Here is a 72,089-nt window from a genome sequence, read left to right on the forward strand (position 1 = left end):
GGAAGTGTAAATCAAGACTCAGAATGTTTAAGCTCAATCAGAATTGGTAGAAGTGAAGTGGTGGAAATTTATAAAGAATTCAAGGTTTTTAAGAGTTCATGCATTTGTAACATACATAATTTGTTACTAACGTGGAAGAAAATTAACTCCTAAAATTACAAAATAGAAAATTAAAGGACTAAATATAGATGAGAAGAGTATTTAGGATCTAAATTACATGCCCTAATGGCTGAGTTTGCTCCCCTTTATAAAAAAAAAATTTACATGACAAATTTCAATTATACCCTTTGCTAAAGTCATTGCTTAAATCAGATACATCAATTTGTTGCTCATTTTATAGATGCAAATTTTTCTCTAATTCAATAAAAAATGAGAGAGATATTCATCATTTACTATAGCATGCAGAAACATTAAAATTGCACTATTTTATTGCTAGGCTGTTTACTCTATCTAGATGAACAAATTAATTCCAAACCTATAAGATAAAGTTGTAGATCATTCAATTCCCTTTGATTTAGATATATTTGAAAAATTTGAGTAGAAAAATTAGTTAGATATGATCCTTTTTTCCGGTTATTTAGAATTTCAACAAGAGCTTGACATGTTTGAATTCACAATTTCTTATTCTTAATTGGATCATTTCACATATTATATGCACAAATGAAGCTTTGATGTGAAGAGACAATATTTCTAGTTTCACTTGTGAGCCAAACACTAGGCGTCACCCAAATCCATAACATTAAACGTTTGATCTGTCTTCTAAGATAATTTTAGCCTTTTAAACATCATCTTTTGTCATAGTTTATAGGGCTGCACATGGATCGGATAATATCCGCATATCCGCGGTAATTATCCGCATCCGATCCGAATTTTGCGGATATTATCCGATCTACAGAGCCATCAGATCGGATCGGATCTGATCCGCACTATGGTCGGATCAGATTGCGGATTCGGCAGTGATATCCGTGAATCCGATTCGCAAATTCGCATATCCGCACACACATATAAATAGCATAGTTTAAGAAAGTAAACTCTATTGTGATATGAATTTTAGTGTGTTATTTTATGAATTTTATGATATTTTGTTTTTAATTTTTTATTTGTACTTTAACTTAGAATAATTAAACTTAAATCTTGTGTTATTATTTTATTTTTGTTATTCAAGAGAACTATTATTGATAATATTTTATGAGTAAATAGGCTTAAACAGATAAAAAATAAATTTTCTGGATATTTTTTTGTAAAAACAGCCAAATTGAATCTTAAAATAGTTTTTTTTTTAATTATGCGGATATACCCGATATCCGATCGATCCGATCCGCAAGTATGCGGATCGGATCGGATCGGATCTAGCCTAAAAAAATGCGGATATCGTATCTGATCCGATCCGATGAGTGCAGTGCGGATCGGATAGAATTTTAGGCTATATCCGATCCGATCCGATCCGTGTGCAGCCCTGATAGTTTATTTCATCAATAATTATAGATTTGTCTCTTAGTTTTTCTAGAATATAAAATATGTAGAATTTAAAAATTTACACAGAAAAATACATTCAAAATACAATTATGAATTTAGATACAGCCATGCAAGTTTTTCACTTAGGATAAAAAATAATGCATTAATAAAATATAATGCAAATTTATATAATTTAGAAACTAATGAAACTAATTTGATATTTTACAATATTAAGAATTCTAAAAAATATTCATGCAATATGTATACATTTATGCACAAATTAAATACTAAAATTCTAAATATTTAGAATAAAATATATGAATATTTTCACTCTTATTAAAGATATCTTCAGGATAAATTGAAATGAAACAAGACTTATTTTTGTAACAATTTCTGTTGGCCAAGCTTTGATTTATATTCTACGGTGTTAGATAGGACTTCTGCCAAAGATAACATTGTAACTTTGTTAGCAAATTATTGGCAAGGAATTTTTTTTTTTTTGTGTTTTAAATATATATTATTTTTTTTGAATTAGAGAAAGCTCGACACATTAAAGTGGAGCAAACAAACAAACATAGAATATAAACGCTACAGACAAAGCAACCAACACTTTCAACTCATCTAACAACTCCTGAAAACATCGGAGCCATACCACTCTTTGTAGCTCAACACCGTCTTTGTTTGAATGGATTCAATACTTTCCCGTGCATTCTTGAAAATTTTGGCATTACGTTCCAACCATATGTTCCAGATTACTGCAAAGAACGCCACCATCCACTGCTTCTGTCCTTGGCTTCTGCCGATCATGCCGATCCAACTCCCAAATAGATCTCTCATGGTTCCAGGGATAACCTAAACACTACTAAAGGATCGCAACCAGTAGCACCATACCTGCCATGTTACCTCACACCGAAGAAATAGATGCTCAACATTTTCTATCCCCTTGTGGCATAGGACGCAAATAGTATCACTATGAATATCAACTCCTAATCTATTCAATCGCTCCTTAGTATTAATGCGGCCTACTAGCACAAACCATCCAAATAGTTCAATTCTTGGGGTACCAAACCTTTCCATATTGCACTGGTGAAGTTATAGCTCGTGATCTCCTCTGACAACGTCTCCGTTTGGATTATCTGCATAAAGGACTTCGTAGAAAAGACACCTGTGTTATCAAGTTTCCAGACCACAGTATCTTCATTTTCAGGTGACATCCTCACTGGCCTTAATCGCTCATGCAGTTGATGTACCAGTTCTAGCTCCCATTGGAACAGCTCCCTCCTCCATTGGAAGTTTCATATCCACTCTAACCCATCCCAAAAACCACAATCCCCAATCACAAAATTTTGTTGGCTTGACACAGAGAAGAGTCTTGGGAAATTTACTCTTAGCGGACCACCCTGAACCCAATTAGCTTCCCAAAACCGGGTTTTCCTACCATTATCGACTTCCATTGCCAAACCATTCACTATTTTATCCCGCACCCTTTGCTCTTTGATATTTAGCTGGCATATGTCCTTCCAAGGCCCTCCTTTGACCGGTAACGACTGCTTTGCTAGCATTAAATTAGGGGACAATTTGTTGCAGGAACAGACAATCTTTTTCCACAACGGGAATTCTTCCTTTGAAAACCTCCACCACCATTTAAAAAATAGTGCTGTGTTCCTAAGCGCCACATCCCCCACCCCCAAGCCTCCAGCCTTTTTCGGAGCCTGTACCAACTCCCATTTGACCAACGGGATTCCATAGGTACCGTCCTCCTTACACCACATAAAGTGCCTTTGTAAAGCAATCAGCTTGGACGCCACCGCCCGTGGCATCTTATACAAGCTAAGGTAATAAATGGGCAAGCTATTTAGGACTGATTTGATAAGAACAAGCTTACCTGCTTTATTCAACACCTTCGCTTTCCATAAGCTGAGCTTCTGTTCCACCTTATCAATGATAGGTTTCCACGTCTTTACCAACTGTGGATTCGCCCCCAAGGAGATCCCAAGGTATCGCACAGGCAACTCTTTCTTTTGACACCCCAGTAAGTCACATGCACGCTCTATCCACTCTTGCTCACAGTTCACTGGGATCAGATTCGACTTCTCAAAATTAATGCTCAGCCCAGACATCAACTCAAAACACCTCAACAGCCGCTTATAGTTCACAATTGTTTCCGTCTCTGGTGGGCAAAATAAGATTGTGTCATCTGCAAATTGTAGGTGCGACAACTCCATATGGTCCCCCCTACTAGTAATGGCACAATGCGCCCATTCCTAACGGCTTCCCCCAGCATCCGATGCAACACATCCACGACGAGTTGATGCACGGAAAACTTGTCTCTTAACAAATTTCCTTCGGCAAGTGTACCGAATTTGTCGTCAAGTAAAAACTCACAATAGAGTGAGGTCGAATCCCACAAGGATTGATTGATCAAGCAACTTTAATTAGAGGAATGTTCTAGTTGAGCGAATCCAGGATTTGAGTTTAGAATTGCAGAAAATAAAATGGCGGGAAGGTAAATGACAGAAAAAGTAAATGCTAGAATTAAAGAACTGAAAGTAAATTACTGAAGTAAATTGCAGAATTGTAAATGAGAATGGGGAAATTGCTCATAAGAGTAAATAACAGAAATTAAAGAGAATGGGTAAGATTAGAAATGGGGAGTTCATTGGGCTTAGGAGATGTTGCATTCTCCGGATCAATTTCATTTTCATCTCTTCCTCAATCAATGCACTCATTGATCTCCTTGGCAATCTTAAGTGATTGAATTACAATTTCTTGTAATTCAATCTCTCAAATCTTGATCAATAGCCAATTCCTTGGTCAATTGCTCATGAGAAGAGATGAAGTATGGTCACTGATTATACCACATGCATTTCCCAAATCAAGTGTTGAGAGGATTATAGTCACATATCCATCCAAACCCAATTTGGTCCAGCATGAGAAAGCATTTCTAGCATGATCTCTTCATTCCTCTTTCAAGGTTCAGAAGAGATCCAAGTATGAATAGCTTCTTTTCCAAGATAACTACCCAATTGGATGAAGATCGAAAGCTTTCAAGTAAAATCAAGAGAAAAGATAGAAGAAGAATAATGAAAACTAGTATTGATCCATCAAATTACAACAGAGCTCCCTAACCCAATGAAAGGGGTTTAGTTGTTCATAGCTCTGGAAAGTGAAAACAAAGATGGAGAATACATGATAAAAACTAGAAGTGCAGAGAAAGTAAATACAGAGAGTAATTCTATGCCAAGAAGCTCCCTATATTTTTCAACTCCCAAATTAATTCAAAGCTACTCCTATATATACTACTCTTCTAGTTGGTTCTTCAAGTCTTGGGTCTGGGCCTTTGGATCTTGAGTTTGAAGCAGTTATCTTCTTCATTGGGCTTGGCTTTACTTGCAGAGAGAAATTGTGAAGTGGACAGAGACTTTAGCTCAGGACGTTAGTGGTGTTAACGTTCAGTGAAAATATGGGTTCGAGAACGTTAGTGACATTCAACTTTTTCACTAACGTTTCTTACCCAAGTAAGAGCCACGTTAACCTCAACGTTAGTAGCACAAACGTTGCCACTAACGTTGCCTCTTTGTCCTTCGCGCACGTTATTGGGACTCAACTTTCCCAATAACGTTGAGAAGCCTCCTCCTTCCCTACGTTAGAGTCCACGTTAACTTAGTTAACGTGGCTCTTTTAATGTAGACTTGCCAACCTTCGAGAACGTTAGTGACACTTAACATTGTCACTAACGTTCCAATGTGCCCCTTAGCTCTCACGTTAGAGTCCACGTTAACTAGGTTAACGTGGCTTCTAATGTGGCCTATGCTAGCCATCTCCAACGTTAGTGACAAAGTTGAGTGTCACTAACGTTGGTTCAACATTCCCTTATCCACGTTAGCTTCCACGTTAACTAAGTTAACGTGGGAGTTAACGTAGCTCATGGTGGCATGTGTGGGCTCCTTCCAACGTTAGTGACAATGTTGGGTGTCACTAACGTTGGCGTCACCTCCCTTCCTCACGTTAGCTTCCACGTTAACTAGGTTAACGTGGGAGTTAACGTGGCCTAGTGTGACTTGGCCAACGTTAGTGATAATGTTGAATGTCACTAACGTTGGCTTCCCCCCTTTCTTCTTAACGTTAGAGGCCACGTTAACTAAGTTAACGTGGTGACTAACGTGTCCACTTATGAGCTTGGTCCAACGTTAGTGATAATGTTAAGTGTCACTAACGTTGGCTCCATTTCCTTTCTTCCACGTTAGAGTTCACGTTAACTTAGTTAACGTGACTCTTAACGTGGGCAATGATAGCTTCGAGAGCGTTATTGGCAATCACTTTTCTCATTAACTTTGCAAGTTACTCCCATTCCACGTTAGTGTTAACGTTAGTGTAACTAATGTAGCCACTAATGTGGTTCTTCTTTGTTTCCTTTGTCCTGAAATCAAGCAATAAAGTGCATCAAAGTTCTAGTCCAAGTCATGGAAAATGCAACATCCAATTTGTCCTTAAATTCATGCAAAATCCTCATGAAATCATGTAAAGTGCACAATGTATGCTTGAATCAAGATGTAAGTGAATATCTACCCAAACTAGTTTATTTCCTAAGGAAATGCATGAAACTACCCTAAAAACAGTAAAGAAAAGGTCAGTGAAACTGGCCAAAATGCCCTGGCATCACAACACAAAACTTAAAGCTTGCTTGTCCCTAAGCAAGTACTAGAACAAGAGAATGATGAATGGAATGCCAAGAGAAATGAGTCATTCTTGTGGAAGTCATGTCCCTGGTTTTATGGTGGTTTCATGCATAGCAACTTAGGTTCATTCCTGGCTTTCAGACCTTTATCATGTCCTAGAATACTCACTGTGATTGCATCCCATGAAACTTTTATTTATTGATCCTTTTGTTGTTATTTCAGGGCTTATTTGTGTTCTTAGGCTAAGTGTTCTGTAAGGGGGCAACTCTTTAAAATAAGCTTTCAGCCAACACTCCCAAACCAGTTGGTTCAAGGTGCTAGGTGTTGAAGCACCCCTAAGGACTTACTTGCTCAAGTCTCTCCCCCATACATACACACCACAGGCACATAGTTTATTTATTTTCTTTTCTTGAGACCTTGGTGTCCAACACCTCTTTGGGTTACTAAATGCTCTGTAGTGAGGGTTACTCTTGATAGTGGACTTTCAGCTGATAATCCCGAGTTAGTTAACCCAAGTTACCAAGTGATAAGGCACCCCTAAGAGCTTATTCATCCAAGTAGATCCCTCACACAGGAACACCACAGACACATGTCTCAAGATTAAAACCATTGGTGCCTAGCCTTATTGCTTACTCTTTTTCTTTTATTCCTCAACTTTGATTGTTCTTTCCCTTTTTCTTATTAGGATCTTCTTATTTAGCTAGTCTCATGGGGTGTGTTTCAAGCATAGTATTCATGACAGACAGTTGTCCTCCCACCTTATGGTTGAACCAACTTAGCTAACTTATGACTATACCATAAACTCATGAACTTACTCCATAGTATGAACTCCTCTCTGGACTTTAAAAACACACATTCTCTTTTCATTTGATTTAAAGGGACAAACATACAAGTAAGCAAAGTAAGGATGCAGTGACATAGAGACCAGCAAACATAGACCTTTTCAACAAAAACTTAAAAGACAGAATTTTAAAAAAATTTAAACTAACATGGAAGCAAGTTCTATTTCATACAAGATCTTCCTTATTTAGAGCATAGAGAAAGATGGACCAAAGAAGGAACTCCACCACCTTTTACTCTTGTGGTTGCCCATGCTCTCCTTCTTGCTTGTCCTCCTGGTGTTTTTCTTGATTGCTTGTGCTCCCACTTCCCTTTTTAAAACAAGTGTATAGTCCATCCTTTTGTGGTGTCCGAACCTTCTTCCTTTAATTGTCCAATCTATCTCCTTCAATGCTCCTTTCCTTTTCCCTATAAAAATAAAATAAGAAAAATCAATATCATGAAAAGTTTTTAAACTTTTCGGCTAGAATGATGAAGAGAAGAAAAGATTTTGTTTATTCATGAACTCCAACTAACGAACTAACTGTGTATCCTTATATGCACATTGGTGGCACCATGGGGTGACACCAAACTTAGTTTGGAGTACTGTGATGAAAAATTCTGTTCAAAGCTCCAAGACTAGCATGCTCTCTGTTGCATTCATGCTTTCTTGGCACGCTTTGAACACCAAACTTGTTCTTCACTATATACTGCAATATAAGGACTTCACCAAGTTTGGGTTGGAATTCATGAATATTGACTTATTCACTAGTAAAAGCGAATAAAACATGGGTTGTCTCCCATGAAGCGCTTCTTTAGCGTCACTAGCTTGACGTTTCTCCTTCATCAGGGAGGTTGATAATGCTTCAAGTCCTCCCCTCTTGCTTTGGACTTATATCCATTGGTTGTATCAATGATCTCTACATGTTCCAAGGAGAGAACTCTGTTGATAGTGAAGACCTTAGGTAACTGAGATGGTACAGTGGGGAGATTAGGGGGATATCTGGGAAGTAAGCTGAGATCACTTTATCTCCTGGAGAGAAGCCTTCCGTAGGGATCTTCTTGTTCCTCCACCCCCTTGGTACCTTCTTCTTTGTCCCTTTTGATGCTGCCTTGCTCTTGGCGACTTCTTCTTCTAAGGGAATTTTGTTGTTGTCTTCACATGCCTCTGGTGGTTTAGGTTCCTCCAGTTTCTCCTTGAGCTGTGACAATTGTTGTTTGCCTTGTTCATCATTCAGTGGGGTTCTCAGATTTGTTGGTTGTGCTTCAGTGCTTGTTTCCTCTGTCAGCATCTCATTATGATCATTGCTTGGTTCTTTGTTTTCTTGGTCAGCTTCTTGTGAGAGTTTGAAGACATTAAAGCTGAGTCGTTCATCATGGATCCTCAATATTAGCTCCCCTCGCTCCACTTCTATGAGTGCTCTGGCTGTAGCTAGGAATGGTCTTCCCAATATGATTGGGTGAGTGTGACTCTCTTCCATGTCCAAGATGACAAAGTCTGTGGGAAGAAAGTATTTCCCCACCTTTAACAACACGTTTTCCACCACCCCTCTTGCTTGTTTTTGAGTTTTGTCAGCCAGCCTGATGACTACATCTGTGGGTAATATCTCATTGATCTGCAGCCTCTTCACCAGGGACAAGGGCATTAAGTTGATGCTTGCTCCCAAATCGCAGAGTGCCCTATTAAACATTGTTTTTCCTATCGCACAGGGGATATGAAAACTCCCTGGGTCTTTTCTTTTTGCAGGCAACTCTGGTTGAATGAGGGCGCCGCACTTCTTGTTCATCACTATAGTTTGGCCTCCCTTGAGTGAGCTTTTTCTGGGAAGAAGTTCCTTCATATACTTGATATATGCAGGCATTTGTTGGATGGCCTTGATGAATGGTATGTTTACATGCAGAGACGCAAACAAATCTAGAAACCTTGAGTATATTCTCTTCTCCACAGCACCATTGAGCAGTTGGGGAAAGGGTGCATAGAGTCTCAACAGCTCTTGTTGTGAGATCTCTGGTTCTTGATGATCTTTTTCTTTCTTCTCTACTGAGGTATCTTCAGGTTGTTCTGACAGCTTGCTTGGCTTGTCCTCAGTCTCCTTATCACTTATAGTGACCATCTTGCAGTCTTCCCATCTTACTTTCTTTGTTTCACCTCTCGGATTCTTCTCTGTGTCACTTGGGAATCCATCTGTGGGTTTGGGAATTTGCTCAGAGAGATACCCCACTTGAGATTCCAACCTCTTGATTGTGTCTCCCTGGTTCTTGAAACTGGCTCGCACTTCCTCCTTGAACACCTTGTTGTCTTGAATCTCCTTGCTTATGCCTTCAAGTAGATTCTCAATCCTTGAGATTCTTTCATCAAATGATGATAGGTCAGGCTGAGGAGGGTTATTCTGGCCTTGATATGAATGTGGAGAGGTGTTGTTATGGGGTGTTGATATGGTCTGGATGTGAAGTGTTGGGTGGCTGCATTGTTTGGATTTGGGCGTCTTTGATCAAGGCTTTGGTCTTGTTGATTTCTCCACCCAAAGTTTGGGTGATTCCTCCATCCAGGGTTGTAGGTCTTGGAGTATAGATCATGGTTTTGCCTAGGTGAATTCCCAATGTAGTTGGCTTGCTCCTGACTACCTTCTGCTTCTTCATTCACTCCTTCTTGGTTTGTTGATGAAGTGGAGATTGCTGCTACTTGGTTCCTCTCCATCTTCTTGGTGAGGTCAGCCAGCTGCTGGGTAATGAGCTTGTTCTGAGCCAACAGAGGATCTACATTGTTTAGCTCCATCACTCCTCTAGTGTTCCCTCTTTCGAAAGCATAGAAATAGTCATTCTCTGCTACAGTTTCAATGACATCTATGGCCTCCTCAATGGTCTTCTTCTTGTTCAAAGATCCTCCGGATGAATGGTCTACGGCCTTCTTTGACTCATAAGAGAGCCCTTCATAGAAAATGTGCAGCTGCACCCATTCATTGAACATGTCTGGTGGACACCTCCTTGTTAGGTCTTTAAACCTCTCCCATGCTTCATACAGAGTCTCACCATCTTGTTGCCTGAAAGTTTGGACCTCAGCTCTCAGCCTATTGATTCGTTGAGGAGGGTAAAATCTTGCTAAGAATTTGTTCACCACATCTTCCCAAGTTGTCAAGCTCTCCCTTGGGAAAGACTCCAGCCACTTGGCTGCCTTATCCTTGAGTGAGAATGGAAATAAGAGCAGTCTATAGGCGTCAGGATGAACACCATTAGACTTCACTGTGTCACATATTCTCAGGAAGGTGGTTAGATGTTGATTGGGGTCTTCTTGGACACTTCCTCCGAACGAATAGTTGTTCTGAACAAGGGTGATGAGCTGTGGTTTTAGTTCAAAATTATTGGCATGGATGGTTGGCTTTTGAATGCTACTTCCACAGTTTCCTGGGTTTGGATTGATGTAAGAGCCTAGAACTCTTCTATCCTCCCCAGCATGATTTGCTCGACCTCTTCCGCCATGGTTGTGAGTCTCTTCTGCATGATGGTTTTCCATGTTTTCTTCCATGTTTGGTTCAAAGTATTCCTCAAAGTGTTCCTCCTCTTCTTCAGCACCAACTACACGTTTTTCTCTTGCCTCCCTCCTTAGTCTAAGGAAGGTTCTCTCAGGTTCAGAATCAAAGGAAGTTGAAGCCCCGCTTCTTCTCCCTGTCATACAACCAACAAGTACAAGCAAAGAGAATAGGTGCATAAAGTATATCTGTCAGAATTACTGTTAGTGTGAGTGATGCAATATATCAAACAGTTAGTGGGTTAGTGAAATGAATGGTAAATAACAAAGAAAAAGTAGGGGGAAGGGAAGAAATTAACTAAAACAGAAAGTAAATGACTCAAACAAAATATTAAATCAAACAAAAATAAAATGCTCAATCTAGTTATCCTCCAATTTAATCATTGTTGATGCACAATCAATCCCCGGCAACGGCGCCATAAACTTGATGCACGGAAAACTTGTCTCTTAACAAATTTCCTTCGGCAAGTGTACCGAATTTGTCGTCAAGTAAAAACTCACAATAGAGTGAGGTCGAATCCCACAAGGATTGATTGATCAAGCAACTTTAATTAGAGGAATGTTCTAGTTGAGCGAATCCAGGATTTGAGTTTAGAATTGCAGAAAATAAAATGGCGGGAAGGTAAATGACAGAAAAAGTAAATGCTAGAATTAAAGAACTGAAAGTAAATTACTGAAGTAAATTGCAGAATTGTAAATGAGAATGGGGAAATTGCTCATAAGAGTAAATAACAGAAATTAAAGAGAATGGATAAGATCAGAAATGGGGAGTTCATTGGGCTTAGGAGATGTTGCATTCTCTGGATTAATTTCATTTTCATCTCTTCCTCAATCAATGCACTCATTGATCTCCTTGGCAATCTTAAGTGATTGAATTACAATTTCTTGTAATTCAATCTCTCAAATCTTGGTCAATAGCCAATTCCTTGGTCAATTGCTCATGAGAAGAGATGAAGTATGGTCACTGATTATACCACATGCATTTCCCAAATCAAGTGTTGAGAGGATTATAGTCACATATCCATCCAAACCCAATTTGGTCCAGCATGAGAAAGCATTTCTAACATGATTTCTTCATTCCTCTTTCAAGGTTCAGAAGAGATCCAAGTATGAATAGCTTCTTTTCCAAGATAACTACCCAATTGGATGAAGATCGAAAGCTTTCAAGTAAAATAAAGAGAAAAGATAGAAGAAGAATAATGAAAACTAGTATTGATCCATTAAATTACAACAGAGCTCCCTAACCCAATGAAAGGGGTTTAGTTGTTCATAGCTCTGGAAAGTGAAAACAAAGATGGAGAATACATGATGAAAACTAGAAGTGCAGAGAAAGTAAATACAGAGAGTAATTCTATGCCAAGAAGCTCCCTATATTTTTCAACTCCCAAATTAATTCAAAGCTACTCCTATATATACTACTCTTCTAGTTGGTTCTTCAAGTCTTGGGTCTGGGCCTTTGGATCTTGAGTTTGAAGCAGTTATCTTCTTCATTGGGCTTGGCTTTACTTGCAGAGAGAAATTGTGAAGTGGGCAGAGACTTTAGCTCAGGACGTTAGTGGTGTTAACGTTCAGTGAAAATATGGGTTCGAGAACGTTAGTGACATTCAACTTTTTCACTAACGTTTCTTACCCAAGTAAGAGCCACGTTAACCTCAACGTTAGTGGCACAAACGTTGCCACTAACGTTGCCTCTTTGTCCTTCGCGCACGTTATTGGGACTCAACTTTCCCAATAACGTTGAGAAGCCTCCTCCTTCCCTACGTTAGAGTCCACGTTAACTTAGTTAACGTGGCTCTTTTAATGTAGGCTTGCCAACCTTCGAGAACGTTAGTGACACTTAACATTGTCACTAACGTTCCAATGTGCCCCTTAGCTCTCACGTTAGAGTCCACGTTAACTAGGTTAATGTGGCTTCTAACGTGGCCTATGCTAGCCATCTCCAACGTTAGTGACAAAGTTGAGTGTCACTAACGTTGGTTCAACATTTCCTTATCCACGTTAGCTTCCACGTTAACTAAGTTAACGTGGGAGTTAACATGGCTCATGGTGGCATGTGTGGGCTCCTTCCAACGTTAGTGACAATGTTGGGTGTCACTAACGTTGGCGTCACCTCCCTTCCTTACGTTAGCTTCCACGTTAACTAGGTTAACGTGGGAGTTAACGTGGCCTAGTGTGACTTGGCCAACGTTAGTGATAATGTTGAATGTCACTAACGTTGGCTTCCCCCATTTCTTCTTAACGTTAGAGGCCACATTAACTAAGTTAACGTGGTGACTAACGTTGGCTCCATTTCCTTTCTTCCACGTTAGAGTTCACGTTAACTTAGTTAACGTGACTCTTAACGTGGGCAATGATAGCTTCGAGAGCATTATTGGCAATCACTTTTCTCATTAACTTTGCAAGTTACTCCCATTTCACGTTAGTGTTAACGTTAGTATAACTAACGTAGCCACTAATGTGGTTCTTCTTTGCTTCCTTTGTCCTGAAATCAAGCAATAAAGTGCATCAAAGTTCTAGTCCAAGTCATGGGAAATGCAAAATCCTCATGAAATCATGTAAAGTGCACAATGTATGCTTGAATCAAGATGTAAGTGAATATCTACCCAAACTAGCTTATTTCCTAAGGAAATGCATGAAACTACCTTAAAAACAGTAAAGAAAAGGTCAGTGAAACTGGCCAAAATGCCCTGGCATCACTAGTACAAAAAGAAGAGGAGATAAGGGGTCTCCTTGTCTTAGTCCCCTTTCCATCTTGAACGGTTTAGACGGTGTCCCATTCACCAGAACAGACATAGTAGCCGTGGTAACACACTCCTTTACCCAATTTCTCCATCTTTGGCCAAAACCCATCTTCTGTAGCACAATATCCACAAAGCTCCATCGTACCCTATCATAGGCTTTTTGAAAATCCAGCTTGATGATAACCGCTTCCTTTTTACGCGCCTTCAGCCAATGGACTGTCTCACAGGCAATGAGTGCTCCATCATGAATTTTCCTACCTTTTACAAATGCAGTCTGAGTCTCTCCAACCAACCCCAGCATCACAGGCCTCATCCTCCTTACCAACACCTTCGAGATCACTTTATACAGACAGCCCACCATACTAATCGGCCGAAAGTCCTTCACCTCCTTTGCACCTTCAACCTTTGGGGCTAATGTCACCCAGGTAACATTTGCCTCTGTAGGTAACTGTGCACTTCGGAAAAAACCCAGTACAGCTGCAATGAAATCCGGACCAATGTCATCCCAGCACTTCTTTATGAAGTTCATATTATACCCATCACTCCCTGGGGCCTTAGACGATTCGCAGTCCCACACTGCCTCCTTGATTTCCTCCTCTGATGGCATGACCTCCAATGCCACAGCCTCCTCTCCACTAATCTGTTTCACCAACCCATCCTTGAAGCCAATCCTCGGCGCATATTCCTGCCTATAGAGCTCCTTGTAGAACCCCCTAATGGCCCCTTTAATTCTTGCCTGATTCCTCACAAGTCGACCATTTATCATCAGAGCTTCAATCCTATTAGACCTTCTTCTAGCTGAGGCAATGGTATGGAAGTACCTGGTATTCTTGTCCATGTCTGCCGCATGCTGAGATCGGGACATCTGCTTCCAGTGCATTTCCTTCCTGGCGTACCATTTTTCACAGAAGCACACCAGCGCCTTACCTCTAGCCTCTGTTGTACCATCGTATATCCCATTACTCACTAAGTTGTCCAGCCTTGCGATCTCCTCCTCAAACATCCCCAGTCTCTTATCCATGTCCCTAAAAGTATTATTGTGCCACTGCCGCAAAGGACCCGTTAACGCCTTCAGCTTCCACATGAATTGAGCATCTCCCAAGTTTCTCCACTCATTTTTCACCATTCGCAGAAAACCATCATGCGTAAACCAGGAATCCAGACTTCTGAACGGTCTAGGACCTCCTTTTACTCTTGTACCTTCCACAATCAACGGGCAGTGATCAGACAGCCCTCGCGGGCCACCCTTTTTAGCCGAATATCCAGGAACTTCTCAGTCCACTCAACATTGACCAACACCCTATCAATCCGACTACAGGACCGACCCCGAAACCAAGTGTAATGCCTATCCGTAAGAGGTAAATCAATCAGCTGCATATCATGCATCCATCTCTTAAAATCCTCTGACGATGCCGACAAGCTAGTCACCCCTTTTCGCTCCTCTATTTGCAGAATTTCATTAAAGTCTCCTAAGAAACAGAAAGGAACCTGATACAAGCCCGCCACATAACTCAGTTCTTCCCATACCCCGCGCTTTTCCTCCCTCCCATGTGCTCCGTACACCAAGCAGAAAGCGCACAGAAAATTAGACTTTGTTAACATTCCTTCAACGCACAGCCACCGTTCACCTTTCTGACAATTCTGAACTTTAAATTCTACCTCATCCCACATTAATAATAGACCCCCCGCCGCCCCTTCGGATTCCACAAACTCCCATCCAACCGAATTATTCCCCCACAACCTTGCAACATCATATTTAGTAAGCATTTCTCTTTTTGTTTCAATCAATCCTAACAGGTTCAAGTTATACTTCTTCTTCAATGATTTCACCATACTCATTTTTCCATCCCCTCTCAACCCCCGAATATTCCAACAACTTACAATCATGTAGCCCGAGCTTGACTCACCTTAGGTTTATTCTTTGGCCTACTTCTTCTTGCTTTTTCTTTTTGCTTCTGTAACTTGCGCTTTGCCGCTAATTTCTCATTTTGTGCTTGCAAAATCCCCATTATATCTTCTTCCTCATCATACAAGATTGCTCCAGACTCCACTGCAAGTGCCCACGTTGCCGCATTTTCCCGCGTCTGATCCTCCTGTGTCGTGCCCCCTACATGACCCCCTGAATCCCTTCCACTCTCCAACCCCACATCTACTGCTTCCCCACATAATGCCTCCCCGTTATCCTCCTCCTGAGCATCACGCTCTATTACGCAGTGTGCAATTCTCTTGCTTTCCTCATCGGTAATCATATCCGAGTTCGCCGGGATACTCACACTCGGATTTATGGCCTCCCTTTCACCTACGGCACACATCTCTTTCTGGCTGGCCAAGGAGCCGCGGTCATTCCCCCCGCCCAGCAGCAGCCGATCAAGCTCATCAGCATGTGCCTCCTCAACGCCGTGACTTCCTGCCACCAAAACCAGCTCGGCTTCACGATCCCCAGCCACCACAGGTCTCCCCTCGGCGGTGCTTCCTCTGTCCGTGCCGTCCACCTCCTCCACGGGGAACCCTCGCCGCCCATCCAACAACCGGTCGAGCTCTCCACCATGGTTCTCCTCGACACCGTGACTTCCTGCCACCAGAACCAGCTCGGAATCGCGACCCCCAGCCACCACAGGTCTCCCCTCAGCGGTGCTTCCCCTGTCCGTGCCATCCACCTCCTCCACGGGAATCCCTAGCCGTCTACCCACACCACACACATTCCCTTCCTCCAACCCAATCAGATTAGGACCCGACCCGACTCTGCTTCCCAAAGCGCCCAAGTTCTGCCCCTGCCCAAGCCCAATAACTAGCCCACTCTCCACTCTCCATTCGGCCACTCCTCTAAGCCCGTTTCCAACAAAAATCCCTGCTGGGCCACTATCCTCCTCACAGCCCAGTGTAACCCCCACTATATTTCTTTTCCTCTCATGTGGATAGTTAGGGTGGCCCACATGAGTAATACCATGCTGTCCCACGTTGTTATATTTAGCATGTTCTTCCATAAACCCTCCTCCCCCAGTACCACAGAGCTGCGTCACAGTTCTCTCAGACTCTACCTCACAAATCTCCTCCAATCCCTTAGAATCCTCATCTCCTGCTTTCTTGGTACTACTAACTGAATCGGCAACATCCAACCCCTTTTTGAAATTCAAATACTCAACGTTCATATCATTCGAAAGCACATCTTGAATTACTATTCTATCCTTGGCGACCTCAGCCATCGAAGCCCCACCTTCAACCAGAGCCACTGCTGGATCCCATAGCACCGTCACCCTCTCCGGGACACTTTCCTGACTGCCCACAGTGCCATGCCCATCACAGACTACGGGGCTCTCTTCCGGACTGTCCTCCTTAGATGCCTCCAAGTCCACCTCCTTCACAAAAACGCCGAAGCCAGAGCTCCCAACAGAGAGTTGAACCCACTCTCGAATGATCTCGAACACCCCCGTCTCCACACAGACCCGTCCAATTCTAAAGGAAGCACCTTCCTTGGTCGGCATATCACACTGTAGTACATCCCCCCACTGTCCACCGATAGCTTTGACTGTCTCCAGCGACCATGCATGTAGTGGGATGCCATAGCATTCGAATCACACTTTTCGAGTGTCACACCTGTCATACTCCCCCCAACGCCACACCCTATGGAACATACACAACAATGTATCCAGTTTGATAGCATACGCTTCGTCCGCATGTTGAGCCGTATCAAAAGTTAGCAGCACTTTCGACACCCCTAACTCCCTAACGTCCACAATGTGCGGCATATTTACCATCACTATTTTCTTCAGCGATGTTGGGTCCAAAGGTTTTAATGTTTTCCCCACCAAGCTCCTCCTCAACCATTCCATATTAGCTTCAACAATAGGTACCTCAATTCTTTTCGAATCAGTCCGAGCCTGCTTGATCGCTATTTGTTCATGCACCAGGTCTTTAGCGACTCCTGGCTCCGTAACCACATCTTCCCGACAATTAGATTCCCGTGTACCTCCTTCCTGGTTGCATCGTCGTTGGACATTCACTGGTCGATCCCTCACCTCTCCTTGCCTTCTAAACTTAGCTTCACCTACAGTAATCACCTTCCCTCGTAATTTCCATTGGTTCATCTCTGCAATAGCCTTCAAAGCACCTCCTTTGGTTGTATACCGAACAAAAGCAAATAGATAAATCATCTCATTCTTCCATTTTCTGCATAGATAGATGTCGTTGATCCTTCCCGTCTAACAAAACAAGTGATACAACTCTCTTCTTGAGATATCCTCTGAAAGATTATCCACAAACACAAAGAAAGAGTCATGTTCCAATCGTTGATATGCTTCTCTATTCCAAATTCTTGGATCATCCCTTCTTCGATCAATGCTAGTGTTCCCCCCCCCTCCCCGCCTCACGTTCTCTCGTGCTCTCATCCCTTCTTCCAAAGAGTAGTACTTAAGTATGTTAAGAAAAATATATATTATTGTCACATATAGTGTATTTACTAATGGAGATGGCAATGGAGTTTTACAGAAGCAGCATCCCACTTCCATCCCTCATCTATGTTAAGAAAAATACTCTTTATTCCCTCCTTATTTCTACTGTGAATCCTAATTTATTTGTTCTCCGGAAGAAGGCGAATATATGCGTATGTTACCAAACATTTTAAAAATACAATTTAAAGAAAAAAACACAATATAATAAACATAATAAAAATTAATTTAATATAATCTAACTTAAGAATTATCTTTAAACACTCCTTATTATATAAACATTGACGTGCTCTTATTCATTAAGTAAAACTTAATTTTTATTTACTATATTTTATATTAATGATTTAAATTTAAAAGCCAAGGTAATCTACAAAAATTATTTTCCAGTATTTCATTATTAAAAAATGAATTGACCAACAAATTCTGTAAATAAAGCAATGGTTTTGCTTTAAAAATTGGATGAAAATAGTAGAAAACAGAGGCGACACGGAGGACCTGAAGACGGCAGCACAGCCCGAACAGAGGCGGGATGGTGGCAAGCACCACGTGAAACTGAAGAGAGAGCACATCACGGCGCGAACGAAAAGCGCATGATCAGAGAGCGCACGCGAGAGAGAACAGAGCAATAGAAAAAGAAGAAAGGATCAGGGGGAGTAGGGGGATAATGGTTGGCTATTTTAGTAGGGTCTGGTTGTGCTACCGGTGGCAGTTGGACGGAGGTTGCACAGGAGAAGGTAGAAAGGAGGTTGATTAGACTCATTACCTGGGGGTTAGGGTTTTATAGTAGAGATATTTTAGTAATTTTAAATATTTTAATTTTTATTTTTATTTTAAACTAAACAGGATCATGAAATATAACTCAGTTTTATATACTTTACACTAAACATAATGCAGAGAGTTATTTTAATTTCTGTCTCAACGTAAGTGTGAATGATACTGTGATAGAATCTCTTCTAAAGAATAAAATACTAAAGTTAGGATAAAACAATGGTAAGTGGGCTTAAGGGAAAAATCTTCCCTAAATGAGCAGAACCTATAGTTCTGGCTTTACTCTCCAGATGACGGGATGATTCTCTCCATTAAGACTTTAAGAGCTCACATTTTAGTTCATTAATCACTTTTTAAACCCCCTCTTAGACTGTTAGTTACTGGCAAAATACTTTTAATGCAAGATATTTGCCATCAATAAAAATACAAACTTAATAAATTCTTTTGGACCAACATGTTTTTGTTCTTTTTCATTGTCCTGGTTATACCTGAAACAATTTTTAAGTGCTGTCCACTATAACTAAATATAAAACAGAGATACAAAAAAGTTTTTGTCTCTATCACTGCTGAATTTAAAGAACTAACAATATTCTATAGATGATGTATTGAATTAAAAATCAATTATGTGCTTACTTATTTTGTTTAGTATGCAAGAAATTAATTTAATTAAAATTGGCCCAAGAAACAAGAAAACAAGCCTAAATTACATCTGGCCCACTTACACATAAGATCAAGAAAATATTTGTTAATCACAACAACAATTTTTTTTCAAATATAAAAAAAATATTTCAAGTCTCAAATTGATGAAGTGAGCTTATATCCATAACTAAGCCCAAATCGGTGGTTCATGTCCAATTCCTTAAATTAGTTGCTAACTAAGTAATTCAATTCCGTTTGCTTCTTAACCAATTCACCTCACCACCGAAACCAATCTCTCTTCTCTTTGTCCAACCCCATGTGATTTCTCAAAAGAAAAGAAAGAAAAAGAGAAGAGTTAGGACGAAATTAAAGAATAAAAAGGAGTTACCAAATTCAAGCAAGAAAAGAAAGTCAAAGAAGCTAGGACTAAAGGCAAGATCACATGCGTAGAGCAAATTACAAAAAGGAGTTTCCACATTTGCACTTCATTGAAACTTGGTGAAAAAATCTTCTCCTTGCATACACAGAAGTGAAAATTAAAAATATTGAAGATGGTGACAATCTGCTATGAATCAACGCTCAAGAATTAAACTTGGGAATAAAGCAAGAATGAAGGGTTCAGATTGAAGAAGCAATTTGAAAAAGGTTAAAAGAGAAGATAGAAAGTATGGATGCATGTATGGTTAAGTCAATGCTTCTACTCTATCTCTCCTTTGTGAAGCCAATGCTGTTTCTAATTTTTGGGAGAAGAAGTTAAACAAGTGCTGAAGCAAGTTTCAAACTTTAGAAGTTTAACTCTTCTATTAAAGGGATGAATGACCAAGGATTGGAATAAGGAATGAGAGCACAACGTTTGGGTTCCCATAGCATACTGAACTATTCATTCTTCTCCTTCATGATTCTTATTGAATATCTCTTTTTCTCAGTCTAGTCTTTTTTTTTTCAATGGTAAAAAGTATAACAGTGAGGTATGTAAGAAAAAACAATTGAGTGGAAAAATGTAAGAGAGTTAGATTTGGAGAAAAAACTTTATGTTTATTTCAGAAATTTTTTGTAAGTTTTTCTATTTTGTTGTCATGATCCTGAAGAAATTCCCTTATAAGTTGGGTGGACACTTTACTGTTGAAAACTAGGGTAAGTTCCTAGTAAAATCTGGTTTGAGTTAGAAACTGGATTTGTTCCAGATAGGATTAGGTAGAATCCTAAGAAAAATTAGAATTTGTAATCTTGTTCAAATATAGTGAAATTTCGTCATTGTTGTAATGGAGACTGGATATAGGCTACATTGCACTGAGTAGATGAACTATGATATATTTCTGTGTCACTTTTCTTTCTCTTCCCTGTTTCTAGTTCTGCACTTTAGGAGACAAAACAAAATTATCTCATGATTATTCTATCCGGCTAAACTTCACAGTAATACATCCTACACATAATTCTGTTTTGACGACTCCTTTGACAAGAGACAAAATAAAATAATATCCTATCTTCACATGAAGCAGCACTCCAAAATCTAGAAGTTCCATCCAACTCCAAGATTAATCAAGCAAAGTAAAAAGAATTCAAAATTCAACCCCTCATTCTCTTAGACACTGATATCCATCAATCTCTATTGTCTTAAGAGACACACACACCTCAACGGATGTCATTCTGTTTGAATTCAAGATCTTCAACCATATTTCATTACTAGTACAAACAGCACTATTTGACGATACCTTTTCATGTTTTCATTAGGTGTTAAGCTCCAATTTCTTCTCTGCAACCATTCTCTCATCAAAATTTCATCTTCAAGACTCAACATCTATTAGCTTTTTGGATTGACTATATCATACAAGGACAACCCTAACGGCAAGCCATGTTCACTCTTGGTGAATCTAATCAACACAACCATTAGCTTCTCTAAATACCTTAATAAGTTGGAAAAGGTCCAACCATTATCTTAAGAGGAGATCCCTAATGGAGGCTATAAGAGCATAATGAGTAATAAGTAGGTAGATGAGCATTAGAGACATTAAACATAACACAAGCATGATAACTAAGCTTAACACCATCTTTGACAATAGTAAGGTTCCAAATTTAAATTATCTATATTAATTACCTTTTGAATTAAGAGTAAACCATTTTTTTATAAACAAGCTAATGACATCAAAGGTAAAGAAGTATTAGAAAATGCAGGTGTGCAAAGAGATTATTAGAAGTTCAAAATCATTAGAACTCAGCAGTCAACATCACATAATAAAGGAACCAAAAAACAATATATTGGATCTACATCAAACAGTTTGGATCCCTTTTTTCTTTTCCATTCAATATATAATACAAATGATCCTGAGAATACAATAGGTGGGGCAAAGAATGCAAATCAACAAGTATTATGTACACAAAAAGAGAGAAACAAATCAAGAAAGGCAAAAAGATGAGTGAATAGTATTGTTATCTCATGAGAACCGAAACACTAATCTGAAGAAAAGAATATTTCTCCTACCATCAGCCATTTCTTCTCAAAACCTCTAACTACAAAGCTGAGTACACAATTGTTGGATCTTGGAATCTGTTGGATTTTGCATGTAGTATACGCCGGACTTACCGTTGCTTGAGCATGTTACGTTCAGCTGGTTGCCGAGCTGGGTTGTCTGCAATTTTGGTTTTACAACAACATCAATATCCAAGACAAAACCACAAAACACATAATCACAGCAGCATCATGACATATTAAATGGTTAAAATCAAGAGCAGAGCCATCTTTGATCATAAGAGGTACTTTGTAATGAAAATATTTGTCTAGGTAATGGATAATGATCATATGGTTCTACGAATTCTTTAGAATTCATAATACAATAAAGTTGTTTAAGATTGCCTCAATTCTTTGAAAAGTTTTGAAAGCTTTTCAATGTCAAATCAGGAAGTGAAAAACCGTTATGTTTTTACTGATATTATTCAAATAAATGAAGTTAGTCATTGTTAGTTAACTAGTCTATCATCATTAGATCATCCTTTTGACCTTAACTCATTATTTAGTAATTATATGTATCACGCACTTGTAAATAACTGATGTCATCCCTAACTTTGCATCAATTCACTTCAATCAATTTTTATTCATATACTCATCTATTTACATGAAAGGGAGTTAAAGATGCATTAACAACTCATAAAACAGTGAGTATTTTTATATTGATTTTTTTTTAAAAAAAAAAAAAGGAAGAAAAAGAATAAAGTCAATAGGTCTTATAATAAATGTCATTGAGATATTATGCCTTTGAGTTTTGAGTAAAGTTCATTACCGAACAAGATGCGGCCTTTGTGTTGCAGCTCCATTTTGAAGTTGGGACACAAGACAGATAATGGCACCAGGAGCAGTGATCATTTGCATCAACACCATGAAGAAGTGCAACCAGGCCAACAGAAAGTCTATCACAGACAATTTAATATAAACAGAATTAAATTCAGAACTAGAGAACTGGGTGAAAAGAAAAGCATGGATGCATTTAAGATGAGTGCCTAGACAGAAGTTGCAATGTAGTGACAAACACCGGGTTTCACATATACATGCATATTTTAGTAAAGGATGGATTTAAGTTTAGTACTAACATTAGATTGCTTTGTTTTGTTAGAATAGAAAATTCTTTTAGCAGATCCTGGCTATGATTCTCCCTGGTTAGTCCTCGTTCAACTTAAGAATAGGTTCAGGAGATGTAACTAAAAATCAATTATTAACGATTGTCGCAGAGGCACCAAACAGAGAACAGCACTAATACCTGAGGATTTCTGCCATGGTTAGCTTCAGTTTTGAATTCTTGTATAGTATTATTATTTAAGCAACTAAATGATTTGATCGCTCTTGATTAACTAAATGAGCAATGCATCCTTTATACACAATACAGCTAGTAACAACTAGTACATAAGTTTGCTCCTTTTCTAACAAGATTTTGTTGGGGGACTCAACTAAAATACTTCCTAAACCTTCCTGAAAGCATTACTTTACAACATAATTTTCATAACTGAGATTAACAAGGACCTGATAGCATGTTTTGTTTCCGGGTTGGAATCCTCTAAATGATGGTTCGGACAAAAGCCCCTATACAGTAGCTTTGATCTCAAACCATGGTTTTAAAAATTTTAACCAATATCCAACTATGTAATAAGCTTCGGAAGATGAAAAGAAAGGACAAACTATCATTTTTAATGCTCCTTAAGGTACTATCTGTTTTGCTGACTTCCTTATACAGTTTTCTAGCTGGAAATCAATGACCTAGCATTTATAGATAATAATAGGAAAAACTTTCCAAGTTAACCATTATGTTTAAGCCGCTCTCAATCAAATTGGGTCCTCTTCGACCCTCTGAAGCTCAAATAGTCACAGTAGCTGTTCTTATTCAACACTAAATCAATTTAGCTATTCTTTAACACATGTAGACAAATATCTTATTAATAGCCGGAAAAGAAACTTTGGTAAGAAATAAATAATTGTAAAACTGTTTACTAAGCAATGAAGAATGTAAGATCATAAAAGTTTTAATATCCAATAAACTATAAACGGAATTTAAGATTTAGAAAGGTTTTGTATCCTTGTTTATATTCTGCCTACAGAAAATAACTAGGTTCATCAATTCTCCATGATGAATGTCTTTTCCTAATTTCCTTTTAGTGCAATAGAAACCAAAACAAAACCATTCACAAAAATGAACCAACCCAGATAATTGAATTGAGCCCTGGTCTCATTATCTATATAAATATGGTAAATATTGTTCAACTATTTCCTTTTCAGATACTTATGCTAGAGCAACTTGATCTAAGAAAAAGGTTACACTTCAGATGCTTACCCAGCAATTATGATGACCAGTGAAAGGACCCATAATATGCATTGATACTTCTTGAATTTAGGCTTAGTTCGTCCTGGAGAATATTGTATCGGAGCATATCTTTGGTTAACCCACCCGAACTGTGGGCGTATCAAAAACACAAATCCGAGAAGAAATCCGGTGAGAAAGCCGCCAATATGGGCAAAATTGTCCACATGTGGGAGAATCCCCACTGCTAGGTTGACGACAATGATGACAACAAGGGTGAAGAGTGCTGCTAGCTGCACACGACAGGATGCCATGATTGTCAATATTTTGCTTTAAAGAGCACAAATCTATCCCCTTGATTAAGATACTCATAGTTCAAATTTGATACATTCAATAAGCACCTTATTATCATATATAGACCAGTTAGTAATGAGTTCTGAAAGCATGCCTCCTAGCAAACCAAAAAGTGCACCGGAAGCGCCAACAGAGATGTTTGACTGAATGAAAAGTGCAGAAAGCAAGCTCCCCCCGAATCCAGAAATGACAAATAGCAACCCAACAAGCACTGTAACACAGGAATTGGTCAACAATTTAGAGATAGCACAAATAATAAAAAATCAAATCAGGAAATCAAAGTTCCTGGAGGACACCCGAAATCGAAGGAACTGCATTTTGTACCATTTTGATCAATTTATCAGATGAGAAACAGTACTGTATTCACATTATTCCTCAAATCAGATATTTGAATGTTAATACTTATAATTTGTGACTTTAAGTCCAGGCCCCAGAGACCATCATGTGAAGTCTTACTCTTAAGGCTGGTCTTAAGCTGTATTTGTTGACAACTTTTGAAAACTAATCTTAGTACTGTCTTTTGCCTTATCTATATACTTCTCTACTCAAAACCATGGAAGAAGTACAAACCTAGAGTATCAGAATAAGAGAAGGCAAAACTCATCAGAAAAAAACATCTTTCACTTTTATCACTCAGACATCTATTCTATAACAATTAAGGCTCTCCACGTTTTTTGTCTTAAAACCTGATGATTGCAAGGTACAGAAAACGGAGAAACAAACAAATAAATCCAAGGTCTTAGTAATTTTGAATATGTTAAACATACCGAATCCAAATTCCTGCTCAAGCCGAATGCCAATGATTAGAATACCCAACATGTTTGCCAACAGATGGAAAACACCACCATGAAGCCACATACAAGTGATGAGGCGCCAACCCTGGTGTCTATGAACCACTCTATCCACATCAAGAGCCCCCATCTTCTGAAGCCTAAGAAATCATAAACAAGCACCAATTCCTCAACCACAGCAACAATAATCCCCAATTTATTTAAGAGAAAATAACAAAAGAAAACCATAACAGCAATATTACAGCAACAATTGCCATTGCAGATTGCAATTTAAACAGTTTGATTGCATAAATTAAGTTTGATATATAAAATTTTCATAAGCAGTGAAAATTTTCATAAAAGAGTTTGATATATAAAATTACACATGAATCTCATCCACAAAAATTTTCATCAGTTTAGATTCTCTCATCCATGTAAATTTCCACTCAACCCTATCATTATCCCAATCAAACATAACCTAAATTTCATGCCAACAAAGGGGGGAAATGAAGACAAAAAAAAATCACATGAGCTAGTAGGATAAACAAAAACAATTAATTAAAAAAACAAAAAAAAAAAAAAAGAAGAAGAAAAACGCACGTCAATGATGAAGGTCCCAAGAGGGGATTCTCTTTGAAAGGCTGAAAGGAGAAGCGGCCCAAGAAGGTGGCAATGCAAGAAGCAGAATTCTTGGGGCAGTTATTGACATACATGGTGATAACGAACACAACGGTGTTTGCAACAACGAACAAAGGTATCAACCATGGGAACCACTTCTTGTAATGCTTCACCTCAATGAATGATCCAGCTGGTGCTGGTGCTGGTGCTGGTGGTGCTACCTCCACTGGGTGCACCGTATTGTTGTTGCTGTTGCCGCTGGTTCTCTTAGAGTTGACCCTTATGTGGACTTCTTGTGGTGAAGGTGGCACTTCAGCCATGAGTCAAATGCAAAGAGAAAGTGTTAGTTGGTGGTGTTTCAGCCAGAGATTTTTTAGTGTGAGAATTGAATTTGAATGGAGATTGTGTTTTGTGTAAGAAGAAGAAGAAGAAGAAGAACTTGAAGATGAAGAGACAAAGGATTTCGGGTTTAGCTCACCAACTTTGCTTGTGCGAGTGGGACACTTGTTTGAGAAAGAATATTTATAGAATTCGGGAAACAATGGTCTTATTATTTTTAGAAGTAAACTATTATTTTTTTCCAGAGTAAAGACCCAATTAGGTTATTTTCTATTTTCACGACAAAGCGATTCCTATCTAAAAAAAAGACACTTCGACTCTCAATCTTTTTATTTTGGGACAATACGATTTTTTTAATAAAAAATTCATTAAATAATAATAAAATTAGTTTTGTAAGAGTTTTATTTATATTTTGTGGGAATTTTTCCACAAAAATCTTTTTAATAATATAACCAATTATTACCACTACTACCATTATCTTTTTCATCCTCATTATTATCACTCATACCTCTATTATTTCTATTGTATAACCATACTTTATCATCATCATTATCTCCTCTACCGTTATCATCACCAATACTAATATTATCAACATTAAAGTTTTCTTCTTTCATTTTTTATTCGATGTTATTTTTTTTCCTTTAAAAGGTATTGTACTATAATTAATTTTTGGAAAAGTATAGGTAACCAACAATGTTTTTGAACAATGTGTAAACAATGTGAATTAATAGGGTTAAATGAGTAAATTTGATTAGTAGCATTAAATTAGGATGTAATGTATTTTTATTTGATTGGTGGTTGTTCATGTTGTTCAAAATTTTCATTGTTCCCCTAGCACTCCCATTAATTTTTTTTGTGGCATCATTTTTATCAATAATTTTTCTTCACTTAACCACCATTGATAAATGAATTTTTTTAAAATAAAGTTATTAATAGTTTGTGGAGGTTTAAAACTCCCACAAAATACAAATAAAATCCCACAAAACTAATTTTTATTATTATTTAATGAATTTTTTAACAGAAGAACCGTATTGTCCCAAAATAAAAAAGTTGAGGGTCGAAGTGTCACTTTTTTTTGGACAGGGATCGCTTTGTCCTTCGTAAAAATGGACAAGGACCGGATTGGGTATTTACTCTTTTTTTCCATACAAATTGTGTACGCTTATAAATTTACTCACAAAATAATAAAATTAAAGTTGTATCTATTAATGGATTTTGTATGATAAAATTATCTAAATTCTAAAAAATTATTCAAAAATCTTAAACTACTCTTGTTAACTTAACCTAACCCATCATAATTTTTAAAATCGTCACTAAAATTTTTCTTTTTCAACTTTTATCCACATCTATTACAATTGTCGGTACTAATATCACCACAATTATCACCGTTGTTGCCTCCTTCTCTACTACTATTATCCTCCCAATAATTTAGTTTTACAAGAACGTGAAAAGGCCAATTTCTAGCACGAATCCAACTTTAATTGCGCTGTGAATCCTATTACGTGATATCATACCATGCCAAGAAATTGCAATTTTGAGCTTGTTCCTATGCATCCACACATCATTGTTCTTTTTTCAGTTCCAAATCTACATCGTCTCCTCTCCCCTCGCTCGCAACGCGAAGAACGATGTTCTTGACACGGCCACCGCAATCCTCAACAACCCGAGGGGAAGTGATTCAGATCCAGACACAGAAATAGAAACTGCTTTTTCCTTCAGCAAGAATGCCGACAAGAACATATTCCTTAATGCTAAATTGGTGTGCTACAGAGGCAGCATCGAATTGAACGCGAACATACAACAGATGTTGTTGTTGCCTTTGGCGGAGTTATCGATCTGGAGTGATTTGCGCAACGCCTGACCATGGGCTTTTGCCGGCATGGCACGACGGCAAACTTCTTCGATCCATCATTGGCACTGGTGGGTTAGGTTAGGATAAGTTAGGTTAAGCTAATAAGGGTAATTTGAAATTTTTAAATAGTTTTTTAGGGTTAAGATAGTTTTGTTGTATGAAACCCATCTTTTTTGGGTACAACTTTAATTTTATTGTTTCGTGGGTATATTTGTTAGTACACAAAACTTTTATGGTAAAAATGAGAGTTTACTCTTATTTATATTTTAGTAAAGTATATTTTTTTGTAGTTCAATTTTGTTCTAAATATTTTTTATTTATGTTAAAATTATCTTTAAATATTTTTAATTTTATCTCCAACATTTTAGATTAAGTTAATGTTTAGAGATAATTGACACAAATAAAAAATATTAAGTATAAAATTAAATATTAAAAATATTTTTTTAAAAAATTTATAAATATTAATGACAAAAAAATATATTTTATTATTTTATTTTCAATTTTGTTTTGATTCAAACCCTACTATGTAAAATTGGGGAAACAATTATATCTAATACACAACTACTAACTTTTATTCACAATACTTTACAATTTTTTTCCTCTTTCAATTTATATTGTTTTAAGGATTTAATTTTGCTACAATATTAGTATAAGAAGAATATTAGAATGTCATTAGAATTTATTATTTTTAGTTATTATTATTCAAAAGTATAAGCTAAAATATGTTGTTGGATTATTAGACTAAAGAAATTGAGTTAATAACTAAAAATAATAGATAAAAATAATAAATTCTGATGACTTTCTAATATTAGTCTAATAATGTCTTTTATAAAAATAACAATAAATCTTTTTTTTATACTCTTTTAAATACGTTTACTTTTAAAATAATATTAAATATAATTTTTTTAAATAATAAAATTAAAATAATACAACATATATGATAATTATTAGTTGAAATAAAACATAAAAAGAATATTTACTTACTTATTTATTTATTTTTGTGGATCTACAGATATGCGAATCGGCTATGCGGATACTTATATAAAATCCGCAATCCGATCCTATTAGTGTGCGGATCAGATCCACATCCATAATTTTCGGATCGGATTCGAATAAACACTGCAGATAGGCAGATCGAATCCGATTTATGAACACCCTACTTAAATATAAAAGGCATTTTATTATTTATTGTTGTGCTAAGTAAAATATTTAAAATTTAAATAAATTATCAATTATTTCGAAAACCATATAAATAGATAATTGTATTGTGACAAAATATATAGTCAATAAGTGCTGTTTTTCTTTTTCTTGTTCTTGGTCCATTACTTATTAAAATACAAACTTCCTGAAATGCAAGATTGTTATTAGGTGAGGCCAATGAGTTATAGCTCAAATGACATAGTCTTCCTATACTCATCTAAGAGATTGCGGGTTCGAGTCTTTTATTTTTAATAAAAAAAAATTATTACTAGTGAGAAAATAACAAAAATAATGAAAAGAAAAAAAAGGCCAAATATTAAAAATTTAAATTTTGTTTATATATAATAATTTATTGATTAATAATAAATTTTTAAATAAAATTTAGATTCATGATATATTAATTTTTAGCTGCAAAAGATATATATATTCAAATTAGAATGAGTCATGATGACATGTGAAACATAAAATTTGGGTAGAAGATATTATATTCCGAACTACTACTACGTTATAATATAATAATTGCTGTTTCCATCGTGCACATAATAAGTCAACAAAACTTCACTTTCATTTGTTTTTCTCCGCCTATAAAAGTATGTGTTATGGCTGTGGCATGTGGCAGACGCGTTTCTAATTCTATGTCAATGTCAATATATCAAGCTTTCTTCTGTTAAAGTTAGTCGATATTTTTTATTAGTAGGCAAACTCTCATATCAAAGTCCATGGTTCTTTTAGTTTTTAGTAAAATGAAAATTGAAATTGCATATTATATTGTGAAAGCAGGTAAGCGAACGAGAGACCAAAAAAAGATGGTTCAGCTCACCCACCACCAAGTCTTATAGAGAAATCATATAAAATTCAATCATATTAAATATGCATAATTAATTATCAGTATAGAATTTATATTAAAATATAAAATATATATTAAAAATAATTTAAATTATATATATTTATACACAAATACATAATAACAGATTTTATACATTAGTATTTTTATATAAAATTTTTGAGTATTTCTTCCTCGCCCTCCGAAACGGGAAAGGCTATGTTTGGATCCATGATTTAAGAAGGAACAAAATTCTGAAAAAAAAAAATATTATGACACTTTATCAATTAAAATTCTAAAATAGTTCTTGAAATTAGCCGTATGCACTAAAATAGTGACGAGGACATTGTGCAAGGAAGATGAAGAGCAGACAAATTACTTTCTTTGGATCCAAATTCTGTTGGAACTCACACCACCCTAGCTAATGATGAAAACAGCATATGCTTACCATTATCTTGAAAATGTTAGTTTTACTAGATGTGAACTTATGCATTCTTTTGATTTGTACAGTACCTTCAGATCACTCGCTTTGAAATTTACAGTTGAATAAGTTGATCGGCAATCCATAAAAAATGTTATTCAATTTGAAAAGGTATTTTACTAGATATGAAAAAAAATTATTTTGTGAATATTCTTCCAGTGAGTTCACAAGAAAGCATGATTTGCACTTTCCTTGTATATTTTGTTATTGACCTATAAGTTCCTGCATATATGTCTGTCAACTGTCATATTATTAACTGATATTTTTGCTAATGATGCAGCATTTTCAAGCCAATACAGTTACATTTTGGGTGTTGCTGTTATCTATTTTTCTCTTATCCAACTCTGGAGGAATTTTCATTTACGTGGCTGATGATGGTGAGTATAATACTCATGGACTTTGGCTATGTTTGGTTGGTGTATATGGTGAGACATAGACAAAGACATTAGAGAAGACATAATACAACAAAATTCTAAAGAGTCTATATTATCCATAGCATTAAATTAAAAAATAAAAAAATAAAATAGATTCATCATTCACTACACCACCATGATCTAACTCTAAATACTCTGCTCTGGAGATATTGCTTAGCCTCTAACAACAGCTTCCACTAACCAAGCCAAGTTGTGTTATTAATGCTATGGCAGAAACATATTGAAATTACAGTCAACTATTTCTAACAAACACTGTCAAGGATATCTGCTGGAACTGAGTCGGCTCCGCTCTAGTTCTAAGGTTGCAAACCACATCATTTTGGCTAGAGCGAATCCCGGAAGGGAGCTAGACGTGGCGAGAGACAGAGGCAAATGTGGCATTGCTGGAGATCATAGCCAGTGACAGAATTTGAAATAAAATTTTGGGGGCAAAAATTTAACATAAAAATTTAATAATAATATTTATATTAAAATAAAATTTATAAATTTAATTATTTTTTAAGTTTGTTACTAATAAAATAATAAATAAATAATTCTACAAGATAGAGGATAATTGTCAAGATTCTTTTGATATGGACCCCATTTAAAATAAGTTTGTCTAACCTCATTTCTTTGGTTTGGGTGATATTACCAAATTTGAAGTCGTTTTCCAGGGTCTCATTCCAAAAAATTAAGGTCAAACTCATCAGATGCAATTCTTTGAATTTTTGAAAGTTGTATCTCACTTTCTTCGTGATTCATTAAAGTAGAAGAACTATTTATAGGTGTTGATATTGTAGAAGTTATATGTTCTCCTGCTTGAATCTTAGCCCCTTTTTGCTGAGTAATACTTGCTGCCTTTTAAATTAGCTTCAAGAGATTTTTCTGCGTTTTGTCTCATAACCAGACACGAGACATTTTCTTTTTGTCTCGTACCTAGTCAGGAGATATTTTTCAATTTTGTCTCTTTAGCAACAGAAACTGAAATGGAGTAGAAGAGAAAGAGAGAATCACACCAAGAAGTATCTTGGTTCAGCTGCCAAATGCAATACAGCCTACATCCAGTCTCCATCACAACAATGATGGAATTTCACTATAATCATCTTGATTACAGACACCAATTCTCCCTTAGGAACTACTCTTCCTATCCGAGACAAGTCCAGAATCTATCCCCAATCCTGAACTTGACTTGGTCAGCTACCAAACTTTCAACTGCTAAGTGCTAACTCAACTTGTAAGGGATTCCCACAGAATCATGATACACAACACAGATGTACAAAGAACCTCTAAGACACCTATGACTTTTTCTTTTAATTTTGTATCCTCTGCCTTTTTTCGCTCACTGGATTTTTCTTACAAACCTCACACTATTTGCCTTTTTTACCATGAGACTCAAGACAGACAAAACTAAACAGAAAAATACAACATGAAACACATTGAAGGAGAAGAACTTCTGTTAGCTTGGGTAGCTATGAGAACTCTGTGCTTTCACTCTTTTCTCCTTGCTTCAAACCTTGGCTGTTCACCCTTATTATAGAAGGGGAAGCCTCCAAGGTTGAAATGGTTGAATCGAGCCAACTTCTTCTTCTTCAACATCAAAACCGGTTCGGCCAGAGAGAGAAGAGGAAACCGAATGCAAAATCCAATATGCAATTACCTCACTCTCATCCCATCTCCTCAAGCTTCATCAATCTGAGCCTTCTATCTTGATTTGGTCCCCAAGAAGGATTTCTGACCCTTGATGAGTGCTTGATCCTTGACAGCTTCTCCTGCTCCACTTCTGCTTCCTCCTTCACGTAGCCTCTCTAGCTACCTTCTGTGATGGATGAACAAAAAGTAGAGACGAGCTATGCCTCTGGGATCTTCTTCTCTGACCGAAATGGATCTCTTCTATTTTTGGGTATGAAGAGCTTGAGACTTCTTCACCACATCTTACCATTAGTGACAAAGATCTCAGCCACACCCTACTATAGATCTTCTTTCTGCTAAGGACATCATCACCTTAGCCATTTTCTTTCTTCTAGCTTCTTCTTCTTTCATCTGATAGGTTGTTCTTCCTTCCATCTTCTTCTGATGGATGTGACCGGAACAATAAGAGAGAAGAGAGAGAAGAGAGAAAAGCATTCAAAAGAAATTAAGAAAGATATTAAAATGAATTAACCACTTCCCTTTTCCATACCTTGTAACGTGTGAGAGTAATGATATCAATTTCAAACTTTATCTTTCTAATTACCATGGCATTAAAACCAAATTAAATGAATTTAAAATCCATTCCAGGAGAGGAGGGGAGTGGATAACCATTGATAGCATGCAACATTGCTTTCTTATATTTTTTATTTTCGAACCAAGCCTTTGTTGGTCTTGTAACAAAAATTATTTTTGGGCTTGCACAATAACTTTCTGGCCCAATTAACAAAGCAATGATTCAGCCACATATCATCATATTGGGTTTTTTGTTGCTTAAACTCAATGACCAAAATTCTGCATACAAAAACAAAAATTATTAATCAAATAATTTGAAGCTGAAATTAAATTAATAATTTCTTAAATAATATTTTTAATAATATTTGATCATCATCATATTAAATTAGAGTTTCCAAACTCATCAATTATTTTGTATAAAAATTTGAATATATATCCAGTAAAATATGTAAAAAAAATTAAAAAGATAAATATTAAAATTTATATCATATAAAAAATTAAATTAAATAAATAATAATATATAAAATAATATTAAATTAAATAAAAAATACCTAATTTTTTAGCAAAGCATGCTTTTTATAATGAGAAGATGATTTTTATTTTTTATTTTGTTAGATGATTTTTTTTATTCTTATCTTTTTTTGTTAGATAACTTTTTTTATTTGATTTGATTGTTAGATGATCTTTTTTTATTTTTATCTTTTTTTGTTAGATAACTTTTTTTATATGATTTGATTTTATCTTTTAATTTTGATGTGTTGTGAAGTTAACAAAGGCCCACTCTAAAACTAAAAATTATTATGCAATAAAAGCATGAGATAGGAATTGAACCTAAATACTCTAGGTTGTAATAAAATATTTGAGCCAACTCAACTATTCTTTATTTTTTGAAAAATTATTACTAATTTTTTTATAAAAAATTTAGGACCATGCCCCATTGCCCTAATGAAACTCCGCCTGATCATAGCATGAAACTCCGCCTGATCATAGCATGATGGATGGTTACCAAGCTGGTGGAAGATGCATGAAATATTATGCTTCTTTCTGTCATTGATTTGCAATAAAAACATAATCAAATGAACAAGTTACAAGCCTAATACTAATAGGTATTTTCTGATATTCTAGTAACAATTAATGTATTCTATGCTCCCTGCATCATGCATAAAATCATACTTTTCCTCTGGATTTTCATACAAGTTAACATGTTAAATCATGAGATACCTATGCATTCAATTTTTTTGTCCATTGTTTTCTTGAGGGTTTAGGGCTATGCATGCAAAAAAGTCACACTTTCCCTTTGAAGCTTGTTCCACTTTTGTCCTAGGTGAAACCTTTTGCAGATCTTTGAGTGTTTTCCAAGAATCTGCTCTCTTGAAAATGTGAAATTCAACTAGGCTTAGTATAACAAGGAAATTTATCTTCACTTATTTGTGCTCCCTCTTCCCTGTCTTTCAGTTCAAGAATCTAAGCAAACCGCAGTTCTAACATACGATAAGATTAAAATTTCTAGGGCTATTTATCCATTTGATCAATTAGTGCACTCAACAAAATGCTCTTTAGAATCGCAAACTATTACAAACCATTTGATTAGTGTACACATACACAACCTAAGACGACAAATATGTTTCTTGAGAAATTAAAGCAAAGGCAATTCTGGTAGTGCAATCAAGAGAGATTTAAATTTTATTTCCCATCACTAAAAACTAAACATATTTAATTAAAAGAAAGAGCAAGCAAAGTAATTAATTCAGTTTAGGCATAGAATAACCAAAGGCACTTTAAGCTATAAATTAACAATCACTAGCAAGTCAAATTCAGGCTTGCATTGTCACACCAAACTAGAGATCTTAAACTGAAATACATGAAAAATAATAATCTTACTCACTTAGAGAATCACTGCAAAAAGTTCTCATTAATACCACTCCAAGATTACTGATCAGTAGCAATAAGAAAGCAAGACATCTTATATTCAGATCAAAGAAATTGACCAAAAAATTATTCCAATGGGAAATGCAACATACCATGCTTTATTGACTCATAACTCTTTTAGAAATCATTTCACAGAGAAGCTTTTCTGCCTTATGATTTTCGTTCCTTTCAAGAAGAGCCTTTATAAGTATTTCATAAGTTACTATGTTAGGAAAGCAACTATTTTTATCCATTTCTGTAAGCAAAGCCATGGCTTCATCGAGCAAGTCCTCTTTACAAAGCCCAGAAATCATGACATTATATGTTATGACATCCAATTGGTAGCCGTTAATGTGGATATGCCGGAAAAACTGTTGTGCGGTTTTAAGTCTTCCACCTTTGCACAATCCATCAATAAGTATGTTACATGTGACTACACTAGGACGAATCCCTTTGCCAATAATTTTAAAAAATAATGCAATAGCCTCTTCAAGATGTCTGCTTTTGAACAACCCATCTAACAAGATATTGAAAGTATTCAAATCAGGGTCCTGACCACGTGCATGCATCACATCCAGAAGATCTTGCCCATCGGATAACCTCCCAGATTTACATAATCCATCAATAAGAGAGCTATACGTTACTGTATCAGGAACTAAATTTCTTTGAGGCATAGTTTTGAACAAAGCAAAAGCTTTATCCACTCTTCTATTCTTACAATATCCATCAATCATGATAGTATAACTTTGAACATCTGGTTTCAGGCCCATTTTCACCATATCATCAAATAAAGTAGCTGCCTCACTCACATTCTTAGCAAGAAAATACCCATCTATTAAAGCATTGTAAGTAACAATATCAGGTTTAAGACCTCTTTGCAGCATCAAATGAAACACTTTATGGGCTTCTGTGGCTTTTCCTTCTTTAGATAGTGCATCAATCAGTATGCTATAAGTATAAATGTTAGGTTTCATGTTGCTTTGCACCATTTGATTCAACAATTTAGTAGCTTCTTCTAGTTTATCCACACAGCATAAACCGTGAATTAAAGAGCTGTAACTAACAACATCAGGAGAAATTCCCCGTGCAATCATCTCAGAGAAATATTTGCATGCCTCGTTTACAAGACCATCTTTGCATAACCCATCAATAACAATACTATATATTATTACATCAAGCTTGATTGGTTGCCTCTCTAGCTTTCGCAGCAACTCGATCGCAGCTCTTGTTTGTCCTATCTTACAAAGACCATTGATTAAGGTCCCGTAAGTAACCTTATCAAGCTGATATCCTTGTGCTCTGACCTCATCATGAAATTTCAAAGCTGACTTAACCTTTCCGTTAATACACAATCCTTTCATTAAGGTGTTCAAAGTTATTATATCGCATTGATAACCCATCTTGATAATCTTCCCCAATACAGAAAAAGCATAACCCGTATGACCCATTTGGCAGAAACAATCTATCAACATGTTTAGAGTAAGGAAGCTAGGAGCAATTCCCCTAACCTCTAATTGTGAAAAAAGCGAAACAACAATGTGGTAGTGTTTCTCCATAATAAGAGCCTTAAGAAGCTTACCAATTTCAACATGAGAAGGGGGATGACGCCGATTGATGAGGCTATTGAAAGAGAAAACAGCATCATCAACATTAGGATTGAACCCAGATACCGTGTGATAATCAAGATTAGGTACATGAGAATAATAAGAAAGGATGAGAAAGGGAGAAGAAGTGGAAGAGAACAAGAAGCAAGCGTTAGCATGAAACGTTCGAAATGCACAATACCTCATTAACTCTGTTGTGATTTTTGCATTTAAATGAACAATTTTATTTGCGCGACAACTGTAGCAGGACTAATTTCGAACTATGAACCTGATGCAGTTTAAAGTTAGCTTTATAGATTTGGTCAAAATTTTTGTTCTCATAACGTAAATTGTTGAATCCCCCCGAACGATCGCGTTATGAATTGCGATGCTTCCTCTACGAATAAGATAGTGGGCTTTCTCTCCATATAGTTTTAAGAGAAATTATGAGTGAATATCAAATTCGGTCTCTGACAATTATCTCGAAAGAACTACGAGGTTTTAAATAAAAAAATATTGACACAGAGACTAATTAGGAATCAGGTTGAATATTTTTTTTGTTAAGAGATTCGTTGTCTTTTTAGATAATTATCATGATCATTTATGAATTTTTTCAAAAAAATATTCACACACAAGTCTCTAAATATTTTAAAAATGGACATTTTAATTTCTATAAAAATTAATATACACATTAATTTCTATAGTTTCTTTTTGTCGGCTAAAACAGTCCTCAGACCGATTTTTTCGTTTGTAGCTACCGAAAAAAGTTGAAGTGGCACACTTAGTGTCCAGCATGTCCGGTAAATGTACACGTGTCATGGAAGGACAAATTAGTCTTCGTCCGTGTCATCAAAATGACAACATTCATAATTGTGGGCCAAACGTTGCGTTTTCTAGGAGATTGAAGGTCGCGCTTCTTCTCCTTCACTTCAACCCATTTAACTTGAAAAAGACCCCAAACCCCACACATTCTTCTCTTCCACTTCAACCCTTTCATCACTAGATCATCATATCGCACAATATCTTCCACAGCACCATCGTGATGAACGTTGATCATCGTCGACATTAGCATTGAGTGAGTGTTGTTAGTGCGTCTCTTCTGAAAATGCCAGCAATGATCAGCGCCAAGACTCACTGAAGTGAATGTGAGGACCGTTGAACACGCTCGTCGAAAAAAGTGAGAATGTATTATGTTGTTATGTTGAATATGTTTATAGCAATTTGAATTATTTGTTGTTTAGTTATGAGTGTTTAAGTACAGAGCACAATGTGTGTATTTTGACAATTTACAGAATATACTGGATTTTGCATGTTTGTATTTTGACAATTACAGAGTATATTGTCATGTAGTTACTATATTCTTTGGTTGGGTTTCATTTATAAAAATTCTCAAAATAGACTTGTTTAGGGTTTGATAATTCTGTTTGTTGATTATAAGTATATTGTTCTTGCAGTTAGATGGAGAAATTTGTAGTTTCTGTTTTTTACTATGGTGGACATTTTCTAAGGAATAACATGTGATTTCTTGTATATATTGAAATTGAGATTGGTGTGGTATATATTGAAATTGGTTTGGAAGTTTTGAAAACTAGAGGTTTTGGTAAATTCTGGTAAAAACCTATTTTGACCAAATTCAACGGGTCATAACTTAGTTTTCGGACTCTCAAATTTTGTGAAACTTATCTTAAATAAAAGTTGGGTTCGTGTAATTTATGACGCTTAAAGAACGGACAGAAAACGATTTTAAAAAAAAAGTTATGCGCGTTTGAAATTTTGTGTAAAAAACTGAATTTTTTACACTTAGCAGCTTTTTGAAAAAATACACATACATTCGTGCGTAAGCAGAGGTCATGCGTACACGAGAAAAAGGTTCTGCCCAGTACTCTCACATACGCGGAGGGTATGCATATCCGACAATTGAAAAATTTGAAGGCTCGCATACACGGCAGGTGGTACGCGATGCGGGCTAACCACTCTGTTCAACATGCTCGTGTATGCAGAGATGGCTCGCATACGCGGCACAGGTAATTTCAGCATCCATGCATACGCGGAAGGCATGCATATGCATAACTACTCTGTTTTGCAAAAATAGAATTTTTTTTTTAGTTTTTAACTATTCCTCTAACTTTCTAAACCTCCGCAATACTTATTTAAGATCTTCTATCTAGTGTTTAGATTTTGGGACGAGTGATAATGTACTGTGATATTTTATCGCCTTTACTTTACAGCTATAGGGTAAAGCTTAGTGTGATAGTGTTATATACCGTGCCTAGAATAATCAGTTCTAGAGTTATCAAATCAAGACTTATATTCCACAACACATTTGTGCCAGAGAATTCAGAAGCAACATGGTAAGTCAAAAGTGGGTAGCCAAGAAGCTGGAGAAGTGGCTCTGAACTCAGCCTCACCTAACCTTAAGTGAGACTTATGAGTATATCAAGATCGACTACAATATTATGATTAATGGAAAGATGGTATATAGGGTCCTCAGGGAAGCAAGAGAGCATGTGATTGGCAACGAGATAACACAATACAGCAAGTTAAGGGACTATCTGTCAGAGATCCATAGGAGTAACCCAGGGAGCTCCACCATTCTAGATGTGACCCCCATGTCTTAGTCCCTTCCGTTGTTCAACAAGCTATACATTTCACTAGACGCGTGTAAAAGGGGGTTCAAAGTTGAGTGTAGAAAATTACTCAGATTTGATAGTTGCTTCTTGAAGGGTTACTTTGGGGCTAACTCCTTTTCGCTGTAAGTCAGGATGCAAACAATCACTTCTACGTGATTGCATTTGTTGTTGTTGACAGTGAAACTAAGGAGAGTTGGAAGTGGTTCCTCACCTTATTGCAAGAAAACCTTGGAGATCAATATATTCATAGGTAGAATTTAATCTCGGACCAACAAAAGATAACGTTCTAAATTAGTTGAATTTAAATGTTAATAGCTTGTAAAAGTTGTAAAAGTTGTTGAATTTAAATGATAATAACTTGTTAAAGTTACTAGTTGGTGATTATATTATAGAACTCCAAATATAAAGTTGCTGTTGAACTTAAATGTTAGTAGCTCGTAAAAGTAACTAGTAGCGCAGATTATGTTATTGAACTCTACATGTAAAGTTGTTGAATTTAAATGATAATAACTTGTTAAAGTTACTAATTGGTGATTATATTATAGCACTCCAAATGTAGAGTTGTTGTTGAACTTAAATGTTAGTAGCTCGTAAAAGTAACTAGTAGCTGATTATGTTATTGAACTCTACATGTAAAGTTGTTGAATTTAAACGATAATAACTTGTTAAAGTTACTAGTTGGTGACTATATTATATAACTCCAAATGTAAAGTTGTTGTTACTATTTATTTTACTTACTGATTGAAGATTAGAACTGTGGTAGTTAAGTTTAATTTGAATTGGTGAGTATATGTTACAGATTGAGTTGTCATTTATTTGAATTATTGGATGATTAAATGTTAGGTCGCTGGTGGTTAAGAAATGCTTGCTACTGTGATTATATGTAACAATTCTAAGTTTATTTGTGTTTAATTACTTGCTCTTAGGGGTTGTTGCCTGCATTAAAGGAGGTGATGCCGCATGCTCATCACCGAAATTGTGTTAGGCATATCTGAAAGAATTTTACAAATAGATACAAGGATAAGCAAGTCAAGAATATTGTGTGGAAATGTGCTAAATGTACCATTGATGCCGAATTCCAAGAAAGTATGAAGTTGAAAAGGATCAATGAAGATGCATGGAGCTATCTATCCAAATTTGACCTTGCTTGCAAGACCAAAGCCCACTTTAGTCACAGGCCAAAGTGTGACAACCTCACCAACAATATGTGCGAGGTTTGGAATGCAAAAATAGTGAATTACCGGTCAAAACCAATTCTTACAATGTGTGAGGAGCTTCAATGCTATATCATGCGAAGAATGACCAAATACAAACAAGTATTGGAGACACACATGGGAATTGAGGTGGCACTGACTCAACAGAAATGACTTGATGATATAATGAAGGACGTCAGGTATTAACATCCAATTTGGGTTGGTGACGACGAAAGGAGAATCTCTGAGGTTCAACAAGGCTCCAAGAAGCTTTCTGTCAACCTGTCCACCAACAAATATACCTGCAATGCTTGGAAATTAACTGGTACACCCACCAAACTATATTAGTTAAATATCAATTGTCAAATTGTTCTTGAATTTTGCTAAATAAATTGTATTTGTAGGTCTTTCTTGCGTTCATGCACTTGATACCATAGCTAGAAGGGGTGCCAGACCTGAGACATATGTTCACCCACTGCTTAAGATTGGGGTAGCAATAGCAACATACTAACACTACATACAACTTGTTAATTTGGAGGAGTATTAGGAGAAACAAATTATCTGAATCTAGTTCTCCCAAAGCTAAAGAGGCTAGTTGGCAAACCAGTCAAGAGAAGAAGCAAAGAGCCATATGAAACTTAAGCTAGCATAACTGATGGTAACAAAGTTAAGAAGATGTTCTAGGTTACTTGTAGCAAGTGCGGAGAGATTGGCCACAATTACAAGACTTGCAAAGGCCCTCGAGCAGCAACAACTATAAGACTAACCAACCCAAACAGAAGAAAGGCAAAGGCAAGAACAAATTCTGAAACATCAAACTAACCTGCAAATGAGATCCATGTCTCGCAATCAGTACCACAAGTGCAGATAATAACCATGATCAAATAATGTAGTAGTTGTTGATCGCGAGGACTGGATAGGATTTTTAATACTTCCATAAGGACTAAGTTGGATATTTTAAAAATCACTAAGGGCTCATGTGCCTTTTTTAAAATTCTACAAGGACACACTTGGAATTATGTTTGGCTATTTTTTCATTATTTTAGAATGTGGTTGATCATTCTAATCCATCTCAGGCAGCAGCTAATGCAGCAAGTTTTGTGTTTAATGTGGTGAGTAAAATTGGTGTTAAAGACCTACCATTTGTGTCATTATACAAGTAGGTATGCTAACATAACTTTGTTTACTCTTTGTAGCATACTATGTCGTCTCCTTCATCATAGGGTGCAACAAATTTTGGAGCAACTATTGCACCGACTACAAAATCCAAGCAGCTTATCATTAGACTACATCATCCTGCACCAGTCTAGTCTCGCACTCTACCTCCTATACCACCACATAGACCAAATCAAGGCATCTCGACAGAAACAATTGCAGCTGCAAGTAAGGGTATTGCATCAAGGATGTTCCAGTTTATTTCTAATCCCAGTTTCAAGCATTTAAGAAAGAAGTGATGAAGAGCTATGCAGTCTGAAGACAAATAATTATGCTTTTTTGATGTCTTAGTTTAATTTGTATTTTGGTTATGAGCTTTCAAGTTCAAGGATCTAAATTTGAAATACTCTGAATTTAGGGAATGATGACAGATTATTGTGGATGAAACCCTTTTTTTGGATCATGTTAGTTTAAGTTGAATACTATCTTGTTAAGTTGCTACTATACCAGTTATGCTGTCATTGTCATTACTAGGTGTAATGTCTGACTTGCATCCTATGTTTTAAATTTGCTACTTCACATTAGAGAAATATATTTTTTATTATAAGTATTGATGCATTAAAAAAATTTATTATAAGTGTTGATATTAAAAGAAATTAAATTTTAATGGTGTCTTTTCAGTCCTTAAAAAAAGACATAATTATAACTGTTCAACAAATTCATATGACAAAATTTTTTTGATCCATTAAAATTAGAATCAATCATTATGATTCGATCCATGCAAAACAAAAAAATAATGAATTTGCCAAAAAAATGAATCCATGTAGAATGATATAAAAAAAATAAACAAACGAAGAATTTTTTTTATTTAAAAAAAAATCGGATTCACAAATTAAATCATAGTGCATACAAAAAGCTTTATGATAAATATGCTAATTCTATGGATGTGCAGTATCCATAATCAATAAATTAATTAAATTTTTTAATTTTACGAATTAACAGCTCCAATATTTGGGATCGAGACACAGACAAAAAAAATGATATGCACATATATAAAAGAATGCAATATTTTTTTTTCTTAATATATCTTTTGTATTATTTATGTGCTCTTCATGTACTATTTGTGTACTCTTTATGCACTTTTTATATACTCTTTTAGTTTTATTAACATGTGCCACGCAATCCAAAAGATATAATTTTAAATTTTCAAGATTCTATTTTTTTATAATTTAATTCTTCATTTTAATTGAGCTATCAAAATGAAAATATCAATAAGAAAACTATATTTGACTAACACAATTTTTTTTTAATTAAGTGAATAAAAATTTATTTATTTTTATATTTTGTTCATAGTTTATATTTTGATCTAGCTTTTAAATTTAAGTGAAAACAAATACATTCCACAAAAAATACAATAAATTATCTACAATCTCCTTTTCCTCTCCTTCAAAACACCTATTATAAAAATATAAGAAAAAAAATAAAAATATTATTTATATATTAAAATCAACTATATATATATATATATGTGTTTTAATTTATTTTTAATGTATATTTTTATACTTTCATAACTGATTTTAATTTAGATGTAATATAGTTATAGAAAAAAGGCCCAACATCTCCTGCTCAGTTCCACAACTCATGTTTCCAACCCAACAACCCATATAATACCCCTTAATTTTTTCCTAATTAAATTTCCTTAACAACCTACGAAAATGAATACATTACAATCACGACGTGTCATATTTCATGCTTTTTTTTTTTTCTCCGTCAACACTTCAGAATTTTCCATAATAAAAATCAATTTTGCTACAAAGAGATTTAATTAGCTTGTGTGTCACTTACTCACTTTCACCTTTTTAATTTTGAATTTTGTTAACATAAGTGAGGTATATGAGATCCATACCAAATGATGTATATCTCCATCCTTTATTGGTTATGCAGATGTTTAACACAAATTGATTTTAGTATTGATTAAATTTGGGTGAGACGCTTATTTTACGTTTCTTATCGGAAGAAAATTATTTTCAATATAACGTACCAAATACAATTCAATTGATCACAAGCACACTTATGTAGTTTGATTATTAAGCGCACAAGAGTCCGTAAACAGACTTACTTAGCTAGTCAAGCTAACAAAACTTCTTGATGCATAAGAGTGAGTACACATAACGAAAAAGTACCGATGTACTGACAACTTACAACATGGAAAATGAAACTACAAGAAGATCCTCGCAAATTATGTACTAAAACTATATTTCTATAAAATAGCAAAATCAAATTAAAAAAAATAAACCACTAAAAACACGCCTGAATTTTCTTGGGCTGACAAAATATCCTTAATTTTTGTTGACGACAAAAATATCTTTAATAAATATAAAAATGTAAAAGTGTCCATTTGTGAAAGAATTTTTCTATTAACAAAAATGAATGATGTGATAAACAGAATTACTACATGACAAACTTTATATAAAAAACAGATTCTCTCTCTATATTGGCCTCTCGAAGTCATAAAACCCTTCAATCCCCAACGGCATTGGCGACGGGCTGCAAAGGTGGCATCTGCCATCTAATGAAGGCAATCTGAGGACGCAGAGCAGCGGAGGAGGGCGATCCTCTAGAGATGGGGGCTTGGGGGGCCGAGCCCTGGGATGGTGTCTGGGGGAGGTGTTGGTAATGAGTCCTTTAGCTTCTGGGTTTTGATTATGGGATTGTTGGTGGTGTTGGTGATTGGGTTTTGGTTATGGTGGATTTTGAAGGTGGTAGCCGTATGGTCCAGTGATAGTGGTGTAGGATTTTGCAAGTGCCACATATCATTTGTAAAACGTAGTCCTATCATTTGTAAAACGCATCAACGAATGTTGTTAACCTAATATGAATGGCATGTCTATCTTCATGTTGGACTCAAGACTACAAAAGACTGGCACTTAAACTTCAAACAAATATGTTCAATTGATTATCATCAGCAATGTTTCTTCCCAGTTCCTGTTATGGACATAGATCTTCTCACTCCAATTTCAATAAGACTACAAGAAATCAACAACAGAACAACTGCATTCTTACAAAGCCACACCAAAAAAATAAGTTATTACAAGTTCACATTAGCACATATAAGGACTTCAAATGCTAAATTGGTGCTTGGTGGCAATGATCAAGCCAAAGAAAGAACCCTGAAAAGGCAAAAACCGATAGCAATATTATAACAGAACAGCTGATTATGTATGTATAACGAGCATTCAGTCATCAAGTTCTTCACGCGGACTAGTTTCGCCAAACCATCTAGGAGGATCATATCCATGCCCACCTACATAATTTTCAACAGAATTTAGCTACGAAATCTAAGCATCCAGAACTCAAACTGCAAGCAAACACAACATATATCAAAGTTAGAAGACAATACCGAGGGGATTGCAGCGACAGAGGCGCCACGCTGTCAAGACGGTACCCTTCACAACTCCATATCTCTTGTAAGCCTCCATGGAATACTCACTACAAGTTGGGATATAACGACAACTCTTTGGCAAGATTGGTGAAATCTCCCCTGCATTCATGAAACAATATCAAATGAGCAATGTTACAGGCTCCAATAAAGTTTATTATTTTTCGTTAATACTTGGCCAATTCTAAATCTTATTCTTTAAATCCTAAATTCTAACAAATATAAAAGTAAAATGCTAGCTTAGTGTTGGCTAATATTGATAAAAAAAAATATATTGGAACTAACATCTCTCATGCCAAATAGTAAAGAACAAACATAAATAAAGAAACTGCATGCACATAGAAGTAAACTTTACTTTATTTACAACCATAAACCCAAAGAATGAACAAACATTAATTAAAACATAAAATGAAAAAAAAAAGCAAATGGAATTCTAAGTTGATAATTAGCTCAGAGGAAATCTAATTTCATATTTGAAGGGAAGTTAAGCTGAAAAAGAAAAAAATTGGTTACTTTTGTAGAATCTCAACATGGAGAGAGCGGCTTTGACTCCCAAATTGTTGACCGCAGCATCTGAACAAGAACAAACAATTAAAGTAGTAAGTCCCATTTCCATAATATGAGAGAGAGAGAGAGAGAGAGAGAGAGAGAGAGAGAGAGAGAGAGAGCACCTGGCAGTGTTTCGGTTTCGGAGTTGGAATCTTGTTCGTCGAATGCACGAACAGTTGGAGTGCAATTATGGCGCGGTGCTCTTGAACTTGAAGGGAGGCGAAGGATGAGAGCGTGGCGGTTAGTGGCTTCGATTCTGAGAGAATTAGGATTAGGGTTTCGGAGTTGAAGGCGAGTTGGAGTGTTATCGGAATGGAAGTTCAGAGGCACGGGAAGGTAGACGACGCAGGCCATAACTACGCGCCGACATACGCGCCGCTGCTAATGCTAATGCAGCTTCGCCCCTGGACTACAGATATATAATGAATGGATTATAATAATAAATTAATAATACACATGTACAAAAAAAAAATGACTATAAGTCTATAACACCCTGTTTGAAAAAGAGATTGATGTGAAATAAATAAAGGAAGATATAATAAATATAAAAGTAGAAGTATGAAAATTTAGTATTAATATTAGTTAATATAATAATTTTAATATAATAAGAATAATTTATATATCTATAATAAAAAGAGAGAGAAGTGTTAGCATGTATAAGAAGGAGGAGAGATGAATATTTTATTGTATGTACTCTTTTTTGAAAATATTGAATCGTCTATCATAAATAGACATCCATCTAAGTAATCTTATGACAACAACTGACATTGATTAAAAAATAGAAATTAATTAAATTTTTGTATTGGATTAATGACTTAAGTCCGTTTGGATAGGTTTATAAGTGACTTTTTTTTTTAATTTTTAACTTATGAAAATGTGTAGTATTAATATCTGGTACAATTTTTAAAACAAAATTGTAATTTTTTAAAAAGTTATTTTGGTGATTAAGAAAAAGTTAAAAAAATGACTTCCCTCATAATAAAAAATTTTTTATCACTTTTTTCTTAAAATAAGTACTTTTAGAACTAAAAAACCAAATACAAAATAACTTATTTATAAGCTACTTTTAATATAAGCATTTATTGTTTAAACTATTTTTTCAAAAGTAACTTAATTAAGTTGTTTAATCAAACTGGACCTATGTAATGTATACAAAATTGAATTATAGTTCAGTATTCTATTCGAAACAGAATTCTATTTAAAAAAAAAATTGTAGAATTAGATTTGGAATTTAAAATGTTGAATGAAGATTATTTTAAAAATTAAATAATATTAACATTTTAATTTTAATTCTCAAATATTCTAATTTTATGTGTTTTTAAATTTTAAAGATATTAAAAAAATTAAAATTTTATGTCTACGATTAAAATTTTAATTTTAATATTTAATTATCAAATACAAATATATTTTGAAAATCGGTTCGAACTGACTGGTCGAACCGAAAATCATTGCCAACACACAATTCGAACAGAGGACAAAATCGCAAGATTTGAAAATCGAAATTGGACCGTCGAACCGGCTGGACATCGATCAGTCGAATCGAACTGTGACCCGGTCGGTTTTTGAAATTTGGCCAAAACGCTACGTTTTGGAATGCTGAAAGGGAAACCCTAGTCACCCACTCACCCCTCTGGCCCTCTCCTCTCAAGTCTCCACTCTCACCTCTTATGTCTCCAGTCTCCATTCTCATTCTCTACTAACGGGCAGAAGCAGCACTCACATCGAGCTTCCGACGCAATTTCCGTCCAGTCACCGCCACTGTCGCAACTTCCGTGGAGCTAACGTCATCTAGTTCTGTTTGTGCAGCCACTTTCTGTCACGAAGTCAGCTCGGTTTGATCTTCGAAAATTGCAGCCATCGCCAGCGTCACTTTTTGTCGCGTAGTGTCTTTCCGCTGGCGCCAGCTCTATTCAACCTTTCTACTCCTTCAGCCACCGTCCAGCTCTATTCAACCTTTCTACTCCTTCAGCCACCGTCCTGTCTCTTGTCAGTTACTGTCCTTGCTTACTCTACATTTTTCCAAGCTTTTAGCTTCTAATTCTAGGTATAAATTTTATTTTTTGTAATAATAATTGTTGAAGTATTGACTAATTATTAGTTAGGTATAAATTTTATTTTTTGTAATAATAATTGTTGAAGCATTGACTAATTATTAGTTCTAAGTCTTGCTGTTGATTGCTTAAAGCATGATTAATTATTGAAGCATTGATTAATTCTTGGTTCTAAAGTCTAAATTTTGCTGTTAATTGCTTGAAGTATAATTAATTGTTGAAGCATTGATAATTAATTAATTGTTGGGTGCTAAATCTTACTGTTTTTTTTTTTTAACCAAATATATAAGACTCGAACCCGCAACCTCTTAATTAAGTATAGAGAGACTATGCCATTTGAGCTATTACTCATTGGCGGTGCTAAATCTTACTGTTGAAGCATTGATTAATTGTTATGTAATTGATTAATATTATTTAACAAGCTGAAACTGAAACTAAAACTAAACTAGTAAACGATTAAAACTGATGATTGATGAATATAGAATCTAACTGTCTAAGCATGACACGGTTTTTTCCCTTCTCTTTTGCATTGAAAAGTGATATGAAATTCTTCTCATTTTAATAACGGTTGTATTTAAACTTTGTTGTTGAGGCCTTAATAATTAATTTATTTATAATTGAATAATTAAATAATTGTTGAATAATTTTAGATATTGTTTGTTGAAATTATTAGGTTAGAGTGGGTTACTGTGATATTGTAATTGGATTGTATTGTTATTGGATTGCTGGTAATTTTTAGGTATAGATGACAGTATTAACGAAGAATTACTTAGGAATAATATTGTTGAGAATAATTCGGTTTCGAATGAACCTTTTCTTCCTGCTGGATCTAGTGATAGTCAATCACAAATTCTGTTTTAATGTGTTTATTTATATTTTTATTCATTATTTTATTATAAAACAGTTTTTTTAATTCAACTACGGTCGAATCGGTTGAACTTATGAACCAGTGAACCAGTAGCTAGAGCGGTTCGATGACCGGTTCAGTTTTCAGAACCTTGAACACAATACTAAATTTCAGTATCAACTAGTATTTTTACTCGTAATTACATTATGGGAATATAAATCTTTTAAAACTACGTCGGTTTTATTCTGACATTATAGATTATGACACAAAAGATTTATAGAATCAAACTACTTTTACAAAACAATCGTAGAGGACAAAAGTCTCCCGGCTAAGAAGACCAGGATTTCTGTAGATAAAAAATCAAATAATAAGATTTTTAGTTATTATTTTAATGTGAAAGAGTTTAATTTATTACTAATAATTAATTTTAATATTCGTTATCTAAAATTTGAAAACGATTTAACTTGTATACTTTTGATTAGGTATTAAGCCTGTTGCACAAATAAAAATAATTAATTTTTATGCTTGCTATTTGAAAATAATATTTTTTTCTCTCTATGCATATAAAAATATAATTAGATATTAGCATAAAAAAATTATATTGATAGTTATAAAATTAACTCAAAATCAATTTTGTTTAAACAATTGAATCTTGATTTTAATTTTTAATCACAATATTAGTATTCTCTCTAAATTATATTTAATAAATATTTGAAAGAAGAGAAATGAAAATATATATTAGAAAGATAAGTAGTTAAAATTTAAAACTAAATAAAATACTAAAAAATATATATATAATAATATTTTTTATTTAAATTATATTATTTTATTAATTTTATTTTTTGTAGAAAAAAAATAGAAAAAATAGAGAATGAGAGAAAAAAGAGAGAAAGATAAAGATGAAGACTGAGATAGGGAGTTTGTTAATTTTGAAAGAAAAATTTTATTTTAATTATAATAAAAAAATATCGGTTGACATATTTTGATTTGTCAAATTACTAATATAAAATATAAATTACAAATTATATATAAAGTGGAAAGGGTAGAGAGAAATAGAAAAAAGGGAGAGAGATAGATGAGAGAATTTAGGAAATGAGTTTATTAATTTTGGAGAAAAATATTTTCTCTCAATTTTAATAAAAGAATATTGTAACACCCTAACTTTTAGCACGTCATGATCGTACCAAAAGTAAGGAGTTACTAACCTGTTCTCCTTATTTACTATTTAATATTGAGCCTTTAGGTCGATATCGCGTTTCAGTTTATAAGGAAATACCAGAAAATTATTTGTAGTAATTAAAATCACACAATTATTAATAATAACAAATGCTATACAAATGAATTTAGTATAAAACTCAAATACAATACCTATCCCTCTGGATAAAATAAAACTTAAAACAACAAGGGCGAGGGAACTCTATAAAAATAACAGGAATCACAAGTAAAACTACTAGTCGTTTGCATCTTCTAACTGAATCTTCGAACCTGTGTCACTGAAAGGGTGGAAGATTTTGGGGTGAGAACAAACCACACGTTCTCAGTAGGGAATGGGAATGCCGTAAAAGTAATGAATTTAATGCAAATAATTAACTTTACTCAATAAAACTATTTTGTTAATCCTTTGGAAATACTTTTATTTCTACTTTAGATAAATAATTACTTTTCTTTAAATTTTTAAACTCAAAACAAAATTTTAAATATAAAAATAGTCACATTTTCTGTCTCTCAGCCACATAGTTAATCCTCAGTCAAATGTCAACTCGTAATCACTTTAATACACTCACAAACAAATAGTGCAAGCAAGAGATTCAATTCAATGTACAAGCAAGTCACAACAAGACAAACAATACAATCACAAGGTAATAAAACAGGCAAGCGCAATCAAATACAAATGCGCAATCAATATGATGCATGTCTATCCCTAACGCAGGCCATGAGCTCATGTGTCGGTTGCCTACCCGCTCCCGACATTACCCGGGCACAAGTCCCAGATATGGTTTTCCAGATGCATCAGTGTGCTTATAAGTCGTACGGCCAGGCCGCATCAGTGTGACTTTAAGTCGTACGGCTAGGCCGCATCAGTGTGACTTTCCAAATCAATAAGCGTACATCTGGAAAACAGTTCTCAGTGTGTGGGCGTTCCCACTTTACATTTGGCACTAAGGCCCAAACAATGTCACATCTGCTCTCCTGTGGCAGACACTTCATTAATTAATATATTCCTTAAATCCTTGTTTTCTGCTCTCCTGTGGCAGAGATTCTTTTTCTTAATAAACCGAGTTCAAAACAACACTTAGAACAAAATCTCTCCTTACAAAATTAGATTTAAAACATTATGTTTTTCTTAATAAATCTAGTTTAAAAATAGAATACACCTTTTCTCAACTAAATAAATCTCAAATAATTTAATTTTGCAAAACCAAATCTTTTAAAATAACTTTTCAAATAAAACCTTAGATTTTTATAAAATTTCGGCAGCACTTCCCCTAAAACTCGGGGTTAGCCACCCTTTTTCGGGTCCCAACTGAACCATTTTCAACCTCTTTTCAATCGAGAAATCAAGTACATATTCATCAAATTCAGTCACAAACACAACTCAAACTCATCATTCAGTTATTGCAAACAATCATAAATTATTTACAAATACCCACTAGACTTCCATGGCATTCATAGTTTAAAAACAGTTAATTTCAAAACAAAATCCCCTACCTTCGTATGAAATCAAAATTATCGAAAGCTCCAGAGAAGCTTTCTGACCGAGCTGCTGAAGGAGAAAGCGTCAGAAATCGTCTGTGCTTCCTAGAACTCCAGTTAACCGAACTCAAGGGGTAGGGGAGTTACGTCACCATCGACTTTCACCGGACAAAAATAACGCCAACACGTAGAGGAGGAAGATACGAACACTTTTACCGGATTAGATTTTTCGTTGGAGTTACGGATCTCAAGAAATCGAAGTTGGAAACTCACGGTTCCATGGTTTCCGTTCTCTTCTCTCTCTCACGGTGTTTCTTTTCTTTTCTTTATCAGGTTCGGTGAATGAAGAAGGAATATGTGCAATTAATGAAAGGAGGCACGTGTTATGATCTAAGGTCGTGTGTGATAAATAGATGATTTGGTGTCACCAATCTTTCTTTTCTTCCTAAGTACAAGTTCGGTTAGCATAATGAATTGGAGAAGATATTTATTTGGTGGAAGAATGATTTGTCAAAGCAAAGCAAAGTTAAATGTCATGATATATATATATAGTAATGCATAAGCCACCTTTGGCTTCCTTTGTTTTAATTTTCTTAAGGCTTCGCTGAGGTATAATAATAATAATAATAATAATAATAATAATAATAATAATAATAATAATAATAATAACTAAATCAAATTTTATTTTATTAAATTAATTTTTAAAAACTTGGGGTCTTACAAATATCATGTGATACATTTGGTTATTAAATTAGATAATAAATTATATATAGAGTGAGAAGGGTAGAGAGAAATAGAAAAAAGGGAGAGAGGTAGATGAGAGAATTTAGAAAGGGAGTTTATTAATTTTGAAGGGAAATACGTACTTTCTCTCGAGTTTAATAAGAATGTCATGTGACACATTTTATTATTAAATTAGATAGCAATATATAATATAATATAATATAATATAATATAATATAATATAATATATAATATAGCTATATTTCAATTTTAACATTTTAATTTTAATTTTAATACAATTAAAGAATGTCATATTGTATATTTTAATTGTCAACTTTGTAATTAATTATTGATAATGATATATAAAAGAGATATAATGGTTGAAGGAATAAGAGGGATAGATAAAGGAAGATGGAGGAAGGAAAAATTCTTTAATTTTGGAAGAAAATATTTGATTTCAATTGCAATGAGGAAATGATATGTGGCACATTTTGGTTATAAAATTAGTAAGGATGAGGGAAAAACTCTTTAATTTTGGAGGGAAATATTTGATTTTAAATTTTTAATTGCAATGGGAAATGACATGTGGCACATTTGGTTGTAAAATTAGTAGGAAAGAGGGTAAAATTCTTTAATTTTTGAGAAAAAGATTTGATTTCAATTGCAAAAAAAAAAGTGACATATAGCACATTTTGGTTATAAAATTAAGAATATATATATATATATATATATATATATATATATATATATATATAATAGATTTTGGCTTTCAAAAAGGCATTTTGAATAGTCTAATTAATCACTCTAAAAACTAGAAAGTTTTTATAAGTAAGATTATTATATAGGTTTAATTATTTTATTATAATAAATTTGAATATTTTGTTAGTCGATCATTTAACTATAGGAATTTTGAAGCATAGTGTAAAAATTAGACCGGACCAGTTAGAATTCTGTTAATTGGTTTTTGGTTGAACTGACCGAATCAGTCTAATTCTAAGATTGCTTAAGGATAAAAATTGGTAAGAATTGGTCAAAATCGGTCAAAATTAGTAGAAAATTGGTCCAACTGAATCACTCAAGAAAAAATTCTAAAATTAATAAAAATGTGGTTCAAATCTAGATGGGATAAGTACTGTTTTGGTCCCTAACGTTGAGGGTCAGAATCGAAACCGTCTCTGATGTAATTTTCGACTTAAAATCGTCCTTAATGTTGCATTTCATTTTAAAATCGTCCTTTCTAATAAAATTTTTTAATTTATTCCGAAATTACCCTTACTTTAATAAAAAAAAGAAATCGCGTTTTGTTGGGGGGGGGGGAGGCAAAGGGTATACGAAGGGGGAGGGGAGGGGGAGGGGGAGGGGGAAGGGGGGAGGGCGCCGACGGCGAAGCTTGGAGGGGAAGGGGAAAGGACATGGGGTTCGGGGTTGGGGGAAGGGGGAAGGGGAGAGGCAGAGGGGGGGGGGGGGGGCGGAAGGGGAAAGGGGGGAAGGGGACGGCAGCTGTCGTTGACGCCTCGACTGTTCCCACCGCCGCGTCTGCCTCGCCGCCTCTGCCTCCGCCTCTGCCTCCACCTCTGCCTCACCTCGCCTCCACCTCTGCCTCGCCGCGTCTGCCTCCGCCTCTGCCTCGCCGCCTCTACCTCGCCGTCTCTGTCTCTGTCTCGCCTCCTCCTTTGCATCGCTTTCTGCTTCTGCTTTCTTGCTTTTTGTTTTCTTGCTTTCTGTTAATACTTCTTGGTTTGGTGTTGTTTGGTGTTCTTGGTGTTGGTGGAGGTGGAGATGGGGGGTGGAGGTGGGGGTGGGGGGAAGGGAAGACGGGGAGGGGGAGGGGACGTGGGGGTGGGGGGAAAGGAAGACGGGGAGGGGGAGGGGGAGGGGACGCGGGAGTGGGGGTGGAGGTTGGGGGAAGGGAAGACGGGGAGGGGGAGGGGGAGGGGGATGGGGGAAGGGAAGACAGGGAGGGGGACGGCGGCGGCGGCGTTGGTAGTGGTGTTGGTGGTGGTGCTGGTGCTGGTGGTGGTGTTGGTGGTGCTGTTGGTGGAGGCTGTGGCGGTGGTGTTGGTGTTGGTGGTGGTGGTGGTGGAGCATGTAATTGTGTTGGTAGTAGTGAGGGTATTTTTGTCAAAAAAAAAATAAAAAGAACGATTTTAATACGAAAAAAACGTTAAGGACGATTTTAATACGAAAATTAGACGAGGGACGATTTTAATTCTGGCGTTAAACTTTAGGGACCAAAACCATACTTATCCCAATCTAGATCTTCCTTGTGACGAGATGCTGCCTTTGCCACTAAACTATGTTGTTTCTTATTATTTTATATGCTAATTATTTATTATATAATAAAAACGTACAATAATTTTTTTAGATATTATTTTAATTTTATACTCACTTATATTTAAATTAATTATAATATACTTATTTTTTATGATTATATGATATTTATTAATATTATTTTTCAATAATATAACAATATAATAAACATAAACTAATTAGTTAGTTATTAAAATAAAAAATAATTACTTTAATATAAAAATAAAATTAAAAAATTTTTATTATAAAAAAATACTAGAATTTTATATAGTTATTAAATAATAACCAAATTATAACTTGTTGATTATAATTTGTTGAAACTTGATTGTTTTCAAAATATAAGTGAAGATATGTATTTTAAATTTTAATTTAAAATTTTTTATTATTTTATATTTTTTATTTATGTAGGATCGATTCTGCCAGTTTAACTAGTGATTCATTGGTTGAACCAATAAACCAATAGTTTAATCGGTTTGATCACTGATTTGATTCTGTCAACTATGCTTTGAAGTCTAAGTTATGTTGTAATTTTATGTTTAATGTTTTAGTGTCTTTAGACTTTTAGATTGACACAACTTAAGTTGGTAAAATTTTTACTTTTTAAAAATAGTTTACAAAAATTCGCTTTTAAAATATAATTCTTTAAAAATTGTAGTATCTATGTTTAGTAAATTAAATTAAAAATAGTTTTTAATAAACATAAATAACTATGTATAAAATAATTTTTAAAATTTAAATATACTATAATAGACATTAATATAAGAATTAAATTTAAATATTAATTAATATATGATATTATATTAAACTTTTTAATTTTCATAAATACAAACCAACTTTAAAAAGCTCTCCTTAGATATTTGCAAAAGCACCCATAGGCCTCTGCAAGCACAAGTATATTAGTTTTTTTATTTACCAAATATATGTGCTTTTAAAAAGTCTTACCAAATCACTAAGGCTTAGTTTGGTAAAGTTTTTATTTTTTGAAAAGTCAACTTTTTAAAAGTTGCAGTACTTGTGTTTAGTAAAATCAAACTAAAAATAATTCGATGGAAAGCTCTAATAGGGTTTCTCGTCAAGAAGAAGATTTAGTTCAACGAAGCACAAAGAAAGTCAAAACAAGAGATCATGTTGATCTTAATCGACCTAGTGATGAGATGGATATTAACCATCAGAATGGAGATACTCCTATGATAACCAAAGTGTCTTACAAGGAGTCCCTACTCAAACCTGCTGGACCCAATGTCAAGGGTGACGACCTTGTTGCTGATCCCATCGATGAAGATGAACCAAACCCAGAAGACAAGTGGTACAAGACTACTGAGAATGATGATCAAGTGGAGAAGCCCTTTGATCCATGTCCCAATATTCCAATATCCAAAGATGAATTTGATGAATGGTGCAAACCTTGGCGTGCTGCTCTCATGGTCAAAGTTCTGGGCAAACGAGTAGGCTTAGGATTCATGGAGCAACGCCTCCAACGTGATTGGGCTAAAAAAGGTAAGATTAATGTTATCGACATGGATCGTGACTATTTCTTGGTTTATTTTGCAGATGAAGGTGACTATAATCATGCCCTTATGGAAGGTCCCTGGATGATTGCCGGTCACTATCTTATTGTCCAACGTTGGAGACCCTTCTTTTTATCTTCTGAGAAAGAAGTCAGAAAAGTTGCTGTTTGGATTCGTATTCCCAACCTTCCGATCGAACTCTATAACCATAGATTTCTTTGGAGAGTGGCTTCAACTATTGGCCACATGCTTAAGATCGATCGCACTACATTAATTCATTCTAGAGGTCATTTTGCACGTATATGTGTCGAGATTGATCTGAGAAAGCAGTTAGTTCCCAAAATCTCTGTCTTTGGCGAGGTCCTAAATATTGAATATGAAGGTTTGTATCAAATCTGCTTCTCCTGTGAAAAATATGGCCACCGGCTAGATCGTTGTAATGAAACTCCGGTGGAAGAACCGGCGAGCCAAGTCAATGCTGATGGAGAAGAGGAGAATATCAATTATGATAATCAGAATCACGTTGATTCCGCGGACCAAAATGGAAAGTCTCATGATTCCCACAATCAAAGCGTTTCAAGCAATAACCAAGATCCTCCTTGTTTCGGGCCGTGGATGATGGTCAAACGACCACTTAGAAGGAAAAATGGCAATAATAATCTGAATAATCCTGGAAGCAATCAACGACATGATTCTTTCTATAATCATAGGTCTATTAATGAGGAAGTTAATCAGGGAAAGGAACATGGGTCAAGATTCAATGCATTACATGAAGAAAGTGCACTAATCACGTTGGAGGGTGAACCACATGCAGAAGGCAAATCTCCAAGTATTACCAATAATTGGGCTTCTCCTAATAAGGCCCAAAAAGAGAAAGCAAACTCCTAGCCCATTCAAAAAAAAGTTCTAAAGCAAGGTGCTGGCAAAAATCTCCAAATGGGCAAGAAACTCTTATTTAATAAAGTTGGGCTAGCCTAGAATGAGAAATTAGTGAAGTCCATCCCCAAAGTCACTACCAAGCCATCCTCCTCTTCGGTGGCAACTCCTAAGAACGTTCCCACCCCTGCTCCTAAATCTAAGGATCCTGAAGTTGAAGCTATAGAGGGTGTCGTTATGAATTACATGCGTCGGTTAGGGCGGGAGCAATACGAAACTGATGTTGCTGCAAAAAAGGTAAAGATTCAATTTGAAGACTATGCAATTCGTTCTAACCATATGATTGCTTCCCCTTCTACTGGTTCCTCTTCAAAGCCAATGGAGTTAGGGTACAAGTCAGGGGCAAACGTTGGGAGACCTCCAGACGATGTGAAGTCTCTCATTGTATGGAAGAACTCCAATAATGGGGTTGACTCCTCGGATAAGTCCGAATTGAGAACCCAAGCTCAAGCCTCAGCGTGATTTTCGTCCTTGGTGATGCTCCCTTCTCTGTTTGTTTTGTGATGAATATTATAAGTTGGAATTGTAGAGGTGCTGGAGGGAAAACTTTTCCTACTCTTATTAGAGATATTAGAAGAGAGTATAATGCAAACTTCATTATTCTTCTTGAAACTCATATAAGTGGTTCGCGTGGGGCTGCTGTTCGTGACAAAATTGGATTTGATAGTTCCTTTATTGTGGAAGCTAATGGTCATTCGGGAGGAATTTGGTGCCTATGGGACTCGGGTTCTTGGAAAGTTGATATTTTAGAATATAATCAGCAAATTGTTCATCTTAGGCTTACCGGTAATAATGCTGCTACCTGGCTCCTCTCTGCTGTTTATGGCAGCCCACAACGCCCAAATAGAAGATCCCTTTGGATTTTCCTCCGTTCCCTGGTAGCCAATATCAATCTTTCTTGGTGCATCTTAGGAGATTTTAATGCTCTTCTTCATGATTATGAAAGACAAGGGGGTACTCGTAGTGCTAATTCTGGAGCTTTCTCAGACTTTCAAAGTTGCGTTTCTGATTGTGGATTGGTGGATTTAGGTTATATGGGCTGGCTTTTCACTTGGAGAAGGGGTGATTTAGTCGAGAGATTGGATCGTGGTCTGTGTAACCTTGACTGGCAGCTGGCCTTCCGCGAAGCTAGCCTTAAGCATTTACCGAATTTCAAGTCTGATCACACGGCCATCTGCCTCCAACTCTCTACTGAAGCCTCTTACAATAGACACAGAAGACCTTTCCGTTTTGTTGCTGCTTGGATTTCTCACCCTGATTTTCACAGAATGGTTGAGAATTCTTGGAATGTGCAGGATTCTTGGTCTGATGGTATAATAAGCTTCAAAAATTCTCTAAAAAATTGGAATTATGATGTTTTTGGAGATATTTTCAAAAGAAAAATAACTCTTCTCAAACGACTGAATGGTATAACTTCAAGCCTTTCTCAGGGCAGTAATCAATTTCTTGAGAAGCTCCAAATTGATCTCTGGAAGGAATATAAAAATGTGCTCAATCAGGAGGAACTTCTCTGGTACCAGAAATCCAGGTGTAAATGGATTGAATTCGGCGATCGCAACACAAAGTTCTTTCATGGGTCAACTATGATTAAACGTCGAAAAAACAAGGTGACATCTCTCCTTGACTCTAATGGTAGCCTTATAACTGATAATAACGCTCTAGAAAATATGGCTTTTTCTTTTTATGCTGATCTATATAATGATTCTTTTCCCGATCACCCCTTTGTCCTTAATAATGCTTTTCCTCAGCTTAATGCAGAGGATTTGTATAGTGTTGGCAGGAACATTTCTGAGTTGGATATTAATGAAGCTATTTTTCATATTGGGAGCTTTAAGGCTCTGTGTAGGATGGTCTCCAGGCTATCTTCTACCAAAGCCAGTGGGATCGTGTTGGTCCTGACATGTGCTCTTTAGTGAACCAAATTTTTGCTAATCCCGAAAAAAATTGAGGAATTAAATGAGACCCTTATTACTCTTATTCCAAAAACAGAGTAGGTGACGAGCCTCAAGCAAATGCGCCCTATTAGCCTTTGCAACGTATCCTACAAAGTTGTTAACAAAATTCTTGCTAATCGGCTAAGAAAAGTCATGGAAAAATTAGTTGCTCCCACTCAGTGCAGTTTTGTACCCGGGAGGCACAGTACGGATAATATATTTATTACTCAGGAGATTATTCATTCTATGAGAAGCAAAAAGGGGTCGAAAGGGTGGATGGCTATCAAAATTGACCTTGAAAAAGCCTATGACAGACTCAAGTGGAGTTTTATCTACGATACTCTCTCCGACATTGGGTTGCCTCAGCATATTATTCATTCGATTTACTATTGTATTTTCTCTGCTAAGATGAGAGTTTTATGGAATGGAGAAGAGCTAGACAAATTCACGCCCACTAGAGGAATTCGACAAGGCGATCCCATTTCTCCGTATATCTTTGTTTTATGCATTAAGCGCTTGTCTCAGCTCATCGGCGCAGCTGTTCAGCATGGGTTTTGGAACCCATCTGTCTTAAAAAGGGATGCTCCTAATATTTCTCATCTCTGCTTCACTGATGACCTCATTCTATTTGCAGAAGCGAATTTGGAGCAAGCCGATATTATCAATAGGTGCTTGGAAGCTTTTTGTGTTAGCTCCGGTCAAAAAATCAGCCAAGAGAAAACTAGAATTTTCTTCTCTAGAAATGTGGGTCACAATGTTAGATATGAAATCAGTAACTTTCTTCATTTTTCCAGAACTGATAACCTTGGGAAGTATTTGGGTGTCCCTCTCCTTCATTCAAAAGTCTCTAATAATACATATGGTGATATTATCAACAAGATCAACTCCAGACTAAATTGCTGGAAAGCTTCCTCTCTCTTCCTGGTAGGGAGATGTACCCTGGTAAAATCTGTTCTATCTTCTATTCCTTATTATACTATGCAATCTGCTTTACTTCCTTCATCTACTTGTAATTTGATTGATCGTAAATGCAGGAACTTTCTTTGGGGGGACTCAGAAAACTCCAGGAAAATCCATCTTATTAACTGGGACAAAGTCTGCTCCCAAAAAAAACTGGGAGGACTCGGGATTCGCCACTCGGAAAAAATGAATTGTGCCTTCATGACTAAAGCTGGATGGGGTCTTGTTGAAAAAAGAGACTCTCTGTGGGCCAGAATCCTTCGCTCTAAATATGGTTGTGGTACCGATATTATTCCTAAGGTGGAAAGGAGGATGAATGAATCAAATCTTTGGAAGGGCATACGCAAGTCTTGGGATAATGTCCAGCAAAACTACATTTGGCGTATTGGGGATGGTTCCAAAATTAATTTTTGGAACGATAATTGGGTGCCAAATATTGGCTCTCTTGCGCCATATGCAAATCAGGTTTGTATGCCTATTAATTTGGAAGACAAACTTATGAATTTTTTAACTATTTCAGGTAGCTGGGATTATGATAGGCTCGCTACTTGGCTGCCTGATGAGATTATCCAGAAGATTGTTCCTATTTCCCCGCCCTCCCCTTGGAAGCAAGAAGACCAAATTGCCTGGAACCCTTCGTCTAACGGCTCTTTCGATCTTAAATCAACATACCAAAAGCTGAATGGAGAAGAAGGCATCGCTAGCAAATTACACAGCGTGATCTGGCACTGGAAAGGACCAGAACGCATTCGGATCTTTCTTTGGCTAGTGTCTCACAATGCTATCCTCACCAACGTGGAAAGAAGGAAAAGACATCTCACCCTTCAGGCAACTTGTCCAAGATGCTCATGTACCGATGAGACTACTCTACACGTCCTCCGAGACTGCCCATTTGCTGTGGGCATCTGGCTCCCATTCATCCGTGCAGCAGGCATAAACAACTTCTTTCTTCTTGATCTGCATGATTGGCTTCTCCAGAACCTTACGTCAAATGATGAGTGGTGCTGCCTCTTTGGTGTTATCATCTCCTCCATTTGGTTCTTCAAAAACAAATTCATCTTCGAAGGCGACATGACATCTCCCCATGTAAGAAGGATCAAGTTAAAGCTCGGTTTGATGAGATTATCAAAGTCTCGAGGTCTGACCTTCTTAACTGTGCACCTCGGATCACTGAAGAACGTTTCATTACTTGGCAACCTCCGTTGGAGAATGTTACCAAACTCAACGTGGATGGATCTTGCCTTTCTCAGAGTAGCAGTGCGGCTTGTGGAGGTATTTTCAGGAATCATCTTGGTCACTTTATTAAAGATTTTACCTGTAATCTAGGAAGCTGTTCTATTATGCACGCTGAGCTATGGGGCATTGTTCGCGGTCTACAAATTGCTGTGGCCAACAATATTAGTTCCTTAGTTGTTGAGTCTGATTCTATTGCTGCTGTTAACTTCATTAAGAAAGGACATAATTCATCCCACCCATGTGCCCCGCTTCTTGACGACATTGTTGTCCTTGCCAGCCGTGTGCCACATATCTCTTGGTCTCACTGTCTTCGAGAAGCAAATTTTGCTGCCGACAATCTTGCCAAGAAGGGCCATGATCTTCCCTTTGGCCTTCATCTATTTGACGTTGCTCCCCCAGATACAGCTATGATGATTATGCGTGACTTGTCTGGTTCTCCAATTTTAAGGGGTTCTAGTTAGTTTTCTTTTTGGGGTGTTTGCCCCCCTTGTCATCTAAAAAAAAAAAAAAAAACTAAAAATAGCTTTCGATAAGCACAAACACCATAATTGTGATTGATAAAATAGCTTATAAAAGTAAAAAAAGACTATAATAGACATATATATATAATAAAGAACAATTATTTTTTTTGTGCTAATAACTAATAAGGATAATTTTGAATATTTGTTATTATATAAGATTATATTAGACTTTTTAATTTTAATAAATACAAGTCAACTTTAAAAAAATTTTTCTTAGATGTTTTTAAAAACACCCCTAACTTTTAAAAGCTGCAAGCATAAGTATGGGTGTTCAAATCTAAACCGATCCAAATTAAACTGCTTATCCAATCTAATCCAAATCAAAAATTGATTAAAACCGCATTAATTTGGATTTGATTGTATTCTATTTTTTGCAAACCGCATGGATCAGATCGAATTTCGAATATACTTTTCAAAACCGATCCAATCCAATCCAAACCGCACAATATGCTATAATATTATTAATTTTTATTATATTTACAATTTTACTTATAATATGTTCAATTTGTTAGACATTTTTATTTTATTCATGTATTATTATTAATAAATATTTTATGTTCAAAATAATTTTTATTTATTTATTTTAACTAGCATATATTTTTATTTCTAATGTTATGTTATTGCTAGTTTTTTAAGATATTGTTGAAACTTATTATGTTTTGGTTATTTAAAATTTGATGTTGGGACTTGTTATATATATTTATTTTTTTAATTTATAAAACCGCAAATCCAATCCAATCCAAACCGTACCGCAAATAAAATTAGTGTTCAGATCGGATAAATTTTTTACTTAAAACCGATTCAAACCGCACCACCAACATCCCTAAACATAAACACATGAACTTTTAATTTACCAAACACAAAACAAGGTATTTGTGCTTTTAAAAAGTATAAATTCTCTGCGAAAAATTTTAACAAACCAAACCTAAGTGCTTCGCTAATTAGTTTGAAGAGATTTCTACCTTTTATTATTAAGGCGATGTAGCAAAGGCTACGGAAAATACTGTTTGTGAAAAAATGTTAAATTTTAGTCACTGTTATAATATTTTGTAAAAGAGTAAAGTATTGTTTTTGTCTCCAACGTTTGGAGTAAATCTTATTTGTGTCCCTAACATTTAAATCGTCCTATTTGTATCCCTAATGTTTGTAAAAGTGATTCAATGTTATCCTGCCGTCAATTACATATCATGAGCACTTTAGTTTGAGTTTTAAAAATCTCTTCTTGAAGTTAGAATACAAATGTTTGGGATAGAATTGATGATCTACTCCGAAAAATAGCTCATCAAATGTTGAAACTAATTCCTACAACATTTACATAATTTACTTTTCTAGGTATATAATTGAATCTAAACATAAATAGTGGGTATAATATTAAAATCGAACACATCCAAGTGAGACCTAATTGAGAATAAATACATTCAAGTGAGAATAATTGAAAAATATAATCTGATTTGTTAGTATAATTGATAGTAGGATAATATTGAATCACTTTTATAAACGTTAAGGATACAAATAGGACGATTTAAACGTTAAGGACAAAAATAAAACTTACCCCAAACGTTTGGGACAAAAACAATACTTTACTCTTTGTAATAAATAAAAGACACACTTATTTATTTTTATCACGATTTAATGTTCGTAGTTAAAATTTGATGGCTAAATCTCATTTTTATAATAGTGATAGGTTCCATCGATGTCAGCGGCATGCACAAATTTCTAGAAGAGTTACATATAACTAGCACATAATTACTCTTGTTGGTTCATCTATCAATTGTTGGCCAATTTTTCATGCCGAGTATGTAAATGATTGCATGCTAGTGTTTTGAGTAAATGACTGTTTGTTTAGATCATTACTAAATTACCTTATCTTACCTTAATCTTAACAAAACATTATCCTATTAGATGGATTTGTTTACATAGATCAAATAACATTATTGTATTTGTCTATACATTGGAATTTCCAAAAAAATTAATCAAAATATATGATGGTAGTTAGATATGTAAAATATAGTAATAGAACGTTCTCATCTCAACGGTTTATACTATATAAGTGATGTCACATTATTCTAGCCTAGCATTTTTCTGTCTTATATTGAAAAGGAATGATAACCAAGAGATAGACATGTCTCGAGAAGTCGACATAGATTAATTAACCTATATTAAATCTATTATTTATTATTTTTTTTACGATCAAAATTTATCGAATGTTATTTTTTTATTATAATTAAAATCATTTTTTTTAAATTAAAGAATTTTTTTATTCTCTCTCTCTTTTTTTTATCTTTCTTATTTTTCACTCACTCTATTTCTGTTATATATTATTATCAACAGGGACGGTTCCAGAAATGATATTATGGGAGGGGTCAATAACACATATAATATTAAAAATTATGTAAAAAAAATTATATAATATAAGATGTATTATAAAAATATACGGATAGAGAATATATTTTAAAGAAAAAAAAATATGTGTATACTTTTTACTAATGAAGTGGTCGATTCTTCGTATCATAAAATTCACTGATAATAGAATTTGTGTCAAAATTTTCAACAATTTTCTTTTCAATATAATTAAAAGACAATTAGCAAGAAATTCATCTTTTATTTTGTTTCTAAGTTATTTTTCACAATATTCATAATTGAAAAAGATCTCTTAATTGTAGCAGTTGAAACAGAAAGAATTAATATCAAACGAATAAAAAAAATGGCCACAAAGAGAAAAAGAATTCACTTTATGAGATTTAAAAATTTTTATTTAATTAAAAAATATTAGTAATAATATCTTTTTTAGATTTTTTTAATATTGTTACTTATTTTTTAAATATTAAAAATTATTAATATTTAAATTAGACTGAACTTTTATTTATATTAGACTAAATATTAAGTATTTTTTTAAACAAAATTAAATTATACATAATAACTTATTACTATTAAAAAAAATTGGGGGGAGGGGCGAGGCCGCCACTCGCCCCCTCTTATGTCCGTCCCTGATTATCAATGACTAATTACGAATTAAAATATGTAACATAATATTCTTTAATTACAATTAAAATTAAAATATAACTATATTATATTACTAATTTAGCAACCAAATGTGTCATATAATACTTATTAAAATTAAGATGAAATATTTTTTTTCAAAATTAATAAACTCTCTTCCTCCATTCTTAAAAGGAGAGAGAGAGAGAGAGAGCAAAATTAATAAACTCTCTTCCTCCATTCTTAAAAGGAGAGAGAGAGAGAGAGAGAGAGTTCTAAATTAGAACATGAGAGAGATGCATTATTATTACTATTGAACTAAATTGTATGTAGTGTACAATTTATATAGTGAGAGTTGTTACTAACTGGTGCTACCTTATCACAGCTCAATTTAACAGAATTACAACACTAATCTCTATCAGTTAACTACTTGTTGATTCCTCCTAACATCCTCCCTTAACCTAAAGGATGGTACTTCCTTAGTGTTTCTTCTTTAACATCCTCCCTTGACTTAGTGTGTGGGGTTTGTGTCTACCATTCAAAGCTTTGCTCTAAAGCCATGAAACGTTGCTTGAGGAAATGTCTTGGTAAGTATATCAAAAAGTTGATCCTGTGATATTATATGTACTATATATGTAAGCTGCTACACCACTCTATTTTTCACAAAGTGTAGATTAATTTCGAAATGCTTGGACCGAATGTGAAAAATCGAATTCTTGGTCATCAATATTGTACTTTGGTTAGTGGAGACTAGATGAATAAAGTTGGATGCACTAGACCTATTATTGTAGCTCATATTCTTTATTTGTGATGTAGTGCTAGTCTGGGCAGCCTTTGTCATTACTCCAATAGCATCAAAATGATATAATCCATGCCTAGAAAGCCTTGGAAGAGTGTCTCCCTTGTCTCCTGAAATTTGACAAAGCAGTTAAATAGCCAGAATTCAAAGAACATTGGTTGTCTAAGACAAATTTTGCCACACTAATAAGGTTCTTAGAGATTAAGTGAACATGAAGTAGATTTAGCAGTTTAAAATAGGCTGAGGTTTGATTTCTAAGAATAGAGCAGTTTTGCCAATACTAAAAATGGTCATCCTGTAATCAAATTGTTTCCATTAAATGTTAGGTGATGTGACGCGCCTGTGTCCAGGTACCAAATTTTATCTATCAAGGGAAGGGAAGGTGGTGCTACAGCCAAGAGTGCATGGCCTGCTGTGGTAGCTGAGGCTAATGAAATGCTTGTGAAGGAAGTAATGGATGTGTGCCTGTAACTGCATCATTTGGATAGCTTGCATTGAAATGATGGTAACACTCCCACACAATGTGGCCAGGTTTTGCACAAAGTTAACACATTATTAAATTTTGCTGAAAATCAGATTTGCCACCTTTGTAGGTTCCTCTACCTCTAAATTATCCTCTAAAACCCTGGAAGATTTGACCTCTACCTTGAAATCCTTGCTAATTGTAGTTGTCAGAGTAGAAATGCTGATTGTGATACTGATTATTGAGTTACTGCATTGGTGGACCTTTGCCTTGATAGTGCAGACTTTGTTCTTATGAAGAGTTACCTTCTCTTCCTTGAGTTAGGTTTATCTGGATTGTGCCTAATTCAAATTTTTTTAATTGTTCAATCAACCCCTCTTGACTTAGAAATTGTGCTTCAATTTCACTTTCTGTGACAGTGTCAGATTTTGCTAAAATCATTGTGATAAAAATATTGTAGTCCTCTTTCATCTCCTGAGTGACCGCATCAACAAATTTCTCATTTGAGAGTGGAGATCCTAGTGCAGAAAGAGCATTTTTTATTTTCTTAAGCTTGGACATATATTCAGTTGCAGATCCTTGCAATTTTACCATTTTGATTTGTGATTTTAGTTGCTTCATCTTTGATTTTAACTTCTTGGCCAAATACTCTTCGAGTTTGTTCCAGATCTCACAAGAATACTCACAATTTGTCAGTCGACTTGTGAACGATGGATCAACCGAGGCAAATAACCATGAAACAAGGAATTGATCGTCCTACTCCAACGCTGAAAATTCTTGAGTTCCGTTGTCTGCGATTCTGTCCTCCTCAGTCTTATATGAAATTTTTTTCTGATTCAAGTGATCTTTGAGGCTGTTCGACTTGATGAATGCAAGCATTTGGCACTTCCATGGAACGAAATTGTTTTCGTCTAGTTTCAGAGTGATTGTGTTGATGGATGAGCACACTGTTGTTGCTGTTGAAGCTATAGTAACATTAGCATCTGTCATGGATCAGAACCTGATACTCTAATACCATGAAAGGTATTAGAGATCTAAATGAGATAAGAGAGAGAAAGGGAGGGAGGGAGGGAGGGAGGGAGAGAGAGAGAGGGAACATTGAGAAAGTTCTAGATTAAAAAATGAGAGATGCATTATTATTACTATTGAACTGAAATGCAGTGTACAATTTATATAGTGAAAGTTGTTGAAGGTCATTGAGAAAATTATAAATTAGAAAATGAGAGAGATGCATTATTATTACTATTGAACTGAACTGCTGTGTACAATTTATATAGTGAGAGTTATTACTAGCTGATGCCAACTCATGACAGCTGTAACTGCCTTAACAACTTAACTTAATAGAGTTGCAATACTAATTTCTACCAGCTAACTACTTATTGATTCCTCCTAACAATTCCCTTATCTATCTCTCCCCTTTTTCTACTTTTCTTTATCATTTTCATTATATATATAATTTATAATTTATATTTTATATTACTAATTTGACAAATCAAAATGTGTCACAAGATATCTTTTATTACAATTAAAATAAAATCTTTTTCTTTAAAATTAACAATCTCTCTCTCTCTCTCTACAAAGAATAAAATTAATTTAAATAAATTCATAAAATTATAAAAAATATATTAAATTTATAATTAATTATAATTAAAAATAATTCTGACATATTATTCACATAAAAATATATTATTATTATTATTGTTATTATTATTATTATTATTATTATTATACATTTTTAGTTTTTTCATTTAGTTTTAAATTTTTACCACTTAACTTTCTAATGTATATTTTACTTCTCTTTTTTCAAATATTTATTACATATAATTATCAAGATAATTTTTTATACTAATATTTAATTATATTTTTATATAAATAGAAAAATATTATTTTCAAATAATAAGTATACAAATTATTTTTATTTATGAAGCAAACTTAACACCTAATCAAATTAAATGTCAAAATATACACATTAAATTCTTTTAAATTTTAGATAATAAAATATTACAATTAATTATTAATAAAAAATTAAACTCCACATAAAAATAATAACTAAAGAACTTATTTAAATTTTTTAATCTACAGAGACTCTAGTTTTCTTAGCTGACGAGAACTTTTATTCCCTATGATTTTTTTGTAAAAATAATGATTCTATAATTTTTTTTTCTATAATTTATAACGTCAATTTATTATAATGTCAACACAAAATGAACGTAATTTCAAAATATTAGTTATATTCTCGTAACAGACAAAAACACTAGTTTTGAATAAAATTTTGGGTTAACCACTAAAAACATTCTCAAATTATTCGGACGCTGACAAAAATACCCCGAATTTTATTATCGATAAAAATGTCTTTAAATAATTTAAAAACACAACAAAAATATCCAATAGTAAATATATATTTTCAAAAAATAAAAAATGTTTTAGAGATTTAATTTTCATGTAATTTTTTGCAAGCATGATTATAAAAATGAGATATTATTATTCTTAAAATTTGTAATTTTTTGTTAAGTATATATTTTTTATAATTTTTTTTGTTAACAACCAATAATACTTTTAAAAAATCACAAAAAAATATATACTTAACAAAAAATTACCAAATTTTAAGAATAATAATATCTCATTTTTCTAATCATGTTTGTAAAAAATCACATCAAAATTCAATCTCTAATATATTTTTTGAGAAATACATATTTAATGTTAGTTTTTTTGCTAGATTATCTAACATTAAATATGTATTTCTCAAAAAATATATTAGAGATTAAATTTTGATATAATTTTTTACAAGAATGATTAGAAAAATGAGATATTATTATCCTTAAATTTTGGTGATTTTTTATTAAGTATATAATTTTTTATAATTTTTTTGTTAACAACCCATAATACTTTTAAAAAATCACAAAAAAAATATATACTTAGGAAAAAATTACCAAATTTAAGAATAATAATATTTTATTTTTTTAATAATGCTTAGAAAAAATTACATCAAAATTCAATCTCTAAGGTATTTTTTGAAAATATATATTTACTGTTCCGCATTTTTGTTGCGTTTTTTAAATTATTTAAGAGCATTTTTGTCGATAATAAAATTTGGGTATATTTTTGTCAGCGTTCGAATAATTCGGGACATTTTTGTGGTTAACCCTAAAATTTTTCAAGAAAAACAATAGGAGGTAGAATCTAGTAAAGATCTTGGAACAACAGATACAAAAACATTAATGTAAAGATGAAGAAATACAGACACACTAGTTTGGTAGTGATCTACAAGACGAGGTAACCGCCTGACTGGCTCTGGACCTGCACCGGATTGCCAGCGGTGGTGAGGTTCAGCTGTAGTTCGGCTATGGTCTAGTTGAGACAATATATATTTTTTTTTTTGGTGACTAGTTGAGACAATATAAATGCAATTAAAGGAATTTGTTTCAACAAAACAGGGAGTTAAAAAACACAAATTATTCTCGATGGAATTGATACAGCGTATGAATTACTCACCTTTGAAGATCATATAGTAATTTGCTTCAGAGAGCATAACACTAATGACTTTAGGTATAATAAGTACGAGCAAAGATATGCCCACTCAATTACCCTACTAATTATCCTCCTAATATGTAAGCAAGGTAAAAGTTAAATGCATTTATCATCTTGATGGTATAGTAATAACATCATTCAAAGTTTAAAAACGAGTAGTGATCCGAGAAAACAAAGCCTTGAAGTCCTTGGTTGGTGCAGCTACTCCCTCAGGCTTTGATGCCAAGTCAAACGCCTTGAACTTAGCCTCCTCATAATTTACTGCCTGTTAAACCAACTGAATCAAGAACTGCTATCCAAATTACCAGGATTCTAAGTCTATTGTATTATATAATTAAACTTTACAGAATATGCATTTTTAACTTGGGTTAGGTGCATATAAACACCCTCTTGAACATTTTTAAATAGATAACTTTGAAACCTTAAACTTTCTTAACAATTGATGGAAAGTTGCTAACACGACCATTTGCACATTTGGGAAAATTCGGAGTCAATTTACAAATTTTCAACGGAACTAGGATTAAGAGGGTTGATTTAATAGGATAAAATGGAATTAACCTTTGATTAGTTTGGCTTGAAGTGAATATTATTAAGTTTGGTTCATCATATTCATGAATTTAAATCCAAAACAATGCTTCAGAAAAAGAAATGATAAGCCATTTGAACCAACTATCATTTGTTGGCTGTTGTAAATAGTTAGTGAAAAAATTTACCTGAATACAGACTTCTGCAACATCAGCTCTAGGTATGGTTTTGGTTTCAGTCTGGAGGAGCTCGTCGTCTTTCCCAACAATCAGCTCCCGAAGACCTCCATCCTTATCGAGCAAGCCACCAGCCCTGACTCAGCATAGTTAAGAATAGGGTGTTAAGAAATTAAGAAAGGAAGCACAATCTCACATCAAACTCATAAGATAGCCACTGCATATGCATTGGCATCAAGTATGCTGATATTTCAAGACAAGCATGCTCAAAATATATACATAAAAAGAGATACGGGCTGCATAATTTTGCTTAAATTGATACAGGTGCCATTTAATCCTCACTCATTTACTAAAAATAGTATGTAGAGAACAAGAAGCTGGGAAAATATAGTGTACTATCTATAAAATCAGATGTGATTATTTTTAGAAATGGCACACTTCTATGAATTGTTGCTGTATAAAACACAAAATGCTTTAATATTGAAAACATAGCAGCACACAAAAAATATAAAAATTCACACAACATTAGAAGGTTATAATAATTGTTTAAACAACTAGAAATATCAATAGAGAAAGTCTTGGGAGCCAACTGTAACTGACATTTAACATAAAGAAAAAAAATATATTTGAAACTCTTAAAAACAAGAACATCCGAAACCCAACTAGGAAAAACATCTCTAAATCCAAACTCAACTAAAGCTCGTCTTTGGTGGACTTCATACTAGACTTGTTTTGCCAACCTACTATAATGTTGACTTCATCTTTAGTGGACTTCATACTAGACTTGATTCCCTAACATTACTCATAATCTCATATCAATATTTGCTTTCTTTTTCATGAAAATCTGTGTTAGAGAAGTTCTTTTAACAAGAAATTGGGTATACCTTATGATTGTGTATGGAACACCGGAATCAGCCAAATACTGCTCGGCCTTTCTTTTCCATACCTGTGATCAACATCATAATCTCTATTCTTTCAATCGAAGGGGGAAATCAAAGAACAAAAATGCTCTAACTTTAACCAAACTTGCATTCTGCTTCAAAATGAAGAACTCTAAGATGAGTAGTGAAAATATGACTAACCAATATATTCCCATTGCCCAAGCTGTTCAAAGGATGGTTAGGGTTCGTACCGCCCATAGACCCCACCAACACAATATGCTTCACTCCTGCCGCCTTAGCTGTTGCAAAAAGATAACACAAAGTTAACACCATAAGCAAGAATGCAATCAAAATTTAGAACTATGATTTATGACTAATAGAAAGAAGGGTATGAAATGTCACCAGCATCTATTTGATTTTTCTGCCCAATCCAATCAACCTAATACATGAAAGAGTACACCACAATGTTAGCAAGAATGAGATCAACCTAAACAATGTATTTAACCACACACGCAAAAGGAAGAAGATAATTCCTAATTTGGCCTCTGAAATTTCCGGCACTCATCAAAATAGTAGTGACTTCTAAAGTTACCAAATTGGTCCCAAAATTTACAAATTGTAAATCTCTTTCGTCCCTAATTCAATTGTCATATTAACACATTGCTGATATGGAGCATTAAAATGTCAGCTTGGCATCCCAGTGTTACATGTCCTAAACTAGTTAATTGGACTCATTTTGTTAATTGTGGAGAGACTAAAACGAGTCAATTAAGTAATTTGGAACACCTATTTAATCACATTGAAGTCTTAGACATGTCACCTTTTTGTTGGGATGGCATCTAACACTTTAAGGCTCCATGTGAGAATGGTGTTAACAGCAATTGAATTAGGGACGAAGGAGATTCAGGACTTGTAAATTCAGAGGCCAAATTGGTCATTTCCAAAAGTGTCGGACTATTTTGATGTCTCTACTCCAATAGAAAGTGTGGGCACCTGTTCAGGATATGCGCCGTCATCGAAATAGAACTCAGGCCTTTGACCTTTGGTTGGATCAAACCCGGGCTTCATAAGCGGCACGGCGCTTGTGAGGATTATCAGAGAATCTATACCTTGAATTGCAGGAACAATACTTGCAGCATCTCTTATATCCCCTACAAAAACATCATCATCACCACCAATTTTCTGTTTGCTTTCTTCAGTTCTAACCAAACCTCTGGCAACAAATTGGTTTGGCTTTTCTTTTAATTTCCTATACACAATTTGGCCTGAAAAATTAAACATATGGTGATTCAATACAATATAATATCATATAACAATTATTTTGGTCCAATACAATATAATAGTTAAACATTAAGCCTTCAACTCCATGGTTCTAATGGACACTATCAAAAACAAATAACACACTTTTCATATAGCTCTACCACATTCTAGAGTCTCAACTCCAAACCCAGTCATGAATTTTATCAACTCCAATCAAATTGACATTGATCAAAGAAAGGGAAGGGCCGAGAGAGAGAACCTGTGCGACCGCCAGCTCCAGTAACAAGCACAGTAATTGGGGAAGAAGCAGCCATGGTTTGTTGTTATTACAGCGTGCAATGCAGATGCCACTCTTTTTATGTTCTGCTTTGCTCCTTTGTCTGGCTCGGTAGTTGG

The 72,089-nt window shown here is 34.9% G+C and overlaps 6 protein-coding genes, 1 long non-coding RNA gene and 1 other non-coding gene across 9 annotated transcripts in view; 4 read left to right on the forward strand and 4 right to left on the reverse strand.

Moving 5' to 3' along the window:
* Nucleotides 1–9,919: 9,919 nt before the first annotated feature.
* Nucleotides 9,920–10,023, forward strand: LOC148575034 (small nucleolar RNA R71). Its single transcript, XR_015906433.1, has one exon. It is a non-coding gene; the product is annotated as a small nucleolar RNA R71 (small nucleolar RNA).
* Nucleotides 10,024–21,335: 11,312 nt separating this feature from the next.
* On the reverse strand, nt 21,336–26,115 carry LOC107625580 (RHOMBOID-like protein 1). Its single transcript, XM_016328255.3, has 6 exons — nt 25,578–26,115; nt 24,975–25,138; nt 24,255–24,418; nt 23,887–24,146; nt 22,348–22,474; nt 21,336–21,699 (listed from the first exon to the last, which is right to left on the reverse strand). The coding sequence occupies exons 1-6, from the start codon at nt 25,913–25,915 to the stop codon at nt 21,577–21,579; spliced, it is 1,176 nt and encodes a 391-aa protein (XP_016183741.1). The 5' UTR covers nt 25,916–26,115; the 3' UTR covers nt 21,336–21,576.
* Nucleotides 26,116–33,594: 7,479 nt separating this feature from the next.
* Nucleotides 33,595–36,800, reverse strand: LOC107627530 (uncharacterized). Its single transcript, XM_016330362.2, has one exon. The coding sequence runs from the start codon at nt 36,601–36,603 to the stop codon at nt 34,933–34,935; it is 1,671 nt and encodes a 556-aa protein (XP_016185848.1). The 5' UTR covers nt 36,604–36,800; the 3' UTR covers nt 33,595–34,932.
* Nucleotides 36,801–37,291: 491 nt separating this feature from the next.
* Nucleotides 37,292–41,878, forward strand: LOC107628440 (uncharacterized). Of its 2 annotated transcripts, none has more exons than XR_001617789.3 (4): nt 37,292–37,573; nt 39,953–40,544; nt 40,624–41,331; nt 41,416–41,878. It is a non-coding gene; the product is annotated as an uncharacterized LOC107628440 (long non-coding RNA). The 2 variants fall into 2 exon arrangements; XR_015904796.1 differs by having other exon boundaries at nt 37,311–39,276.
* Nucleotides 41,879–44,301: 2,423 nt separating this feature from the next.
* LOC107628441 (membrane protein insertion efficiency factor) lies at nt 44,302–51,102 on the reverse strand. Its single transcript, XM_088503623.1, has 5 exons — nt 50,970–51,102; nt 45,485–45,771; nt 45,327–45,386; nt 44,775–44,915; nt 44,302–44,678 (listed from the first exon to the last, which is right to left on the reverse strand). The coding sequence occupies exons 2-5, from the start codon at nt 45,714–45,716 to the stop codon at nt 44,611–44,613; spliced, it is 501 nt and encodes a 166-aa protein (XP_088359749.1). The 5' UTR covers nt 45,717–45,771; nt 50,970–51,102; the 3' UTR covers nt 44,302–44,610.
* Nucleotides 51,103–55,033: 3,931 nt separating this feature from the next.
* On the forward strand, nt 55,034–56,893 carry LOC148575035 (uncharacterized). Its single transcript, XM_088506023.1, has 2 exons — nt 55,034–56,324; nt 56,487–56,893. The coding sequence occupies exons 1-2, from the start codon at nt 55,034–55,036 to the stop codon at nt 56,891–56,893; spliced, it is 1,698 nt and encodes a 565-aa protein (XP_088362149.1).
* A 41-nt stretch (nt 56,894–56,934) lies between these two features.
* Nucleotides 56,935–58,344, forward strand: LOC107627531 (uncharacterized). The gene has a single exon (XM_016330363.1). It carries the CDS (start codon nt 56,935–56,937, stop codon nt 58,342–58,344), a length of 1,410 nt encoding a protein of 469 aa, XP_016185849.1.
* A 10,417-nt stretch (nt 58,345–68,761) lies between these two features.
* The window catches only part of LOC107625581 (NAD(P)-binding Rossmann-fold superfamily protein), a 3,385-nt gene continuing 57 nt past the window's right edge, over nt 68,762–72,089 (reverse strand). Inside the window, exons 1-7 of the mRNA XM_016328257.3 lie at nt 71,953–72,089; nt 71,427–71,698; nt 70,836–70,872; nt 70,635–70,732; nt 70,437–70,498; nt 69,565–69,688; nt 68,762–69,116 (exon numbers count right to left, since the gene is read on the reverse strand). The exon at nt 71,953–72,089 is cut by the window's right edge and continues 57 nt beyond it. Of these exons, the coding sequence (XP_016183743.1) occupies nt 68,997–69,116; nt 69,565–69,688; nt 70,437–70,498; nt 70,635–70,732; nt 70,836–70,872; nt 71,427–71,698; nt 71,953–72,007 (768 nt within the window). The 5' untranslated portion in view covers nt 72,008–72,089 and the 3' untranslated portion in view covers nt 68,762–68,996. The remainder of the gene's footprint in view (nt 69,117–69,564; nt 69,689–70,436; nt 70,499–70,634; nt 70,733–70,835; nt 70,873–71,426; nt 71,699–71,952) is intronic.

Source organism: Arachis ipaensis, chromosome B2 (assembly GCF_059453495.1).
Source record: "Arachis ipaensis isolate K30076 ecotype BB chromosome B2, ASM5945349v1, whole genome shotgun sequence".
In the NCBI taxonomy this organism is placed as follows: domain Eukaryota; kingdom Viridiplantae; phylum Streptophyta; class Magnoliopsida; order Fabales; family Fabaceae; genus Arachis; species Arachis ipaensis.

Coding starts and splice junctions, on each gene's coding strand:
- LOC148575035 (XM_088506023.1), top strand. CDS start 55,034: ATGGAAAGCTCTAATAGGGTTTCTCGTCAAGAAGAAGATTTAGTTCAA. Junction 56,325..56,486: donor TGCAGAAGGCAAATCTCCAA/GTATTACCAATA, acceptor ATGAGAAATTAG/TGAAGTCCATCCCCAAAGTC.
- LOC107625580 (XM_016328255.3), bottom strand. CDS start 25,915: ATGGCTGAAGTGCCACCTTCACCACAAGAAGTCCACATAAGGGTCAAC. Junction 22,475..23,886: donor CTGGTCATCATAATTGCTGG/GTAAGCATCTGA, acceptor TGTCTGTGATAG/ACTTTCTGTTGGCCTGGTTG. Junction 21,700..22,347: donor CAAAGGCCGCATCTTGTTCG/GTAATGAACTTT, acceptor CCAAAATTGCAG/ACAACCCAGCTCGGCAACCA.
- LOC107627530 (XM_016330362.2), bottom strand. CDS start 36,603: ATGAGGTATTGTGCATTTCGAACGTTTCATGCTAACGCTTGCTTCTTG.
- LOC107627531 (XM_016330363.1), top strand. CDS start 56,935: ATGAATATTATAAGTTGGAATTGTAGAGGTGCTGGAGGGAAAACTTTT.
- LOC107628441 (XM_088503623.1), bottom strand. CDS start 45,716: ATGGCCTGCGTCGTCTACCTTCCCGTGCCTCTGAACTTCCATTCCGAT. Junction 44,916..45,326: donor CATGTTGAGATTCTACAAAA/GTAACCAATTTT, acceptor TCATGAATGCAG/GGGAGATTTCACCAATCTTG. Junction 44,679..44,774: donor CTGTCGCTGCAATCCCCTCG/GTATTGTCTTCT, acceptor AAAATTATGTAG/GTGGGCATGGATATGATCCT.